Below are 60,948 nucleotides of genomic sequence, written 5' to 3'. Positions count from 1 at the left end.
TAATAATCACAGTACACTGTAAACATTTCAAATACTTAGATCCTGTATATTTGTGTATACTTTATACTGATTTATTTATAATTCCGGGTTTGGTAGCCCTAGATCCCTTAAATGAGTAATGTAAATATCTATGCCACTGTAATCTTGTCATCTCTGACATTAAGGCTCCTCTGTGGCTTACAGCCAGTACGCCATACCAGATCATACTTCTGTGGACACCCTCTTGCAGTATAAGTGAGTTGTATTAGGGAGAGTGATGTTTTTAGCAAGTTCAACCAACCATTAAATGTGGGGGATTGGGGGGACATCCAATTCAGGAGGATACATTTCCTGGCATAGAATAGCAGTGTACGGAAAAGTATTCTCATGGCCGCCCTTGAGGTGACCTCATCTATTACACCAAGAATACACACCTGAGGGGTTATTAAGTTAGGTAAAGCCGTTTTATCCTGAATATAGTTGAGAATTTGAAACCAGAAGGCTTGGATTTGGGGGCATGACCAGATGAGGTGCATGTAAGATGCCTCTGAGGCCCTACACTTAGGACACTGTGGTGAGTCGAGTCTATTCATACGGAACAGCCTTTTTGGGGTTAAGTGGAGTCTATGTAGGATCTTGAACTGAGTATTTTCCATCTTTAGCAGAAAACAAACATAGCATTGGAATGGGGAAGAGGGGAGCAACAAACTGGTGAAATTGTGTTTAGCAGGGTTTCTTTGTCCTTAAAAATTGCAAAAAAATATATCTGACCCCTGTGAACATTTTGCACATGATATAGCACTTTATCTGCCTATACAATATGCTTGTAGTTGTTTTGTTTGTGGCCTCTATACTTTAATATTTAAAAGCTTGTCGGCAAGCTGTGGTGACAGACCTCTGCTTGGATTCATTCTGGACATGTTAAGTGAGGGTATTTTTGACTGCTGGATTTAGGGGTGTGAAAATGCTCTGCTGTATATAACAGTGGTAACTTTTTTTCCTTAATTTTTTTAGATGTTGTTGCAAACCAAACCAATGAATGTTAGCTTCTGCAACTAACTTGCATTTCCCAACAATCAATAAAATAATTAAACCACATTAAAATTAATAATAGAGTCCATCAGAGAATACCCCATCTAATTATTTTTTGGTCAAGTGTGCAAAGCATATCTATTATGCACACTCAAAAATGGTATGTAAAAATTACCTTTCTTTGTGTGCAGAGAGGTTGGTGGCTGAGTATAAATATTATGTGTTTTCTTTGTGCACATAGGCCTCAAAATTCATATTTGTCTATAATTGCACTTACAAACTGCTTCCACCTGCCTGTATTTTACTGGTCTGACTGATAAAAAATGATGACTGAGGCTAATGTTTTTAATCAATACATACCTCCCAACCATTTTTCGAGGGATATTACCAATTTTGACAGCTCAACCCTCAGTCCCGGATTGTTATTTAAATATCCTGACTTTCTCTTTGATCTCCTGCACTGAACAGCCAGAAAAATATACAAATGTCTCTCTTCTTTTGGCAGAGAGCCTAGTAGCAGGTGTAATTAGATACATTTGATACAATTTAAGATAAGCACAGAAACAATTGTAATATAAGATAAGCAGGATTCTTGGGGAAACTGTGACTTGCAGCTTAAAGGGCAATTCACCTTCATTAGCAAAACTAATAACACATAAAAACAATAGAAATGTTTTGTACTTTCATAAACTGGCAAATTTTGTAAAATGAATATGGTAATTAGGGCATGTGTCCACAAAATGGACGTGGCCAAAAAATGTCATTGCGCTCCGTGAGGCAAATCTTTTTGTCCCTATTTCTATTTCCAAAATGTCGGGAGGTATGTTAATATGGCAGCTAAAAATATAGAAAGCTGTTACTTTTTCCAGCAACTCTAAGTGCACAGCTAAGAGTGAATGTTGTTAGTAATATTATAAATGATTCAGAGAGATGCTGTAAATTCAGATGATATACTGTTTGTTTTATGGTAAAGACAGGGATCAGTAATTTATGGGCGTTCCACCAACTGCCTGTAGGCAAATGACAACATTGTAGCTATGAGAATAATTAAAAACCCAACAGCTTCCAGCAGAACTAGTTTATCCTGTACATACCCATAACATCAACGCTAAATTGCTCACTTATACAGTTTCACATATGAAATAATGGACCATATTTTAAAATATACAGTAAAATTATTAAAAGGAGCTTAACCTATAAAGAAATATAAATGGCTGCGCCAAGTCATGAAAATCCAGGGAAACTTCTTTAATCATTATATAAAATAGAGACTGTATTATTATACACAAATTGAAACCTGCCATGTAGTTTGAGTCATCACAGTAAGCACCATTTATACCTAATAATATTACTATGCCATTATTACAGGAAAACAGCACCGAGGAAGTTCTGTTTGAGGCAAAAACATATTAAGGTGGAAAGGAGCTTGATTTTTTCAATGAAAGTCTAAGCGTTTAATATTTTGTGTATTTGTAAACTTTAATATGCAGTTTTATCAGTACAGGTATAGGACCTTTTATCCAGAATGCTCAGGGCCTGTGGTTTTCCGGATAATTGATCTTTCTGTAATTTGGGTCTTCATACCTTAAGTCTACTAGAAAATCATTTCAGCATTAAATAAACGCATTATGCTGGTTTTGCTACCAATAAGGATTAAGTATAGCTTAGTTTGCATCAAGTACAAGGTTCTGTTTTATTACAGAGAAAAAGGCAATCATTTTTTAAAATGTGGATTATTTGGATAAAATGGAGTCTATGGGAAATGGCCTTTCTGTAATTCAGAGCTTTCTGGATAACGGGTTCTGAATAACGGATCCCATACCTGTACTACACTAGGGAGCATATTTATTATGCTGTGTAAAAACACAGCGGGATAATACACCACACATCGGCAGGCGTCATTATGTAAAAAACAGCATACATTTTAAACTTGTTTTTTCTTAAGAGTGACTTTTGCCAGAAGCAATGTAGAATAACGGCGTCAAATCTGGTGTAAAATTTACACACACCTTGATAATTTCGCCATTCTTTTTACACATCTTTTTCATAGTTTTTTTGGTGAATTTAGTTTTACACAGCATAATAGGAGCGCTCCCCCTTATTGTTTTCAATCAGGATTCCTCTGTTATAAGTAGAAGGAGCACAGCAGTCGTGTTTTAGTGAAGCAGCACAAAATTAAAGAAACATACCAATTACCACAGTAGAGTACAGTTTCTTAGCAACTCCCACACTCCCTGTGCAGTCAGAAACTTATCGAGGTATAAAACCCAGCTTGCCAATGTCTTTCAGGTGCCAGGGTTCAGCATGTGGTTCATCAGGTAGACAGATTGTTTGTGGGGGATGGGCATGACCCAACTGCCTTGGTACATATTAGTACTAATGACAAAATTAACAGTAGATGGAGGACCTTAAAGAGTGTGTTCAATGATCTAGGCTCTGAGATTAAGGAAAGGTCTTCCAATGTAATTTTTTTCTGAAATTTTGCCTGTGCCATGTGCAAGTTTAGGAAGACAGTGGTAGCTTAAGGAGTTAAAGGTATGGCTAAGTCTTGGTGTAGGAAGGTTTTGGGTTTCTGGAGCACTGGGTTAATTTTTCCTTGGGGTACAGCCTATATAGATGTGGTGGGTTGCATCTAATTTGAAGAGGGTCCACTGTGCTAAGGGAAAGAATGGCCAAGAGGCTGGAGCAGTGTTTAAACTAGGAGGAGAGTGGATGAGCTGGAGTATTATGGGTAAGATAGGGTAGACTAGGAAGTGGGATTAGTAAAAGATCATGGGGGAGGAGTGAGTGGGGAATATAGTTTACCAGTTTAGGAGTTTCCTCTGTTACAAAGAAAACAGGCTAAAAGAAAACATTGATATAAATCTCCATATCTCTATCAGGTATAATGGGTAAGCTGGAGATAATTGCATGTGCTGAAAATTATGATATAATTGGGGTCACTGAGATCTGGTGGGATGAAGCATGTGACTGGGCTGGGAATTGAAATAGTTACACCCTTTTTATGAGGGGACAAAGTAATTTAAAAAAAGGGCGGAGGAATTTGTCTTTCAGTAAAGCCTGAATTAAAGTCATGCTCTGAAACAATAACCATGGATTACACTTGGCAGGATGTGGAATGCCTTTGGATAGAGTTTAGCTGGGCAAAGGTTAAAAAGAAAATGATCATTGGTGTATGTTACAAAGCACCTTGTATAAGTCACAAGAATAAAGACAAGCTACTATTACAAATGGAGGCAGCTTTGCAACTAGGTCATGTTATTATTATGGATGACTTCAATTATTCAGAAATTAACTGGGGTAATGAGGAAGCTAAGTCAGAAAAGGCTAGGATGTTTGTATACAGTATATGTTAACTGCCAACTTTTATTTCAGGTAGTCAAAGAACCCACTAGGAATAATTGTAGCTTTTGAATGGGTGAGCATTTTGGTAATAGTGATCATAGCATTGTCTCCTTAAGATTATGTTGCAGAGAATCTAAAATAATTTGTTAAATATTTAATTAGTAAAAAAATGGGTGAGGGAACTGAACTGTTATTTTTTATTGGTCTACAACACTGAGGAACCACCTAATGAAGGTTTCTTGCTTAACAGTGCCAATTCTAGTAATATAACTACTGATCACGGTTCACACAAGAGGACATTCAAAAGACACTAGCAAAGGTAAACAAAGGTCCACAACCAGATGTATTCATCCCAGGGTACTATACAAGTCAGTAACTAGAGGGGGACGGGCCCTGGCGTGGAACGTGCAGCCGGGCTTGTCTGGCATGCTGCCGAAAGACTGGAAAATTGCCAGTGTGTTGGCGCTAACTATAGGCTGGTTAGTCTGACATCAGTGGTAGAAAAGTAGTAGTGGGAACCTCGACTTTGGGATGGCAGTTAATGTAATCTGCTAAAGAGTTTGATACCGTACCACACAGAAAGTTACTAGTTACATTCATAAAAATTGGTCTGGAACATAGTATTTGTACTTGGATAGAGAATCCAAGAGTGGTGGTAAACAGAACATCTGGACCAGTGTTGTCAGTGGCGTACCGCAGGGCTCTGTACTTAGTCCTTTACTTTTCAAGTTGTTTATTAATGACCTGGAGGTGGGCAATGAAAGTACTGTTTCCATTTTTGCTGATGATACTAAATTGTGCAGAACTATAGGTTCCATGCAGGCAGGGCCGGATTCACATAGTGGGTGCCCCTAGGCCCACTGCCGTTCGTCGCCTCTGTCCCCTCCCCTTTATTTGTGCAAGTTTTTATCATCTGCACTGGAGCAATGGGGATTGGCACATGGGAAATTTAAAAAATTATTGTATCACCAGTGCATCCCCAGTGTTTTTGAATGTGGGTGTGGTTGGGCAGCATTGGGCTGGGCTGGCAGCAAATTGGAAAATGATGTTCAATGTTGCCAACTGCAAGGTTATGCACTTTGGCAGAAATAATATAATTATATAAATTTGAGTTGTACAATAAATGACAGTGTGTTGGGGGATTCCTTAATTTAGAAGGATCAAGTTTTTTTAGATAACAAGTTGTCTAATTCCAGGCTGTTTCATTATGTGGCCACTAAAGCAAATAAAGTACTGTCTTGCATAATAAAGGGCATAAACTCAAGGGATGAAAACATAATTATGCCTCTTTATACTGTAGGTCCCTGGTAAGGCCTCACCTGGAGGATGCAGTGCAGTTTTGGGCTCCAGTCCTTAACAAGGATATCACTGAGCTGGAGGAAGTGTAGACCCTATTGTACTCTGTAATCCTTGTTTGTTATCCACCATGTATTCCCTGTTTGCTATAACTGCAGTAAAGCACTGCGTATCTTGACAGTGTTATATGAATAAATTATGATGATGATAATAAAATTATCCCTTGTACTTGATCCCAACTATTGGGTTTATTTAATATTGAAATTATTTTCTAGTAGTCTTAAGGTATGAAGATCCAAAGTATAGACTAAACTGCAACTAAACTGTATAAAGAGATGGAAGGTTTAAATTATGAAGGTTACCAAGGTAGTGGTTGTTCTCTTTGGAAAAAAAAGAAGCTTGTGAGGTCAGATCAGAGATATTTGGTGAATATTCATATATTTAAGTTAACTGTGTTACACCAGCATGTCAGTGGGTAAGAGTAGTAGTAGGAGTATTGGGATGTGGGCTCAGAGGAGGGAGAGGGGGAAAGCTTGTCTCAATCAAGTCCTGAGACCCAGGAAAAAAAAGGTTAGGGCCCACCACCACAGGGGGAGGAGGGAAGGCAGTTATGGGATAGGAGTAGGCTTAGGACAGGGAAGATCATAGGTTACAGGGAAAGCGGATGGGTGTATTGGGGAACCAAAGGTAGAGGCTGGGGGATAGGTGATACCTCTCTGCTTGTTGAAATGTTGTAGGGATATGTCATATTAATCAGGCACATGCATTAGAAATTAGAACATTAGCCTCTTTGTCCAGAAACAAAATGTCTTATACCAATGAAAAACAATCAATGAGGAAAAATTACTTTACACCATCCTCATTAAATAGCTTGCATTCCAGCATTTGACCTGGTTTTCATTTACAAATACACTCTTTTTCTTTTTATCTTCAGCAGCGCTTACAGTTCCCTGGTTTTTTGGATGAACACTAACATGTAACCATTAAGTAATAGCACTGATGTCAAAATACACGTATGGCTTATTTAAAAGGTTACACAGTGAATATATTTATTTGCACTGCTATGCCAGTTTTTTTTTGAGTGGAATCCCAGTGAAATGCGCATTGCAAAATATTTGCAAAATGAAATGGGTATTTTCATAAGCGTAATCACTGTGCACATTCATTGTGCATAAATATATTATAGACAGTGATTTTGCAAACATATGTTTGCAAAATTACTGTCTACAAATATAAATAAGTCCACTTGAGTCATGCAGTGAATTTAAAGGAACAGTAACACCATAAAATAAATGTGTTTTAAAGTAATTGAAATACAATATACTCTTGCCCTGCACTGGTAAAAGTTGTATTTTTGCTTTATAAAGATTGTTATAGTTTTTATAAACAAGCTGCTGTGTGGCCATGGGGGCAGCCTTTCAAGCTGGAAAAGGAGAAAAGAAGCGCAGATTACTAAACAGATAAGCAGAGACTAAGCAGAGACTAAGCAGAGATAAGCTCTGCAATGGAATACAATGGTATTCTGCAAAGTGCATCTGTTGTCTGCTATGTTACCTGTGCCTTGAATGGCTGCCCCCATGGCTACACAGCAGATTTTTATATACACTATATCCGGGTTTCCAAAGTAAACACACCAGTTGTACCAGTGCAGGACAACATAACATTATATTTTCTTACTTTAAAACACTTTCATTTGTTGGTGTTGATATTCCTTTATTGTTCCCAGAGAGAAACACCCTACTTCATCAGGAACAAAGTCAATTTAAGTCCATATTTAAGTGAACTACAATGCCCATTCTGCCTGGTCAGTTTGTTAAAAAAAAAAGTTCATGTTTCTCACTCATCATCATCAATAAACAGCTAGTTTTAGACTAGAATTGGATTTGGCAGAATTTTATCCAAATCTGAGTGACAGGGCAAACCAGAAAATTACCGATCATTATCAACAGACCTAGCAGTCATAAACGTTGTTTTCATGACAGAATATCCCTTTAATTTCAGTATTTGTAGTAGAGTAGATGATGCCCTCCTGCATTTCTCCTCGGTTGAGTCACAGGTTTCCCAAGAGACCTACTTATCTTAAATATTTACAATTGTTTCTTTGCTTATCTCACATTTTTACAAAAGTGTCTAAGTGTATCTTCCACATATTCTGGGCTCTGAGTTTTAGAAATGTTGTATCTTTTTCAGGCTGTTCAGTGCAGGAGATCAAAGAAAAAGTCAGGACATTTCAGTACCAATCCAGGACTGCAGGTTGAGCTGTCAAAATAGGGACTGTCCCGTGTAAAAGGGGACAGTTGGGAGGTATGACCTAATTAATGGTCAATTTCAATATATTGTAGTAGAAAAAGTCAATATGGGCCCTTAATTGAATTTGCTGCGTGGCCCAGTAACATCAAGTATCACTGCTGGCAGGTGGACATAGCCTACCACCTGGATCTTGATGGAATATGACATAATCCATTGCCAAAGCACTCCTGATGACCCAGAAGTGGTGTGAGTAGAACATGAATGCAGTCAATTGCAAATAACGATGCGGCCCCTCCTACACCGGCACTCAAAAAATGGTATGTGCAGGGTGCGAGGGGGGCAGCATTAGAAAGGCCACTTCATGGCAGCAAGAAGCCCCGAAACGCCCCTGTAGGAGGTCACACTATAACATAAACTCAAACACAAATTCATACTTGTTATACCAGTGGTATAAAAACTGGTTATGCGTTCAATATAATATTTGCTGTTGAATGAGTCCAATCATGACTCCCTTTGGTAAATAAGTAAATAAAAAATATGCCATCACTGGCAACCAATTTGTCACAAACAGCCATTGTGGATGTAGTTAGGTTGTATTCTTTCACCCCCCCCCCTGAACTTGGGCTTAATGCAGTTAAGTTTAATTTGGAGATATACAACACTGGGCAGATTTGTACCTGGGCAGTAACCCATAGCACCAATCAATTATTAGCTTTTTTCATTCAACTGCAGGTTGAACAATGAAAGCAATCATCTGATTTGTTTGCCATGGGTTGCTGCCCAGGAGCAATTTTGCACATTGTTCAAATGGGCCCCAGTGATAAGTCCAAGGAGAAGCACTTTATTCTTCAGGCAGTGTTGGACTTACTTTTTTAATTTGGTGATTTTTTTTTACCTCCCAAAATGTGGGACTTCAATGGGGCATAAAAATTCACACCCGCTTAGGCCAACCTATTTAAAGGTTGATAGTAGGAGACCACATTTTTGGAGGCACTGCACAAAGTTAAGTGTGTCCAGGCCTGGATTTGTGGAAAGGCCACCAAGGTCCGGACTTAGCACAGCACAATTTAAGGGGGGGGATGCATGCCGCCCAACCACACCTGCATTCGTTTGGAAGCACTGGGGATTCATATGAAAAGTCTCAATAAAATAAGCTATACAGCACTGCTGAATTACCTATCGTTGCATACAATTTTGTGCACCAGAAGCTTGTTTCCATCATACTAGGAGACTTTAATATACCTGTCAATAATCTTAACACCTTGCTGTCTGTAAATTTCTTTCACTAACATCCTCCCTAGGCATAGGCGGAGGGTGACTTTTTTGTTTGGGGAGGCTAATGGTGTCACATGAACAGTTTCTTCACCAGCAATTTTATACTGGTGGAGAAACAGCTGATTAGCACATGGGCCAAGTTCAGGCAGTAAAGCAGCCCTTCTGCTCAGATCTGCTTTCTGGCGTGTCTGCACACTGCTTCAGCCTGGGTGCTGACACATGGGGGCAGATTCACTAAAGGGAGAAGTGGCCAATTCACCAGTAATCTCATCCACAGGGACATCACCAATTCACTAACAGGCGTAGAGGACAATTCGCTAGCAAACTAGACCGTTGCTAACATTCGTTCCCACCCTATCGTCAGACGACTTTTGCTTCTGGCGAATTTTTTTTTGACTTTTACTGAGCCAGAGTTCACTTCACCATCTTAGACCTGACGAACTGATAAAACAAAGCTACATCTTCCTCAATCTTATGTCAGTGACATCATATCCTGTTGCTGGTAATGCAGTAAAGTTGTAAAAAACGCTGGCGACTTTTCTTTTTTTAGAGCAGGATTGCCTTCAGAAGTCAGAACTATTAAAGATTTTTGTGAGAGCAATTTTTTAAAACTAATTTGAGGGGCATGCTACATTTGTTTAAGGGTGGGCGCATTAGAGGATCTCTCCTGTCTTTATTATGGCTCATTGGACATGTGTAATAATAAGTGGCCACTTCAAGCATTTGGACCAACATCTCTAATAAAGTCATCTATATATGACCTATATTTAAAGTGACCTAAGCATAAGAGTACTAACGAAGTTTAACTAGGCAGAAATATAAGCTAGCGAAAATTCGCTATGAAATGCTCGCCCAGCCGAAGTAACATTAGCGAAAATGCGCCAGCGTTCGGCTGCTGAGATGCAACTCTGCTTTTTAGTGAATTGGCGTAGTGGTAGCGAATTTGCACCTGGTGAAGTGGCACAGAGTGTGGAGATTTTCATTATATACGTTTTCTCAAGTACTCTTATTACATTCTCCCGAATATTTAGCCAGTTTAGGTCTGCATTTATTTTTAGCAAAACACAGAACAATTAATTGTTCACAGTAACTGTATAATATTAGATTGAGACATTGAGGCATTGAATCATGAATTCAACATTTTTGTTGAATTAAGTCTAAAACTCTCTGCTGGTTGAACTTGAGAAAGGTGGGGAAAAAAATGGTAGCCTTATACAGGCTACAGGCTATAATCTATTCCTGACTCCAAGGGGGTAATTAGACCAGCCCCTGGCTTAAACTACAATAAATGTGTAAAAGAAACGGATCCGCACACACACCGATTAGTGCAGTCGGGGATTATCCCCTTTTATTCAGCCACCAAGGGTGATGATCCTGATGAAGGGTGGGTGTTTCCCCCCCGAAACGTTGATGTTTGGTGGCTGAATAAAAGGGGATAATCCCCGACTGCACTAATCGGTGTGTGTGCGGATCCGTTTCTTTAACACATTGGTTGCTAAGGGACCCGGCCGGGTCAACGGAAGGAACGCACCACCAGCTTGCAGGATTGGTGAACTACAGGTGTGCGGTAGGAGAATTACATTTTAAACTACAATAAAGGCATGTATGTTGCAAGCTAAACTGTTGCTATATGACCATGCTTTAGATGTTTGCATATGCACGGACAAGTGGGGTATTCACAAAATATGAATTCCTCATTTTTAAAGATTTCCAGAGTACCAGTTACACATAAAAATACATATAAGAATATATGTAGCACACTTTCTACCCCCCCACTGTTTAACACCTACTCTCTAAATGGTGGTGCTGCACAATGCTTGCCTCTTAGATGGGTTTGTAAATTTTCCTATTATGAAATCTCGCGTGTCATCACTATCAAGTCACACGTGAACTGACAGGTACTGCTCTTTTTTACAGGCCCTTATTAGCAGCAACTGCCCTCTTCCAAACCAGCACAAGTAAACACAATGCTCAGCTCCGTAAGATGATTCTTTTTTTTTTTTTTTTTAATTACTTTATTGATTTTTTTTAAGGGGCTTGTTTTTCAACAAACAGGTATGGGGAGGCTTAGCCTTAATGAAGATCCACCCATGACCCTAGGATTATATTTGTGCTCAGACTCCCCCTCTCACTCCATTGGTAACTCTCTCGATCTTATATTTACCAAATTATGTTCTAGTTCCAATTTTACTAACTACCATTTCCCCACAATCTGCTCACATTTCAACTCTCACTAACTCCCTCAACACTCCCTGCTAGTCTCCAAACACATACAGTGACTTGTAAACACCAGATGTGTCACATCTCTGTTCTTCCTTTGACTCTCTTCACTTGAATATCTCAGCCACTTCCTGTCCTAATCTGGCTCCCTCTGTCTACTATGGCACACTCAGCACTGCGCTTAATGAGCTTGCTCCTGCCAAAAATAAATGCACTAGACCCAAACCACTTCAACCTTGTCATACTGCTCATACAGAATCTCTCCAAAGAAATTTATGTGCACTTGAGCGTCGATGGTACAAATCCCATTAAGAATTGCACTACTGGAGCTACAAATGTGCTCTGCTCTCCTATAATACCAGCCTTTCCTAGCTAAACAAACATACTTTGCTACACTCATTGGGGCAAATTTACTAAAGGGTGAAGTGGCTAACGCTAGCAAAAATTCGCCAGCGTGACGTAATGTTGCCACTTTGCCGATTTACTAACGGTGCTGCTGTAAATTCGCTAGTGAAGTGGACCTACTCTAGCGCTACTTCGCATCCTTACGCCAGGCTAAGGTGCGCTCTGGCGAAGGGACGTAACTATGCTAATTCACTAGTTCTGGATTTTCGTGAACGTTACCTCTTGCTCCAGACGTTACTTCGCCACCTCAGACCAGGCGAAATGCAATAGAGTAGATAGGGATGGTTCCAAAAAAATTAAATTTTTTTCTTAGTCCCCAAAAAACGATGGTGTCTTACTTTTTATAGGGTGATAGGCTGAAAAAGAGGGTTTTTTTTTAGGGTACCCTCCTTCCACCCTACATTTGATAACATATGGCACATAAACTATACTATGGGCACATGTGTAGGGCATTAGAATACATTTATTAAGGTTCCCGGCCTTGTGTAGTGTAATGTGTTTTCTGCTGCATATATGGCCATTGTACTTTAACTGCACGCTGTATGCAAATTTCCGATCGCTAGCGTAACTTCGAACCGATGATTGTAACATCGATAGTGCAATTTCGCAAACAATTGGTAACTTGGGCACAATTTTGTATCTTTGTGCAGCCATGGCGAATCTATGCCTGGCGAAGTCAACGATGGTGCAAATTCGGAGGTAAGTAAATTTGCCCCATTAACTCCCTTCTCTCCTTCAACTTATAAGGAAGTCTCAAAACTTTTGGCCTCCTCTCGCTTTACTACCTGCCCACTTGATCCCATTCCCTCCTAACTTTATGTAATGCCAATCCCTATCTTATCAAAGCATTAACTTATCTTTTTAATCTCCTGCTTTCAACTGGAATCTTTCCTTCTCAACTAAAACATGCACTTTTGAAAAAACCCTCTCTTGATCCTGCTAATCTTGATAATGTCCAACCTATCTCTTTGCTACCTTTCATCTCTAAACTACTTGAGTGCCTAGTCTATAACCGAATCAAGCTATTCCTCTCTGAAAACAATCTTCTGGACCCCCTACAATCTGGTTTTAGGCAACAACACTCCACTGAAACTACCATAACCTGACACACTAATGACCTTTTTATGGCTAGAGCCAACAACCACTACATTAGAGGACATTATGGACAAATAGAAGGGGGCTCATCGCACCAGAGGCCACTCCTTCAGACTAGAAGAAAAGAACTTTAATTTGAAGCGTATGTGGTTCTTCACAGTGAGGTTGTGGAATGCACGGCTGGGTGATGTTGTGATGGCTGATTTTGTTAATGTTTTTAAGAGTGGCTTGGATGATTTCTTGGACAGACATAATATCAAAGGCTATTGTGATACTAAACTCGGTGACGGTAGGGTGGGGTGTGAATGGATGCTGGGTTTTCATTTGGAGGGGTTGAACTTGATGGACTTTGTCTTTTTTCAACTGGATTTAACTATGTAACTTCTCACTACCAATACTGCTTGATCTTTCAGCTGCATTTGACATTGTGAATCATCCTCTACTACTCCAGTCCCTCTAATTCTCTTAGCCTTCATGACAAGGTCCTGCCTTGGTTCTCTTCTTACCTCATGAATAATTCCTTCATTATTTCCTACAATGGCGTATCATCCTCTACCCTACATCTTTCTGTTGGGGTTCCTCAAGGCTCTGTCCTGGGCCCCTTATTATTCTCTCTCTCTCTATGCTTCCTCCCTCGGCAAGCTAATCCATAGTTTTCAATACCACCTCAGCACTATCTCTCCTCTCCTGATCTCAGCGCAGAGCTCTTAACCCAAGTCTCTTCCTGCCTGTCTGGTATCTCTACTTGGATTTCACAAGGCTACCTTAAATGAAACCTGTCTAAAACAGAAATGGTTGTCTTTCCCCCAACCAACGCTGTAATATCCCAGAAGTGTTCAGAATAATAGCAGTCCAACATTACTGACCTGATTAATCACTGTTTTTATTAGAAATCATACTTCTGCATGACAAATAATTTACTAGTAGGTGTAGTACAGTAATAGAAAACCAACAGACCCAACAGTCATCACATGCAGGTTGCTGATTCTGTGTAATTGAATCAATAATTGATGCTTCTTCAATATAATAGCTGTATTCAAAATAATAAGTTTCTTCAAAATAATAGCAGTGTGGGGTTCAATTAGAAAAAACAGATGTCAATTATGGCCCTTATTAAAGGAAGGAAGGCAGCAAATGTTGTGCATTCTGGTTATAGTGCATTTCTTGAACAGCGTACTTTGATTAAAAAGCTGATTGGAGAGGGGAACACATATAAAGAAGTGCAGAAAATGATCTCAAATGCTTTAAAATGGCAACCAAAACCTGCGGAAGTAAATGAATAACTCCATTCGAATGCATAGGAGAATAGCGAACATGGCAAAAAAATCTCAGCCAATGATCAACTCCAGAAAGATCAAAGAAGATCTAAAGTGAGTACAATTAGAAGTAGCCTATGTGAAGCCAAGCTATTGGCAAGAAGCCTCCGCAAAGTCCCATTGTTGATGAAGACGTGCTGAAAAGGTTACAATTTGCCAGAGAACACATTGATTGGCCTAAAGAGAAAAGGTGCAACATTTTGTGGACTGAGATGGTCAGTTTGCCAGACAACCCCCAAACACTGAATTAAAGCCACAGTACACTGTGAAGTATGGTGTGCCATGCATCATAATATGAGGATGTTTCTCATACTGTGGTGTTGGGCCTATTTATCGCATACCAAGGATCATGGAACAGTTTCAATGCATCAGAATAGAGGAAATGCCCTTGAAATAGTTGTTTTAACAAGACAACAACCCCAAACACACAGTAAATGGTTTCCAGACCAACAAGGTTGATATTATGGAGTGTTCAGCCCAATCTCTGTATCTTAATCCAATAGAAAACCTGTGGGGTGACCTCCAAAATGCTTTTTCTGAGGCAACACCTAGAAATGCAGAAGAATTGTGGAATGTAACAGGTGCCAGAAGTTGGTCAACTACATGCAACACAGATGTGCAGCGGTTCTCAGAAACAGTGGTCCAACTAAATATTAGTTCAGTGATTTAAAGAAAAGCTAAATCTTGAAAAATGTTTCAGTTTATACAGTGAATCTGTATTGTAAAGAAGAATGCAGAAACTGCTAATTTTTGGAACAGCCTAATATTAAATTTTCTTCACTTTCTGTAAAGGAATAACACAAATTTGATAAATGTGTCTTCATGTTTTGATTTCGAATAGAATGTGCAGTGTTCCCAATCCATTTGCGTGTATGGTAATAAAACCTATTATAAGGATTTTGAGCTTTATTCACTTTCTTAAACACACTGCTATTTTTTGGAATACTGAATCATAGTTAACAATTCCACGATCACCTATCTTCCCAGGCCTGGTTCCTTGGGTTTATCCTAGGTTCTGCCCTGTCCTTCACGCCTCATATTCAGTCACTTATTAAAACATGGCACTGTCACCTAAGGAACTTATCCAAAATACAATCATCTCTGAAGATGTCGCCAAAATTCTTTTTCACTGTCTCATCAAATCACCTCTAGACTGTAACTCTTAATTAATCAGCCTTCCCCGCCAGAGATTGTCACCTTTCTAGTCCATCATGAATAATGCCGCCAGGCTTATACAACTCAGCAACTGCTCCTCCTCTGCCAATAACTGCACTGGCTTCTGCTACCTTTCAGAATAACATTCAAACTAATGACCCTGAAATTCAAAACAATTCATAGCTCTACCCCACCCTATGTCTCTGAACTCACAGCTAGATACTCACCCAACCGCTTACGTCTTCAACTCTTCTCTCATTACCTCCTCACATTTAAGACTTTGCAAGGGCTACACCCCTCCTCTGGAATTCTCTCCCAGTCTACTCAACTTTCTCCCAACCTTTCTGCTTTCTGAAAATCTCTTCTAAAAACACTTATTAAAAGAAGCATACCCTCATGCGGTTTAGCTACCAAATTTAATACCATATGTTATACCTCCCACCATGCTTATGTCTGATCTTGCCCACTCTCACACCTTGTGTCTCAATCCCTTCCCCTTTTATATTGTAAGCTCTTTTGCACAGGGTCTTTTTCACCTTTTGTATTTGTAACTGGTTTGCTATGTAAGTAATTCTGTATGTTCTTTGTATATACACATTTATTTTACAACGATGCGAAATACAGTCATATGAAAGAGTTTGGGAACCCCTCTCAGCCTGCATAATAATTTACTCCACTTTCAACAAAAAAAGATAACAGTGGTATTTCTTTCATTTCTCAGGAACATCTGAGTACTGGGGTGTTTTCTGAACAAAGATTTTTAGTGAAGTAGCATTCAGTTGTATGAAATTAAATCAAATGTGAAAAGCTGGCTGTGCAAAAATGTGGATATATAAGATCTGTTCACACTGGGTTCTTATTTGGCACAATTAAAAAAAAAAATATATATATATACAACACACCCAGACATACGTTTTACCGGAGCATTAAATGATTATAGAAATTGGTTGTTTTCTCCAATTGATTGTAGCTCCTTCAACTGTAACTTAAATGCTTTACAACCTTTCTTGTTACCTCTGTGATGGACCTAAAGGCTTGGCAGGAAGCAGGCCTGCTTACAAAAGAATACATCATACAATCCTACAGTAGCAAGACCTGTAATTCCTATTCAAAACCAAAAGTTTGGCACTTACAGGTTACATGTTGCATGTAAACATGTGTCTTGATTAGTTAGAAGCAGCTTCGGCTGCTCATCCAATTCATTGGCAGAGGGTGAGTTTTCTTGGGTGGTACTTTTGCATCTGAGCACAATCTACAGCTGGGATCTCAAACTTTTTTTTTAACCTATGAGCCACATGCAAATGTAAAAAGAGTTGGCGGAGTAACACAAGCATGAAAAATATCCCTGGGAATGCAAAATAAGGACTATAATTTGCCATTTGTTTTTATGCGGACTGCGAGCCTACAGAAGGCTCTGTTTGGCAGCACACATGGTTTTATGCAACCAAAACGTCAAGCCTCCAAGCCTGGAATTCAAAAATAAGCACCTGCTTCGAGGCCACTGGAAGAAACATTCAAGGAGTTGCTCACAAACCACTGGTTTTGGGGAACACTGATCTACAGGATCCGCTGCAAGATCTGCCAAACTGAAGTCACTTATTTGCTACTATATATACACACACACACACATGTATATGTATACTGTATATACATTTTAATATGGAATGATAAAGTTGCTTTGTCACAAGCCACTTTTCTTTTGGACTACATTCTCTCAAATATAATTTACTGCAGGAAATTAAAGTGTTTTAACCTGCATTTCAAATGCTCTGGCATCTCACTGAATCGTGTCAGCACAAGCATTTCAAAAATAAAATTACTAAAGTCAATTGACATACACTTTAGAACCAGTTACTTAACATTGGCAAGCTTTCCACTAAAAATACCTATTTTAAGATTGCAGTGTTCAGTACATACATAAGCAAGTATAAATCATTTGCACAAAATTTACACAGGAACACACATTTGAGAAAACTCTATTCCCTAGTTTTAAGGAAGACTTTATGTGGGCTTTAAAGGGGATGGCAAAGGCAGTGAAATTCCCCTTTTGCCGACTACTGCGGATGGGAAACTTTAGTGGTCCCTAGCTGCACTTTCCAGAGGCAGGGAAGCATTGTGCAGGGATACTTTATGCTTTTTTTGCATAACCTGGTTAACCTTAACATACGTATGTGTGAAACAACTCCTGCACCTCCCCTCCCAGCCATGCAGAACTGGAACAGCTCTATTTCCCTGAAGAGCAGCCAGCAACCATCTAGAGATTTGTATTCACAGCAGTCAGAGCAAATAAACAAATGGTGAATTTCACTGAATACAGGGTTTTCATAAAAATAGCAATGATTTTTTAATTAGTGCAGGTTTTTAATTTAAGTATATTGGAAATTGGTTTCTTTTTCAATAACAAAAGTAAACATTTGATATTTTTTCTTGGCTTTACATCCCCTTTAAGGACTGTAGTGATTTACTGTTCCAAGTATATAATATTTTGTTCACGGAGGTTAATTTTCTAATAATGTAAGAGGATAGCTTAAATACTTTTTAAAATAAAATTATGAAAAATCTTCTGATGCTACTACTGAAATGGCAAAGACTTTGTTAGAAGAACTAATGCCGAGAAGAACACCAATAATGTTCAAGAAGTATTTTATAAAAACATATTTTGTATCTAGATTTTCTTAAACCTTTACTTTGCCTATGTAGTCTGTAAAAAAAAAAAACAATAGAAATGGCAAAATAGAAGAAAATGTCAAAAATATATAACAGTTATATATTCAAATCAGCAGAACGAAGTCTTAGACAGAAAGAATGTATTTTATTGCTTTTAAATTGTATCTACACATTACAATTCTTCTTGCACATTAAAAATATTTATCAGACATACAAAATGTGTTTAACGCTACCTTATAATGCATTTTAGTCTTTGATATCATTCAAATCCAAATACAGATATGGGACCCATTATCTTTAAATGTTTTAGACATGCAACAGCATGGTTTCAGGCTACTAAAAACAAAGAAATTATTGTCCTGCCATCTACATACTTTCATGTTGGTTTAGTCAACATCAGTGCATGCCACAGTTCTCTTAAGACAAGAGGAAAAAGGCACATTAGTTGAAAAATTCTAATTTGTAGTAGGCTACTAAACAAATGGAACAGCCCAATTTTATAGATTTCTGTTTTTAATGCCTGCACAGCACACAAATATCAACTTACTTTTACATTTATGAATTGTGGCACAACATGATTAAATGTTAATTCTTTTACCAGTTAACCTGGTGAAATAGTAAGAAAAGAAAAGTTGCTAATTAAAAAAAGTCTACCGACAACTGTTTTCAGTGAATTAATCTTAAAATACATCCATGATAAAAAAAAAAGCATCATGTGGAAGTTTGGTTGCAGTAAGAATGTAGGTGTGGTATACCTTTAAGTTATCTTTTAGTATGTTATAGAATTGCTAATTCTAAGAAACTTTTCCATTGGACATTGTTTTCTCTTTTTTTTATAGTTTTTGAATGATTTGCCTTTTCAGGCACTCTCCTGTTCAGATTCAAAACAATGCATGCATATTAGGATAATTTATTAACCAGATTGTTGAAATTGCAAACTGGAGAGCTGCTGAATAACACAACACATAATAAAACATGAAAACCAATTGCAAATTGTCTCAGAATATTGCTCGCTACATCACACTAAAAGTTATTTTAAAGGTGAACAACCACTTTAAACAAAAACAAGCCATAAAAAAGGCAAACTAAGCCACCAGTGGAATAGATCTTAAGCAAAACGTTCATACTATTATATGTGAAAAAAGGTTAATAGTCTCTTTATGCTAGCCTAGACCAATAAAATATCTGTTTACGCAGAAGTATAGAAGTATTTTGTCTTGACGTTCCCCAGGAGTTCATCTTCATAGTTGGGGAGACAGCAGAAGAATATGGCACAGCCAAACATGATAATTGTGCTACCCCAACCGAAGCCATATGTCCAGCTGTACAGATAACTCTCATTACCATTAGCCAATTGGTTGGTAAAACTCACTGGATAAATAATCAGTGCAATCACCTGCAAAATAACTGAATGAGGAAAACATGTTAGGAAAAAGGCAATGGATTTTTTCCAAAATATTCACTCTACAACATACAACACTTTATAATGTAAGCTAGTGATGGCTAATACACATTATTTACCTAAAGGAAAGCTCCATTCACCAGGGGATAACTGTTTTCCCCCTGGGCACTGACCCTTTAAGGAAAGTGGCATCGGGAAAAAAAAATACAGCATTGCATCACTATCTTGCTTATTTACTTACCTTTATCAGGTGCCAGTCTCAGTCAGACTTATGCATAAACAGTAGAATAAAACTTTTGAAATTCACACTATTGTGAATGTGTGAATCTAAGTCTGCACTAAGTAGCCTGGGTAAAGGTGATGGTGATAAAAGGAACACTGGCCCAGGAAAAAACAATAGCAATTACATTGACTGAGGGGTGGTATCTATAAAAATGGGGCTCTTTATAGGCCCCTGGTAAGGCCTCACCTTGAGTGTGCAGTGCAGTTTTGGGCTCCAGTCCTTTAGGGCATAAATCAGCATCAATGAGAGTGCAGAAACATGAAGCTAAACTGTATAGGGGGATGGAAGGTTTAAATTATGAGGGTAGACTATCAAGGTTGGGGTTGTTTTTTCTGTGGAAAAAAAAAAGATGCTTGCAAGGGGACATGATTATTCTTTACAAATATATTACAGGGTATTATAGACGGATAGCAGAGGATCTATTTTCCCATAAAAGGATCAAGGCACCAGAGGCCACCCCTTTAGAATAGAGGAACAGAACTTTTATTTGAATGCCTTTAAGAGGGGAGTGGATGATTTCCTGGACAATCATAATATTATAGGATTTGGTATGTATAGTGAATGTATGGAGGGGTTGTGGTGCACTCCAGTAAAACATAACTTCATGCCAGGGTGTTGCCTTTCGCGTCAGATAGAAATCCCAACAGACGCTCTCCCAGACACAAAAATACATTGTCTGCCTGGGTGCTGGTAAATAATATAATAGTCGAACAACTAGCATTTCAGCAGGCTTCAACTAGACAAAAATGTTGAACACAATGGAAGGGCGTCTGTTTTCAACCTAAATGATTCTTTTCCTATAGAGTAGATTTCATGAATCATGAAATGTCAGAGAAATTGGCATTGCCAATGACAGTGATATCCAGTAAGTGAATGTTGGCTAACATAAGCACAGGAGCTCATAGGCTGATGTGGAAGAGTATGTTGTATGAAAATCAAAAAAGTATTTTGAAACAAGAACTTTATTTCGAACATTTTTTTATTGTATGGACACAGAAGTAATGTAAAGGATCATACACAATTTCACTGAGAACTACTATACTATATAAAAAAAAAACTAAGCAACTCAAGCTACCACACAGATATCTATTAAAAAAAACCAAAAAACCCACCTTTCTGTGGGAACAACTGAAATAAAATTAAAATTCCAATGACTCATCTTACCTGCTAAAATGAGAACGGCTCCAATTATTCTCATCAAACCCATATTTGGCACACATAGAGCAACAAAGGATAGAATGAAACAAATGATCAGCAAGATGAAGCCAATGATCAGAAGTGCCGCAGTTGCTTTACCCCAAGCTGTAAGATAAAAGCAAAGTATATATTTACATTTAATCACAGTTAAGTTAGTACAGCAATTCAGTAGTCAGGGGCAGTTAAGCAGTCCAATACAGAACACATATTCTATAGGTGCGCACATATATACGTTAAGAATACCATTCATTTCAAAATCTCCCATTAAGGTAGGCTTTGTAACGCCATTGATTCAAATTGTCATTGGTTTAATTTGAAGGGCCCTGAGGAATGGGTACGTAAAATGTCTGATCTGAAAAAACATATACCAGGGCAAATTGGGTTCTGCACTCAACTCTTTCGTTTGTCCGTAAGTTAAAACTGCTGCTTTAGACGATTCTATCATATCTTGGACCTTAAATAAATGATTGTTTTACCTAGGGAGAATGTCATAGCGGGTTCAAAAAGAGAGTTGTGTAAGATAGCTGTTAAGGGTGAGTATTGTGAATTCAGATTGTATTTAACTTGGAATTTCCTCCACACATCTAGGGAGAAAGCTATTGCTTTGAGCATTGAAATCTTGGGTAGGATATTGGTATGTGGGGACCAGAACAATGCATTAGGATGGTGGCGGGTGAACTGAGCCACCTCAATCTGTGCCCAAATTGCTTTAGGTGACTGATCCGTCCAAGCTAGGAACTGTCGAAGTTGGGCTTCTTCATAATATTGTTGTAAAACTGGTATCCCCAGGCCTCCTTGGGTAGTGGATGTGGTTAGAGTGGTTTTATTTAGTCTGTGCTTTTTATTTCCCCATATTAAAGGATATTATTGCTGCTTGTAAGTCTTTATGAAATGTAATCGATATCTGGACTGGAAGCGACTCATACATACATAGTAGTTTCGGAAGAACATTAGTTTTTACTGCTGCAATCCTTCCGAACCATGAAATTGGATAATGTCCCACTTAGTTAGGCTAGCTTTGATTTTTAGTGCTAATGGGGTCAGGTTTTTAGCAAAAAAGTCTTCATAATGAGGAGCGATTTTGGTACCCAAATAAGATCTACAATCTGCTTTCCAATTGTATTTATATTGGGATTGAAGTGTGGCTATCATATCCTCCAATAGGGAAGGGAAACGGAGCTTCAGTTTTGGACATGTTAACTTTATATCCCAATAAAGTACCATACAGTTCTAACTTTTTAAACAAATGTTGTAATGAGAACTGCAGAGAGGTTATAGTTAGAATAACGTCATTAGCATATAATGCTATTTTGTAATGTGCCGATCCTATTTCAACTCCCTTTATTTCTTGGTCATTTATTAGACTTGCCGCTAAAGGCTCTATGCTGTTAACTTTGACCAATATGTTTTCCCTGATTACTGAATACTATGTTTCGCTTGCACGATTGTGCTACATTATTTATGTTTTGGTATATTGGGCTGTGTACATATTGCATTTAAATACTAGTACACATCCCACTTATGGGCTTATACTTGTGGCTTTAAAAAGGATGTGATGTCAGTTAATACATTATTGCTTGATAAAGAAGTGGGAGCTTCAAAACATTGCGCTTATTACTTGCTTTCCAATTGTATTTATATTGGGATTGAAGTGTTGCTATCATATCCTCCAATAGGGAAGGGAAACTGAGCTTCAGTTTTGGACATGTTAACTTTACATCCCAATAAAGTACCATACAGTTCTAACTTTTTAAACAAATGTAATGAGAACTGCAGAGAGGTTATAGTAAGAATAACGTCATCAGCATATAATGCTATTTTGTAATGTGCCGATCCTATTTCAACTCCATATTTTTCTTGGTCATTTATTAGACTTGCCGCTAAAGGCTCTATGCTAAGTGCACAGCCAACATTTTCTGACCTTATGTATCCAATTTTAAATTAGAAGTCACATTTAAAAGAAAAACTAAAGCTTAAGTACAGAAGAAGTAGGCTAGAAATGTTGTACATTATGTTTTGGGCTTCTGTATAAGCTCAAGGTAACGACAGCCCTTTAGCTGGGACGATCTGGGATTCACTGCACATACTCTGTGCTGCTGTCACTGAGCCTAGGCACCGACAATATACAGTACACAGTAGTCGGGGGGGGGGGGGGCAATAGAATACAACAACTCCAGAAAAGGGAGAAATTTTTGATACAAACACTTTCCCCGAAGGGGCTCAACAGAGAATATGATTTGTATGCTTTCATTTAAAGGGAGAATAATTATGTCACATTCCCACAGGGGTGTAGTTGGGACTGTTTGAATAGGACATCCTACACATTCTTTGTATCTTAATTTTGCTTGTTATGTTGTTAACTTTGACCAATATGTTTTCCCTGATTACTGCATCCTATGTTTCGCTTGCACGATTGTGCTACATTATTTATGTTTTGATATATTGGGCTGTGTACATATTGCATTTAAATACTAGTACAAATCCCACTTATGGGCTTATACTTGTGGCTTTAAAAAGGATGTGATGTCAGTTAATACATTATTGCTTGATAAAGAAGTGGGAGCTTCAAAACATTGCGTTTATTACTTGCTTGATAAAAATCTTCTCTTCAAGTTGTCTGGACTTTTTTGTTTATTATATAATTTGTCCATTGGACTAGGTGACAGACCGGGATTAATCTCCACTCCATTTTGATTCGTATGGCTACAAATGTATAATTATTGCTACTTTGTATTATACATCTTTCTAATCGCACTCTCCTATTCATATCAGTCTCTCAAATCAGTACATTGTTGCCAGATTGTAGAAATTTCAAATTGGAGAGCTGCTGAATAAAAAGCTAAATAACTCAAAACACCACAAATAAAACAATGAAAGCAAATTTTCTCAGAATATCACTCTCCAAATCATACCATAAGTTAACTCCATACTTCATTGCTGTAGTAACCCCGGAATGGCTTTGCCTAGAGTTACACAGCTTATTATCCTCAGATCCTTCTCAATTAAGGAAACCCCCAACATACTGCCATTTAGTGTATAACTTATTTAGTGTATAGTGTTTAGTGTATAACTTTATTTCTACCAAGGTGCATAATTTATTGATAAATGAGTTAAAAATGTGGATGGGAGTTTGGTCAAAGTGGTTTTAATAAAACAATAAGAAATTTTTGGATTTTAGTATACAACCCCCTTAGTGTTTTAGTTATACCCTTAAAGAATTGCCTCTGACTTGGCCGTCCCATAATCCCAGTAAATTTTGGGATAACTAAAGTCACCAATGGATTTGACCTATTGTAAGTGGAAAGCCTCTTCCATTTCTAACAGTGGCTGGGCTTCATTCTCCTTACGTATGCTGGGCGGTTTGCAACATAATAATTTACCTTAGCTCAGCCAAAATCTCTACCCATAGGGATTCCACACTATCCCCAGTGAGATCACTGGTAATTTATTTATTGCATAAGTTTAATTCCCTTTAAATGCCTGTCCCTCCTAAAAAAAGGTGTAACCATTTAAATTCATAGCCCAATCACATTTCATCCTAGCAGGTCTCTGTGATACCAATTATATAATAATTTAAAGTACATGCAAGTAACTCCAGCTCTCCCATTTTAACTGACAAAATCTGTATTTTGCCAGCAGACAATGAAGGTATAATTTGGTAAAAGTCGATATTTCCTCAAAAAAAAAAAAGTCTGTGTGTGCGTTTTATAATAAAATACTAAATGACAACTATTTTGATATTCAATTGCTCAAGAACTTAAGCCTAAAAACGTATCTAGAAATTCGGTACTGAATTTATAGTACTAAATTAGAGGTTTGGCAGCCCTATAAGAACAACGATTCTCTTTAAAGTTGTCTACAGGAACTTATCTTGAATCTTGTTCAGAGGATCCCCAGTTGGCGGAGACGGTACTGCTTCCTCTGTAGAGGGGGTGTGAGGCATGTGCAAGCCATGTGTCACCTGAAATTTGGGTAGGGGCTGGAGATAAAAAATTGTAGGGGGGGCTGGGTCAGCAGCATTTGACATGCTTAATGTAGCTGCTTGAAAGCGAAGCTTAGGGGGACAGCAAAATTAATTATGTCATAAAAGCAGATGCCACAGTGCTGATTATTTAATTCTGATGGTCTGGTTTTTGACCTGCCTTATAATTGGAATCTGAATTAATTACTAAACAACCTTGTTCTGGGACTTATATTTTATATATACACAGCATATTGTGAGTCGGACCATAAGTTCAGGTAACAGACAGCAGCACAATGCAAGTGCTTTGAATCAACAGAAAAGAAGACAGGAAGCTACTTGGGGAAGCTTTGGAGGCACAGGTTTTCACTGCTATGAACTTTGATTATCGATGGGACTAGTAAAGAGAATCAAAACAGAATATAACATTTATAGGTTACTTTGTTAAGATTTAGTTTGCCTTACTGTGTGCGTGTCAGACTAAATTAATTTGCTTTGCTGACAAAAGCATTATTCAGCACTGACAAAGAACTGACTGTCATACACACCCATATATTAAAAGCACTAAGCAGCAATAAAACAGGGAGGGAATGTTTGTCATTTGTCTATGAAGAGGAGGCCTTTAATTACAAACTGACATGTTTATACAAAAGTACTGCCTCAGTGTTTCACAGATGACACAAAGCTATGCAGGACAATTAATTCCATCAAGGTGTGTCAATCCTTGCAGGGGAATCTAGACAAACTGGCAATCTGGGAAGCAAAGTGGCAGATGAGATTCAGTTTAATGTAAGGCTATGCATTTGAGATTTAAAAATATACTGGATACATGCCACTCATTATGTTGTGCTGCAAATTGCAAGCACGGATTGAGGGCTGAAATACTTTTTTTTTTTTAGTGAAGCAGAAAGCATTATCAGAAAGTCAAAAGGTCTTGGGTTGGTGGGATTTTAATTTTGCCACTGGCACTGGGGAGCTAGGGAAATAAACCTGACATCTGAGGGACCCCATGGCAGATTTTACTCAACTTTATAGTATAGTTTCCAGTTGCAAAATAGAAAGTGGGATAAAAACATTTGCAGATCATAGTGAGGTGAAAATGTTTTGACCACAACCATTTTATGGCCACACCCCCTAAATACCACATCCTTTTTGCAAAATTTGGCAGGTTATGGGAAGTTTTAACACATATCTGGGGGTTCAGGTTTTATGTGTTATTACAGTTTTGCTAACAAAGGTGAAATAGCCCTTTAAGATGCAGTTTCCCCAAAAGACTTGCTTATCTTAAATAGTTATAGTTACAATTGTTTCTTTGCTTATCATAAATTGTTACAAAAGTACACCTGTCATTCTGGGCTGTCTGCCAAAAGCCTCAGCTTTAAAAACGTATCTTTTTCGGGCTGTTCAGTTCAGGAGATCAAAGAGAAAGTCATACACACCCATATAAATTATATTATTTGGACAGACAACTTTTTTTTTCTAATTTTGGTTCTGTACATTACCACAATGAATTTTAAATACAACAACTCAGATGCAGTTGAACTGCAGACTTTCAGCTTTAATTCAGTGGGTTGAACAAAAAGATTGCATAAAAATGTGAGTAACTAAAGCCTTTTTTTTTATCACAATCACTTCATTTCAGGGGCTCAAAAGTAATTGGACAAATTAAAAAACTGAAAATAAAATAATAATTAATGATCTGCCAGGCCTTTACTGCAGCAGCTTTCAGTTGCTGTTTGTTTATGGGCCTTTCTGTCCGAAGTTTAGTCTTCAACAAGTGAAATGCATGCTCAATTGGGGTCAGAACAGGTGACTGACTTGGCCTTTCAAGAATAATCAACTTATTTGCTTTAATAAACTCCTAGGTTGCTTTTGCTTTATGTTTTGGGTCAATGTCCATCTGTATTATGAAACGCCTCCCAATCAATTTGACTGCATTTAGCTGGATTTGAGCAGACATTTTGTCTCTGAACACCTCAGAATTAATTTGGCTGCTCTGTCCTGTGTCACATCATCGATAAATACTAGTGTCCCAGTGCCACTAGCAGCCATGCACGCCCAAGCCATAACACTGCCTCCACCGTTTTATAGATAATGTAGTATGCTTTGGATGATGAGCTGTTCCACGCCTTCTCCATACTTTTTTCTTGCCATCATTCTGGTAGAGGTTAATCTTGGTTTCATCTGTCCAAAGAATGTTTTTCCAGAACTGTGCTGGCTTTTTTTTAATGTTTTTAGCAAAGTCCAATCTAGCCTTTCTATCAGAGACGGGCCAACCCGGCCAGGCGCCCTAGGCAACCTGGCGGGCCACCGCGTCAGCTCAGTGCGCGTGAAACTGCGCATGTGCGAAACTACGCTCCAGTGCGCATGCTCAAAGCTTCGCTACAGCGCGCATGCGCGAAATAGTGTGCATGCATGAAATTGTGTTTGCGCATGCGCAGAGGCGCATTTTCGTGAAAGTTAACCTTGGCAGTCTGGGAGAGACGGGACCGGACACGGGGTAGGCGACAGAGCAGGTACGTACCTGGTGCCACCCCAGCTTTGCGCCCTAGGCACATGCCTACCCCTAGTTCCAGCCCTGCTTTCTATTTTTGAAGCTTATGAGTGGCTTACACTTTGCAGTGCACCCTCCGTATTTACTTTCATGCAGTCTTCTCTTTATGGTAGACTTGGATATCGATACACCTACCTCCTGGAGAATGTTGTTCACTTGTTTGGCTGTTGTGAAGGGGTTTCTATTCACCATGGAAATGATTCTGCGATCATCCACCACTATTGTCTTTTATGGTCGTCCAAGTCTTTTTGCGTTGCTGAGCTCACCAGTGCTTTCTTTCTCTCAGGATGTACCAAACTGTAGATTTTGCCTCATAATTTTGTAGCAATTTCTCAGACGAGTTTTTTCTGGTTTTGCAACTTAAGGATGGCTTGTTTCACCTACATGGAGAGCTCCTTTGATCGCATGTTGTCTGAAAATCTTCCACATACAAGCACCCCCCCCCCCCCCGAATTAACTGCAGGGCTTTTATCTGCTTCATTGATAGACCTAAAAAGGAATTGCCCACACCTGCCCATGAAATAGCCTTTGAGTCATTTGTCCAATTACTTTTGAGCCCCTGAAATGAAGTGATTGTTTTAAAAAAAAAGTTTAGTTCCTCACATTTTTATGCACAATCTTTTTGTTCAACCCACTGAATAAAAGCTGAAAGTCTGCAGTTCAACTGCATCTGAGTTGTTTCATTAAAATTCATTGTGGTAATGTACAGAACCAAAATTAGAAAAAAAAAGTTGTCTGCCCAAATATTTATGGAACTAACTGTAATATAAATATGCAATTTACATCTGTGTCATTCCTCCTTTGTAAAGAGGACACTGCATTTGCCCTTCCATAACTGGCCTAGCAGGACTGTCTCTCACAGGTAGGCCCTCATCATAAGAGCTTTCCTTCAATCACTTCACAGAATTTCAGTAGGTACTTCTTTTGATGAAGAGGATTAGGCACTAGCAGGGCATTTTTAACAGCTAGAAGTGGTAATCATAGGCAAATCTACAAGACCCTTAAACGAGAATGAAATGTTAAATCACTGGGGGAGGTATCAAAATATTAGGCACCCCCAAATGATTATAATTGCTTTCCTGATACCCCTGGGCATTGCTCCTGTTAGCAGAAAGTTGCACCAGGCTCTAGTATTTCTTAAGAACCTCATAGGCGCATTATTCCATACCTCCCAACATTTTGGAAATCAAAAGAGGGACAAAAAAGTGTGGCGCGCGTAGCGCAGCAATTTTTTTGGCCATGCCCATTTTTGTGGCCACACCCCCTAATTACCATGTTCATTTTACAAATTGTATGGTATGTTACACACACACACAGTAACACACTAACACACAGTAACACACAGTATAGTAACAACACACACACGAACAGACACAGCGCATGATGCAAGTGGATAGGAAACTGGCTACAGGATCGGGTACAGAGGGTGGTTGTTAATGGGACATTCTCTACTTGGAGTAAGGTTCTTAGTGGGGTCCCCCAGGGCTCAGTATTGGGTCCACTTTTATTTAACTTGTTCATTAATGACTTAGGGGAGGGTGTTGTAAGTAATGTATCAGTGTTTGCAGATGACACAAAATTATCCAGCCCAATTAATTCCATCCAGGATGTGGCATCCTTGCAACATGATCTTGACAAACTGGCAATCTGGGCAGCTAAGTGGCAAATGAGATTCAATGTTGATTAATGTAAAGTCATGCACCTGGGATGTAAAAATATCCAAGCCACTTATACCCTTAATGGGACTGCACTAGGCAAATCCATTATGGAAAAGGACCTTGGAGTCCTTGTAGATGATAAACTTGGCTGTAGCAAGCAATGCCAGTCAGCAGCATCAAGGGCAAATAAAGTCTTGAGCTGTATTAAAAGGGGCATAGAGTCAAGGGAGGAGGGGGTCATTCTTCCACTGTATAGAGCACTTGTAAGGCCCCATCTAGAATATGCCGTACAGTTTTGGTCTCCATCACTCAAACAGGACATTATTGTATTAGAGAGGGTACAGAGAAGGGCAACTAAGCTGGTAAAAGGTATTGAAAATCTTAGCTATGAGGAAAGACTGGCCAAATTGGAGATGTTCACGCTGGAGAAGAGGCGCATATGATGACTATGTATAAATATATAAGGGGATCATATAATAATCTCTCTAATGCTTTATTTACCAGTAGGTCCTTCCAGCTGACATGAGGTCACCCATTCCGATTAGAAGAAAAGAGGTCCCGCCTAAATATTCGGAAGGGTTTTTTTTACAGTGAGAGCTGTGAAGATGTGGAATTCTCTCCCTGAATCAGTTGTACAGGCTGATACATTAGATAGCTTTAAGAAGGGGTTAGATGGCTTTTTAGCAAGTAAGGGAATACAGGGTTATGGGAAATAGCTCATAGTCCAAGTTGATCCAGGGACTAGTCCGATTGCCATTTTGGAGTCAGGAAGGAATTTTTCCCCCTCTAAGGCAAATTGGAGAGGCTTCAGATGGGTTTTTTGCCTTCCTCTGGATCAACTGGCAGATAGGTAGTTAATAAAAAAAAAAAAAAAAAAAAAAAAAGGTTGAACTCGATCGACATGTGTCTTTTTTCAACCTTACTTACTATGTTACTATGTAAGTGCACCGGCCGAGTGTCCCTGCCAGTCAGGCTCGTACAGTTGCAGAAGCCAGAACACGTGTTTGTTGAATTACCTGAAGGCTTGGCATGTTGGATAGTGGGGGGCATGGTGTGGGCTCTGCAGGCTCTCGCGGCCCTCTGGTAGCGCTGGACTCGGCAAAGCAGGAGGCGGACCGGTGTCGGTAGCAGCAGCGCTCTCTCTCAGTGCAGATCAAAAGTGAACTGTCTGGCCGGCTCACACACTAACTGCTTCCCTTCCTGTAAGATTCCCCGCTTGACTTTCCCCCCAGTTCCCCTGCGCATGCTCACTACAGCCCGCTGCACTGCGCCGTAGGGTGTTTTAGCGCCCGTCCATCCGACGGGAGACAGTGTGCGCCTCATGCCCAGTAGCGGGACATTAAGGCCACATTCCGGGACAGGAGGATAAAAGCGGGACTGTCCCGCGAAAAACGGGACAGTTGGGGGGGTATGTTATTCTTCTGCTTTTTTTTTTCCTTTCTTTGGGTGTGGGTAGGTGCACACACAGTAAAGTGAAAAGGCCAGTTTTTTAGGTTTCAGTTTGGCTCCACACCTACTGCGCGTGCATCTCCGGACCAGAAGGAAGGGAATACTAAATAAGAGGACAACAGAAATTTTTTTAGAAGTGCCATGGCTCAGTGCAACTTTAAGTAAACAGTAGCAATAACCTGGGGTTTCAGTTAAGGAACTGTAATAACTGTCTGGTGCCTAACATTTTGAACCCCCCATTTAACTCTTCTTTTTCCTTTAAAATGGTGTTCCTCTAATAATCACTTTTTCTAAGCCTGGCTGCTTGAGTACTTATGTTAGCAGGTGATCTCTGCTTCATCCTGTCAGTTTTCATAGAAGAGTAACAATATTCATGCACCTTCACCTTAGCCCTTACTTGCCACCAATTATTTTCTTAAGTCCTAGAACAGTCAAGCTTTTCACATTCCAGTAAACAGATGTTCAACAGGTTTCCCTCAACAAAAAAAGTTGTATAGTGCTTAAAAGCTCCCTACCCCTTATCTTCCTGGTCCTCCCACACTGCATATTTTGTCTCCACTATTGAATTCACTCCAGACTATGTGCAACTGTGTATTTGCCATACTGCATGATAGGAATGCATGTGTTCCCACTGCATTTTTCCCCACAATGATGCATGTTCATTGGTACTTTGTCTCCACCCAGCCCCTGCCAGACAGAGCGATGATATCAAATATAATTGCTAAGAGCATAAGTAGAGGTAGGATCCATTTGCATCTGGGATAAGCAATGCTGCACTTGAACATGTTGCAGGACTGAGCAGGCAGAACAACACAGGTCTGTTTCACAGTCTGTACACAAGTTCTTCGGGACTGAGTATAACAATGATGCCACCAGGAATAAGCCGCACCTTCTCCAGTGACTCACATTGTCCTTTGCTGGGACCTGTTGTGTAAGGGTGGGGTCTACTGGCTTAGGAAGAACTTAGGGCCGATTCCTGACACACACCCTCTGCCTCTAGCTGGTAAACAAAGCAAACTTGATTCTCAGGTTACGCTTTGTAACCGAAGGCAAATGTCACTTAAAGGAACAGTAACATCAAAATATAAAAGGGTTTTAAAGTAATACAAATATAATGCAGTGTTGCCCTGAACTCAGTGGCGTAACTACCGGGGGAGCAGGGGGTGCGTTTGGGCCAGGGTCCGCACCCCCTCAGGGCCCCCAGCATCTCGCGCGCAACTGATTTCTTCAATGTTTCCGGGTGTACTGATGGGGCGGGCCCGGCCCCCTCTAGTTACGTTACTGCCTGAACTGATAAAACTACTGTGTTTGCTTCAGAAACACTACTGTTATTTATATAAATAAGCTGCTGTGGGCAGCCATTAAAAGGTGAAAAGGCTCAGGTTACACAGCAGATAAGCTCTATAGAACATAATGGTGTATCTGTTATCCACTATTTAACCTGTGCCATATAGACTTTTTTCAATTTCCCCCATTGCTACACAGCAGCTTGTTTATATGAACTATAGTAGTGTTTCTGAATTAAAAAGAACAGTTTTACAAGTGCAGGGCAACAGTACATGATATTTGTATTACTTTTTTGGTGTTACTGTTCCTTTAATGCAATAAATACAATAAAAAACTTTTAAAAATACTAGTGTAAACCCTATGGATGAGTGTCTTTTTCACCCTAGGTTATTATGTATCAACAAGGGCAGTGGCGAACAAAGCGAGAGTCAGGCCCCCCAGCAAATAATTTTTTGGTGGGACCTGGTGCACATAAGCAGCTCCCAGAGACTCCAAATACTGCCCCACCTGGAAAGTAACGTGGCCAAACAGCCGCACATGAATATTTAAAACAGTAGTGGCAGCCTGGTTGTGCAACTGCATAAGAATAATAGGGAGTTGGAAATTTTCAAAGTAGAGGAAGGATCAATTTGCATCTGGGATAAGCAATGCCGCACTTGATCCTACCTCTACTTATGCACTTCGCAATTATATTTGCAATTATGCACTGTCTGGCAGGGGCTGGGTGGAGACAGAACGTACCAAGGAACATGCATCATTGTAGGAACAATGTAGTGAGAACACGTACTCCAATCCTGAAGTTTGGTAAATACATAGTTGTAGTCTTGAGTGAATTCAAAAGTGGAGACAAAATATGCAGTGTCAGAGGACCAGGAAGATAAGGGATATTGGGTAGGGAGCTTGTAAGCACTATACAGCTTTTGCATTAAGAAAAACCTGTTGAACATCTGTTCACTGGAATGTGAAAAGCTAGACTGTTCTAGGACTTTAGAAAAGAATTGGTGACAGGTAAGGGCTAATATGAATGATGTTGCATGAACACTGTCCTCATCTATGAAATGACAGGGTGGAGCAGCAGTGCGCTCTGCAAAAAACTGCCTGGGGAGAACACTGAATAGATTACCTTCTAACACTGAATAGACTACCTGCTAACATAAGTACTCAAGCAGCCAAGCTTAGAAAAATCGTTTCTTAGAGGAAGCCAACACCAGGACCTGGGAAAAAAGGGGGCCTAGATAGGGAGGACTACGCTTCCTCTATAGTTATGCCACTGAGCAAGGGATTTTCTACCCTTCTTAATTAAGTTTTATGTCCCTTTTACTTATGTCACATTACATGTCATATACCATTTAAATGGGGAGGCTATAAGCTATAGACAGGTAACTGGAGAAGAACTTGAAGGGAAATATATTTCCCCTACATTCATCTCCTACTCTCTCATGTACAGAAGTCCTGAGTGGGTTAATTCCCAACTGGGGAATAATAATTGTGTTCATGCACAGGTTTGCTAACAGAGTATAGAATGGACATAAACCAGCTAATGAACGGTTTGTTTGATGCAGCTCACAAAGCAAAACTAAAAAGGTACCCAGATCATCTCTTTATAATGAGATGCATATAAAATCCACATGTTGTGTTTACACAGCCCATTGTGCACAGTATCTGGCATTTAGAGACCCCAAAATGAAATTGGTGTGTCCTGAAGGTCACTTAAGCTACTAAAAAACATATTTACCGTGTTTTATGTAGGTTTACCCCATAAAACCATATATTTTCATAAAGTACACATTTTGGCAAATCCAAAATGTCTTTATACTTCAAAGTACTGAGTCATAAAGCTATGCTAACCTTAGCAGGTTTTTATGAAATTAGATCAATGCTTGCATTTTACTTCATCATTTTGTAACGTACCCACATAAAAATAATTAATATTAATGCCAGGGATCTATGGAACAGTTCCATACACAATATGCATGCATTTACCAAACTATGCAGTGTGTAGAGGCATCGAAGTGAAAATATAGAACATAAAATTTCCACATGCAAAAAAAAAATGCAATATAATCACCAAAATAACAAAAGGTACTACACAGTGTGGTTAGTAAATACACTTCAGTGAATTTTCCTGCCACTAAACAGTAACTTATCCAAGAAGCTGGGGAGTGGTGAATTTAAGAGCAAACATTTTTAATATACAACATACTTCCCAACATTTGAAAAATGTAAAAAGAGGGACAAAAACATCAGTCACATGTAATAAAATGTGTGACCACGCCCGTTTTATGGTCACACCCCTCTAATTACCCTGTCCATTTTACAAAATTTGGCAGGTTTTGAAGTTTAAAACACATTTCTTGTAGTTTTAGGGCAATATTTTATGTGTAATAACAGTTTTGCTTATTAAGCTGAAATTGTCCTTTAAGCTATGAGTCACAGTATCCCCCAACAGACTTGCTTATCTTAAACGGTTACAATTGTTCTTTGCTTATCTTAAATTGTCTGCCAAAAAGCCTCTAATTTTAATTAAGTTTCAGAAACTTTGATCTCTTGCACAGACACCAGTAAGAAACCCAGGACTGCGGGCTGAGCTGTCAAAATCGGGACTATCCCAAAGAAAATGGGACAGTTGAGAAGTATGATACAACCCTGTGATTCACAGGATTTGCACAGCTAAGTTTCAGTTCGCTAGGTAATTCAGAGTTCTCCCACAGAACAACCTGGTCTTTCTGCATGCCTGCCTAGCAATTAAGTTATTTCCTCATTAAATACATTGCTATGTTTGTCATAATTTCTTGAGGCCCACACTGGGGGCCATACTTTGCTTGTTGTGAAATGCTGGGGGGGGGGGGGGGGTCACACTGTTCCTGTCTCAAAATGCTGGAGGGGGGGGTCACTTTTCCTGTTAGGGGGGCCACACTATGACATTCATGAAACTCAGGGGGGCACACTATCATGGAGGCTGGACTACCACTCGAAGACAGGTGGGCCCAGTGTTGGACTGTCCCACCAGGATACCAGGAAAACTCCCGGTGGGCCCAGGTGTTAGTGAGCCCTATTGATTCTAACCATTTGGCCAATTTCATGCTTATTCCCTATTTCTTTAAGAGGCTTGATAATGGAAAAATAGAGTATAGTATGTAGAGATAAAAGACTAGAAAAATAAAGAGGTTGAGTGAGGAGAGTAGGAATAATAGTTTGGAAAGTGGGCCCACGTCTAAGGTTTCTGGTGGGTCCCTGACATCCCAGAACAACACTGGGTGGGCCACTCAGCTCCAGTATAGATAAGTACATAGACGAAATGCAATATTATATGGCATTATGCAAGTAGCTCATTTAAAGCAACATTTACCTGACTTTTCTGCCTTACTCTACAAGCCTAATAAAATATTATCTTTCCTTCTACTTTTTATCTTTAATTCCAGTAACGTTTTTTTTAACATTACAAGTAAGACTAGTGCCCATTGGGCAATCATGTAAGCAAGCAGGGCATTTATCAATATATTTAAACTGTCAAACAAGCAAATTTCATGATTGCAGAACAGGCACTACTGGCAGCAATGTTAAAAAAGTTTCTGAAAATTAAGCTGAAAAGTTGAAGGAATAAAATATATGGCTGTAATATCATATATGTATTATTTTTAGAAAGGGTGTGTATATGCACACTTTGTAAATCAGACTGATGTTATAATGGAAATTAGCAATTAGAAATTACACTTAGATGTGTGCTGATGTCTGCAGCTGTAATGTATATGCCACTTAAAGGAGAAACAAAACCCTTATTAAAAAAAACGTACCCCACATAGACCCCCCCAGTCTAGCTACTACCCCAGGCAAATGCCCCTAATTTTTACTTACCCTTCTGTGCAGATTCAGGGATCAAAGTTTACGGTAGCCATCTTCCAGGTCTTTGTGTCTTCCGGGGCTTTGGCAATTTCCGCCAATTTCGCCGCATGCGCAGTTGTTGCGATCACGGAAATTGCTCGAACTGCGCATTCGCTGCCACGCCGGTCTTGTTGTCAGATTACCGAAGACCCGGAAGATGGCTGCCACGAACTCCGATCCCTGAATCTGCACAGAGGGGGTAAGTAAAAAGTTAGGGGCATTTGCCCGGAGTAGCAGCTAGACTAGGGGGGGGCTATGTGGGGTTTGTTTCTCCTTTAAAATAGAAAATATATCCCCCCTCCCTCCCTTTAAAATTATTTGGGCTTAAGTAGAAAATGACTTTAAGCACTAAAAGCAGGTGGAAACACAGCATGTTGCAACGATATGCATCATCGAAAGTACAGCCCACTTTAAAAGAATTGATTGCATCTGGGCCTGCGTTCTCCTGTGGTTGTACACATTAAAACTGAATGCTGGGGAAATCAGGAAAGATATGCCAGTGAGTAAGAGCCCTAATGCAATGCTTCCCTTGTTCCATTGTAAAGAAATAAATGGATGCAGTCTCTCTGCTTTACCATAGTGGGTGGTACACATATTCTCTGGAAAGTACAGGGACCTCAGTCCTGGAATTCATCACTTCACAATAAGTTAAAGGTGGGGTTGCATTAACTGTGGAAACCACACTGACAGGCTTTTCCTTCTTATCTGTGGCATCAAGTACGTCAGTGTAGAAAAAAAATCAAGTATAGAATCTATTATACAGAATGCTTGATACCTGATGTTTTCTGCGTAAGAGATCTTTCTGTATTTTGGATCACCATACCAAGTTTGCTAAAAAAAAATATTTAAACATTAAATGAACCCAATAAGATTGTTTTGCCACCAATATGAATTGAAACAGCTTAGTTATCAAATAAAAATGTACTGTTTTCTTATTACAGAGAAAAAGGAAATAAAGATTAGAATTATTTGCTTCAAATGGATTCTACGGCAGATGGCCCTTCTGTAATTTGGAGGTTTCTGGATAATGGGTTTCCAGATAAAGGTCCCATTCCAGTATATTAGTTCTGAAGTTCAGATCATGTTTATGTACCTTTTCTACAAAACTCAAGTTAAGGTGAGCTCAAAAAAAGGAGGGATAACAATGGAAAACAACAGTTTAAGGGGAATGAAACACGTTGATGTGGGGGACTGTTTCAATCTTTAATAAGTGCTCAGAAAGGATATATTAGTATTATCATTTATATTATATAAGATATCTATATTATATATTATATTAGTGCTACAGAAGAACTATACTATAGGTATGGGATCAGAATGCTCAGGACCTGGAGTTTTCCGGGTAACGGATATTTAAGTAATTTGTGTGTATTACAAATGCAAATGTAACGTAAAACAGTCTCTCTTAACAGTACTTCAATAGATACTTCAATAGATAATGGGTATTAGGCACTGGCAGGGCATTAGTAACAGCCAGCAGTGGTCCTAGGGTTTCAAAGGAGGCACTTTTCCCTGCCCCATTAATATTAGGAGGCGAGAAGCGGAGGGAACACGTGCCCTCAACCTTAAAGGGGTGGTTCACCTTTAAGTTAACCTTTAGTATGTTATAGAATGGCCAACTCTAAGCAATTTCTCAGGTGGTCTTCATTATTTTGTTTTTTTATAGTTTAATAATTTGCGTTATTCTTACGATTTTTTCCAGCTTTCAAATGGGGGTCACTGACCCCATCTAAAAAACAAATGCTACTTTTTACTACTCATCTATCTACTCAGGCCCTCTCCTATTGAATTCATATTCCAGTCTCTTATACATCAATGCCTGGTTGCTAAGGTAATTTGGAGCCTAGCAACCAAAATGCTGAAATTGCAAACTGCTGCTGAATAAAAGTCAATTTAACAGTGAACCTCTTTCTGAGGCTGGCCTTTTGAGTCTTTATGCTGGCAGGTAACAGCCAAGGTACGGATACATACATTGCATGCCTGTGTGCTGTACAGTACACAGTTCTATTGGCTTCTGTAAAAACCAAATGTATTACTTAAGCAAGGGGGGAGGGGGTACACACTTATTTCCCACAGGCTTTTTTTCCTGCTAAGATAACTGTGCTTTGCCTTCCCCACCCAAAACAAGCCCAGCCCAATGCTGGATTAACCCTTTAGGAGACTTGCTCAACTGAACAAACCTTCCCCCTACCACATACAGTGAAACCTTACTTTTGTATCCCCTGAATTTGTTTTTAAACATTTTATATAGTTGTAAAATAAGGGTTCTGTTGGCACACACTTATTTCCCACAGGCTTTTTTTCCTGCTGAGATAACTGTGCTTTGCCTTCCCCACCCAAAACAAGCCCAGCCCAATGCTGGATTAACCCTTTAGGAGACTTACTAAAGTGAACAAACCTTCCACCTACCACATACAGTGAAACCTCACTTTTGAATCCCCTGAATTTGTTTTTAAACATTTTATATAGTTGTAAAATAGGGGTTCTGTTGTATTTGATTTCTGGGGGGGGGGGAATTTGGCAGCCAGATGAGGCCAATGCTAGGCGTTGTATTTCAATAACAGGTGGAGAGAACACCAAATAACCTTAAACAAATTACTTTTCATTATTGATAAAAGGGATCAAATTATCCTTCATATGCCATTTTTCAGCATCACAGTTTACCCACTGATCTGTTTTGTCATAAAGTGTACCCACACAAATAAACAGTATTGCTCCTATACCAAACAGATGGTGAGAACCAGTATATGACCCTAGCTGTTTTTTCTATGTATAGCCCTATCAGTTTTCATAGATAGATATAGCATGTGCCCTCACATGAAAAACCAGATAGCTATTTTACATTCCAGTGAACAAATGTTCAACAGGTTTCCCTCAATGCAAAGCTGTCTAACCCATAATATTCCTTATGGTACAGTATATCTTCCTGTAGTATATATTTCGAATCCAGAATCCAATTCACTCCACACCTGTGACAGTTGCTGCCATTACATGCACCTAGTGGCGTAACTAGATGTTACTGGGCCCCACAGCAAATTAATTTTCATGCCTCACATATTTCCAGCGGTTGTCCTGTTTTACCAATATATGTTGAAATTGCTCTTTATTTGGACCTCATGGGGCCCCCTATACCTCCTGGGGCCGCCTGCAGCCACAGGGTCTGCTTCCTCAGTAGTTACGCCCATTCACCCTGTGTAGTAGAAGTAACGCAAGTAGGAAGGAGAGAGGTGTACTTACCGAAATCCATGATAGATAGGCAGCTGCCGCCGTTCCCACTGCATTTTTCCCACAACGATGCATATTCCCTGCCGCTTTCTGTCTCCACCCAGCCCCTGCCAGACAGGGCGATGATATCAAATATAATTGCAAAGAGCATAAGTAGAGGTAGGATCCATTTGCATCTGGGATAAGCAATACCGCACTTAAACATGTTGCAGGGCTGAGCAGGGAGCAGGCAGATGAGAACAGGTCTGTTTCACAGTCTTTACTGAAGTTCCTTAGGACTGCTTATAGCAACAAGCAGGAATGAGCCGCACCTTCTGTACTGACTCACACCACGGGCCTTAGCTGGAACCTGTTGTTTGAGGGTGGGGCCTACTGGTTTAGGAGGAATTCATGAGTCCTGACAGACACCCCTCCTCCTCAAGCTGGTAAACAAACTGAAACTCAGGCTACAAAGAGTAACCTGAGAATCACAGAAGTCTATTGTCACTGGATACATAATCATTATAGGTTGAAAAAACAGACACGTCAGTCGGATTCAACCTCTTCATGTAAATGAAACCTGGTACAACTGGGTAATTGATTTACAGTATTAGCAGTTTGCTCAGAAGCCTTAAGGTGGCCATACACGGGCCGATAAAAGCTGCCAACAGACCGAGTCGGCAGCTTATTGGCCCGTGTATGGGGGCCCCCGACGGGCTTCCCCGATCGAGATCTGGCCGAAAGTCGGGCAGATCTCGATCGGATGGGGTTAAAAATCCCGTCGGATCGCGGCCGCATCTGTTCGTTGATGCGGTCCCGCGATCCGACCGCCCGTTTGCTAACGTGAAGGATCCGATCGTTGGGCCCTAGGGCCCACGATCGGATCAGCCCGATATTGCCCACCTCAAGGTGGGCATATCGGAGGGAGATCCGCTCGTTTGGCGACATCGCCAAACGAGCGGATCTATCCGTGTATGGCCACCTTTAGGGTAAGGTCACACTGGGAGTTTCGGGGAGATTTAGTCGTCTGGCGACTAATCACCTTGTCTTTGCGGTGACCAATCTCCCCGAACACCTTCCCTCAATTTTGCGCTGGCTAAAATGAAAAATCGCCGTCGCTAAGCACACGCGGCGATTAGTTTTCCGAAGTCGCCAAAGTTTGCTCGTGGGGCGACTTAGTAAAACGAAGCACCGCGTGTGCTTAGCGCCGGCAATTTTTCCATTTTAGCCAGTGCAAGAGTGAGGGAAGGCGTTCGGGGAGATTGGTTCGCCGCAAAGACAAGGTGATTAGTCGCCAGGCGACTAAATCTCCACGAAACACCCAGTGTGACCTTACCCTACGGAGGGAGAAGAGATTCCTTTTTTGAATTTGAGATAGCAATCAAACCAGTAACTTTTTTTCCAGTAGCCCTGTGTTTAATCACCAGCTATTAAGGCAGTGACAGGCATGTAATATGGGGCATATAAATACATTTATATATTTCCTGGTGTTTTTCAAGGCTTTATATTTTATTTTTGTTGTATAAGGCAAGTAAATACCTTCTATTTATTTCCCGGGGTTTTTCAAAATGCTTATTACTGTAGTTCTTGCATTAAAAAGCTTTGTATCCATGCATGTATTTAGTACTTATCTATTGTTGGAGAACTGCTGTCATAAATCTTTACATGCTGCAGCCGGTGGCTTGAAATGTACTTAGCTTATAACAGCAAAGCTTCTTTCATCGGTTGGAAAGTTTGCCCTTAAGATCGCTGTGCTGCCTATGAAATAATCTCTGCTCTGTATAGTTAAAAATACAGCACATTCCAAACTGCTGGTAGCAGTGAGTATGGAATTTTGACAAACTACATTTACTGAGCCTGAGAGTTGGGGGGAGGGAGCTAAACAAAGCACTAACCTTCCTCAAACAGCTATTCTGCTTTCTGCCACATGATTAGCACAGTGCTGGCCAGTTAGCAGACAATAGAGACCACTTACAATAAACTGGGAGAAGAAAACTGCTTAGAGCCACACTGCCTTTTGTGAAATACTATGAGGCCACACTATGGTTTTGTGATACATTGGGGTGCCACACTGTGGGCCTTCCTGCTTCTAAACATTTGGCCTATTTCATGGCCATTCCTAATTTCCTTAACAAAGAGGCTAAATATATGGAATAATAGATAATATGTAATGAAAAGAAACTAGGAGAATAGAGGTTGAGTGAGGAGAGGAAAAAAATAGTACTGAGTGTGGGCCCCTGCTCTAAAAAATTTTTTGGTGGGTGGGCCCTTGGTGTCCCAGTCCGAGACTGCATGAAATGCTTAGAGACACACTCTGCTTGTTGTGAAATACTGGGGGGGGGGGCACAATGCAGTTGTTTGGTGGGCCCTTGGTATCCCAGTCCGACACAGCATGAAATGCTTATAGAGATACACTCTGCTTGTTGTGAAATACTGGGGGGGGGCACTGCACTTGTTTTGAAACACTGGTGGGCCACACTGTACTTGTTGTGAAACACTGGTGGGCCACACTGTACTTGCATACATTCCAACATTTTGGAAATAAAAATGGACAAAAATGTTGCAGTGCAAAATTGTTTGTTGTTTGGCCAGTTGTTCTGGATTTGCTGTTTTTTTTGCGGGTTTTTGCCCACCTGTGCTGAACTTACCGGGACCCAATGTGTCAATGAGCCACCGACTTTGTAGGGGAGGGCTGGAGCTCATAAGGAAGGGTGGGAACTTTCTCCTACAGAGCTTTCTGCATGTTCATTTGTCATTGAAGCATGTAAAGACAAAAAAATAAAATCCCATTTTTACTTTCTTTAATAAAAAAGAAACCTACCGTATCTCCAATATACCGTATATACTCGTGTATAAGCCGACCCGTGTATAAGCCGAGGTACCTAATTTACCTAAGAAAACTGGAAAAATGTATTGACTCGTGTATAAGCCTAGGGGCCCCATGTCAGATTTCAAAATGTGAATGTGACCCGGCCGCAACAATTGGGGGACACTGGGCAGGTACCTGTTAAAGGGTCCTCTGTCTACCCCTATTTCATGTTTGCTTCCCTCTGCCACTTCCCCCCCTGCCCTCCCCATCTGTCGCTCTCCCCACCCCGGCCCTCACGTCTGCTGCTCTTCCCTCTGTCACAGTAAAACGTGACCCGGCCCCAGCAGGACTGTCTGTGACTGACTGTGTCGCCGCCCGGAGCAGGTCCAGGAGCTCCGGGCCATGGGCGCCGCCATTTTGGGAGCGAACGCCGGCAGGGAAGGACGCGCCGCCCGGAGCTCCTGGACCTGCTGCGGGCGGCGACACAGTCAGTCACAGACAGTCCTGCTGGGGCCGCGGAAGGAGGTATGACCCGCGTATAAGCCGAGTTTGAGTTTTTCAGCACATTTTGGGTGCTGAAAAACTCGGCTTATACGCGAGTATATACGGTACTTAAATTAAAAAATGTGTACCGTTTTTATAAGACAGCTGCAGATAGGAAATTTCAGACAGTCCCCAACTGCTCTGCAGGAAAACTACCCTACTTTCAAACGGCAGGAGGTAGCCCACCTTACTTCCCTGACCTCAAGCAGCTTTGTTTGTTTCCATGTAAAGCAACCGGTGATTGTGTAGAGATTTGTGTCCGCAGACCTCTCACTGACAGCAGGGAGACTCCAGTAATCCAATTAAGTGCAGCATGGTTGGTCCCTGGATGTAAATATGCACTGACTTTCAGACTGAGACCATGAATTTAAAGGAGAAGGAAACCCCCTGGGCGCAAAACCCCATGGGCATCCCCTGTGTTGCCCCCCCTCCCTCCTCCCCCCTGGCCTACCTGTCCCCCTGGGCAAATGCCCTTAACTTGTTACTCACCCCTCTGCGCAGGTCCTGTCCATGGGGTTAACAGTCGCCATCTTCTCCCACGCGCGTCTTCTTCCTGTTCTGACCGGCGTCTTCTGGCGCATGCGCAGGAGGAACAGTTACCGGTACAGATCTACTGCACATGCGCCATAAGTCACAAAGTGGAATCGGAAAACTTCGTGACTTTTGGCGCATGCGCAGTAGATCCGTACCGGCGAAATTCTCCTACTGCGCATGCGCCAAAATGCCGGTCAAAGCAGGAAGAAGATCGCTTGGAAGAAGATGGTGTCGGTGAACTCCGTAGACTGGACCTACGCAGAAGGGTAAGTAACAAGTTAGGGGCATTTGCCCACCGAGACAGGTAGGCCAGGGGGGAGGAGGGAGGGGAAGCAACACAGGGGAGGGGGGGAGGCTTTTTGCGCCGACTGGGTTTCCTTCTCCTTTAAATAAAATGAGGGTGCATTAATTATATTTGTAGTTGGAGAACCTTTGGAATGTTTCTGGACTTTGTGATGAAACGCCATTTTATTCAAACCTTTTTAGTAAAAATAGTGTGATCAGAACAAAGCACCATTAGGTCCCCTGGCCAGCAATATCTATTATGATTTTTATCCACTAGGCTCCTGTGGGGGAACTGATGATAACGTTTTACAAAGTCCTATGGTTTCTGATGGCAGCCCTAGTACAGAGTACAATAATGCCAGGAATGAGCCGCACCTTTTGCACTGACTCACACTGACCTTTGCTGGGACCTGTTGTTTTAGGGTGGGACTTAATGGTTTAGTAAGAACTCAGGACTGATTCCAGACAGACACACACACCCTTTGCCTTAGCTAGTAAACAACCGAAACTCAGTTTACAAAGCTTTCACCCATCTCCACCCCCTGCTCCCTTGTATTCTAGCAGCACTCTGTACATATAAAAATATATGATTTTAAAGGCAGGTCTCTGCTGGTTACATAGTTAATTTGAGTTGAGAAATGTCCTTTAAAGGGGACCCGTCACCCAAAAAAAGTATTCCAAATCCTAATTTATCACATTAGTCAAGCAAAATTAACTTTAATTACACTGTATACATTATTTGAATCTTGTTTCCTTCAGTCTGGGAATTCATAATTATAGAAAGCAGGCAGGAGCCATTTTGTGGACACTGTTATTAAGACAAGCCTTGCATCATCTCAAAATCTTGTTTGTGCACCAGAATGGGGGACCTGATGTCCATCCTCCAGCACTGGTTACACAATTAAATGGTAAAGAGATCGCGGGAATGTGAGGAGAGCAGTGATATCTAAGAAGCGCTGAATGGAAAGTGAAAGTAGTTTCCTGCCCCACCTCTATGCCTAGGCATAAAGGAGTGGCAGGCAATATTTGATTGACAGCTGAGATTTTTAAATTAGTTTACAACAACTATTAATGCTTTAATAAAAAAAAGAATTTGAATGTCAAGTTTAATTTGAAAAGGACTTTTATTATACAGATTTTTATGTTTGGGTGAAAGGCCCACTTTAACTTCATCCCCTTCAAATGAACCCCAGTACAGAGATATATGAATACTTTTACTGACCTATCTGCACACTCTTATATAAACTATAAATACCTATACTAACTAATTTAGAAATTATCTAAACCATCTTAAGGCATGAATAGAATCTGCCATCACAAATTCACCCAACAAGGCATTCCACAAAGCCTACAGTGCTTGAGATGAAAGTTCAGTTCAGTCTAAAGGGATGGCCTCTGGTTCACTGATGTGCCCCATGGGAAAAATATCTTGAACTGTCTATAATGCCCTCAAATATACTTTCAAAGGGTAATCATGTCCCCTCACAAGTGCCTTTTCTCCAGAGAAACAACTTCAACCCTGACAGTCAGGGCCACCATCAGGGGGTCCTTTCTATATATTTATCTTTTTTCCCTATTAATCATTTTTACCGGCCAGGCCAGGTGGCAACTCTAGTCACAGGGGGGGACAGTCCTGCCAGGCCTGGAGGGTTTTCAGCTCTAAGGAGGGCCCAGCTGTGCTGCACTTTTGTGATTAGCCGGGCCCACTTTACCTAATACAATGGGCCAGCTGAAGTTTTCATTGGTGGTCAGCAGCTATTCCAATTGGCTGTGGCCCGTGCGTATGCATGTCTAATAAAGGCAAAAGACTGAAGACGCGTCGGACAGCGGAGCTGCTTCCTGGAGACAGCGGAGCTACTTCCTGGAGCAGCAAAGAAACTTCCTGTAGACGGGCACGCAAAAGACGCCGCAGAAGTAGTTGAAGAGGCCGCAGAAGGAGTTGAAGACTCCACAGAAGGAGAAGCTGAAGTCGCCACTGAAGGAGAAGTCGCCATATGAGAAGACTGCCGTGAAGGAGGAACAAGAGAGACCCCCAGTTACAGGTAAGTTCCACTGAACACCAATGCAGTCCCTGGCCACCAGTGAAGTCCCTGGCCACCATTGCAGCCCCTGGCCACCATTACAGCCCTTGGCCACAAATGTGTTTTATCATTTAAGTAGGAGATCACTGGCCACCAATTATTTTTTAAAACTTGGGCAAGGGTAAAGAATTCTTTTTTGTAACTTTTTAAGGGGGCCTTGGTCAGTAGTGTTTGAAGAACATGTAGGGGGCCCTGGTTACTTGTTTTTTTTCTTAAACTTGAACTCCTGGCCACCAATGTGTTTTTATAATTTAAGTAGGAGTAACCTGGCCACCAATTATTTTTTTTATAGCTTTGGTAACACATAATTTTTTGTAACTTTTGGCCACTCAGTAACATCAAAAAATGAAAGTGTTTTAAATAAATACAAATATAATGCAGTGTTGCCCTGCACTGGTAAAACTGCTGTGTTTGCTTCAGAAATACTGCTATTGTTTATATAAATAAGCTGCTGTTTAGCAATGGGGGCAGCCATTCAAAGGAGAAAAGGCTCAGGTTACACAGCAGATAGCAGATAAGCCCTGTAGAATCTGATCTCAGGGAGATTAGTCGCCCTAGCGAATCGCTGCGTGTGCATTGCCGCAGTCTATTTTCATTTTAGCCGCAGAGGGCAGGGGAAGGCAGTTCGGGGAGATTGTCGTCCTGAAGAAGAGGAGATTTGTCGCTGGGGCGAATAATCTCCCCGAATCTGCTCGTGTGGCCAGACCCTAAAGGTGTTATCTGTTATCCACTATTTAACCTGTGCCATTTAGCCTTTTCAGTTTCCACCATTGCTACACAGTAGCTTGTTTATATGAACTATAGTACTGTTTCTGAAGCAAACACATCAGTGCAGGGAAACAGTACATGATATTTTCATTGCTTTAAAACACTTTCATTTTTTGATGTTACTGTTCCTTTAAATTGTAGGGGGCCCTGGCTTCTCAGTTTTTTTTAACTTGTACAGAGGCCCTGGCCTTGTTTTTTTTTTTTGGTAATCCCTGGCCCCAATGTAACTCTTTAGCATCCCCTGAACGACAATGTGTTCTTATAATTTCAGTTGGGGGCCCTGGCCACCAGTTTTTTTTTCTATAATTTATAGGAGCTACCTGGCCAGAAATGTTTTGTTGCTGTTTTTTTTTTGTTGGACCAATGCCTTTTGTTTTTTAAAAACTTGTTTGGGATCTTCTGCCCACAAATAGTTTTTATATCCCTTATTAGGACTGTTTATTTTTTGACCAAGGGGTTAAACCAAATGGCTCTTATTTGTACAATTTAAATGCAGAATAATTGTAATACAAAGTGCAATTTAGGTTAGAGCAGGTAACTGCTTAAAGATTCTACCTTCACTTGGTGGCAGGCTTAATAAACCTTGGCCAAAATTATTTTATTCATTGTTTTAATGATTGTATCGGTGTGACCTTTGTATAGGGTTGCCACCTTATCTGGAAAAAAATATATCGGCCTTCCTATATATTTATCTTTTTTCCCTATTAATAACATTGGGATCAACCAGCGTTGTTACTGGCAAGGCCGGTAAAATACCGGCCAGGTGGCAACCCTACCTTTGTATTGGGGGGTGGGGGAGGCGTGGTGAGGGAAGTGCAGTGAGGAGGAAGGAGGCATGGTGAGGAGGGGCAGAAAAAAAAGAGCCTGTGATTGCTGATGGCGGCCCTGCTGACAGTCCCTGACAATTTAAATCTTCCCTCTCTTTTACAAAACTCTGGTATATATCAATACATTGCTTGTCTCTGCACTCTCTCCAGCTCCTAAAATATCCCCTCCCCAACATAATTTTCAGGCTTCCTCTCCATACTGTTAGCAACTTACAAAAAACCCCCTCTCAGCCTTAGCGCATAATGGGAGGAAGGCAGTTGTGATCCGAGCAGAAGTGGCCAAGTGGAGGTTGATGGTGCTTGAACCATACAGCAAGCCCCATGATCACCAGAATACCCCTCCACTGGGCCCCCATGGCCTTAGGGACTGCTTTATACTAGTGTAAGGACTCGCCCTGGTGGTCTAGTGGGTGGCGGGGTAACCCGCCGCGTCTCCGGTAGGGACGCCCACCGAATACTGCTTTGTTCCTCCTGTGCCGGCATCCCTATGGCGCACAGCATGCACTTTCGGTTTTATGCGCCGGCGTGATGACGTCATCGCTCAAAGGGCGTGAGATTCAAACTATTTAAAGGGATATCAGTATTTGTAACATTGCCCGTTGTTAGGTTCTATTTAGCTAGTTCCTGGTGCTATTTCTAAGTATATCCATTTGTTCTTCTGGTTATTGACCCTTGCCTTGTCTGACTATTCTGAACTCTCCAATCTGACCATTGCCTGCCTGTTTATTCTGACCTCTCCAAGCTGACCATTGCCTGTCTGATTCTACGCTCTCCAATCCTGATTCCGGACTGTCTGACAATTCTACGCTTTCCAGTTCTGATGCCGGCCTATCTGACTATTCTACCTCTGCTTGTGCTGGCCCGGCCTGCCTGTTCCACGCTGTGTTGTCTGGCCTGCCTTCCTAGTGGTGTTCTTCCATCCAGTATCCTTGGTGAGACGATCGTGCCCGTTTGCTTGTCCAGAACCTGTAGCTTTGCTCTTCTCTTAATAAGACCTGGCGCCAATTAGCCGAGGGCTCCTCCTGAGGTGAAAGACAGCTGTTAAAGGCAGAAGCAAGAGCCGAGACCAGGAAGCCTAGCACTGGTTCTGGATTTAGTCTGCTGTTCGTGACAACTAGCTACTTTACTGGTTTGTGGTCACCACCTCATAGAAGGCAGTTAAGTTAGTCTGGCAGGATTTATTATGCATAAACTATGCTGGCACAAACTGTTAGGGGCTTATTTATGAAGCCTCTAATTTTAAAGTCGAGTTTTAAAGTGGAAAAATTAAAAAAAAAATTTAGAATTTTTTTGAGATTTATTATGCTCTGAAGCTGCTAAAAATCCAAATCTGAAAATACTGCAGCTAAGACCTGTTGATGTCATGTAAAAGTGAATTGCAGATGGCCCCTTTAACTATTGGAAGATGTTTTTTGCCTTCATGATTCTCTATAGTTTTGGCCTGTTTGATGCTTGTTTTTGGGCAATAATCTGAATAATTCACAGTTTTTGTTCAATAAAATTACCAGTGGTAATTGGGTGACAATTTGAAAAATGTTGCACAATTCGAATTGTTGCTCAATTTTGTCGAGACTTCTCTCACACATACAATTGTCGTTCAGAATTTTCAGTAAATTAAGCCAGATTGTAGTTACTTCTTTCAATAAAAAGTAAGAAAAATATGAGTTTCAGTGCTTAGTACTATGATTTGCAATTTATTTATTATTCCCCCTTCCAAAATTTTTCTACCAGTGATGTCAAATTAGCAGTCCTACAGTTTTCAGACTGAAAACAGAATCTCTTTTTGAATAGCTGCACCACATCTCAGCCAACTTGTTCTCAAAAAATTCTGAAAAATTAAGTAGAAAGTTTGGACAATAACAGTAAGTACCTGCAATGAATACCATCTGGTCCTGGACCTTTGTTCACCTTTACAAGTACATGAAATGTATATTATTTTACATATATTGCATATAATATTAAATAAAATAATATTGGAGATGGTTCTTTTTAAAAAGGAAACCTTCATTACCTAGTTCCTCAGTTGTGTAGATCGATTAAAAAAAAAACATTTCAGAATCTTGTCTTTTTCAATGCTCTCATGAACCAACTGACCACCCTCTGATGTTAACAGCCCCACCCCTTCTTGCTTCAATTTTTTACTATTTACATTTTTAAAAATAATTTTGGATTATTCTTGCTTTTCTTTGGAATACCCTTTCCACATCTATTCTAGCTTGTCTGATCACTTTTTTACATGATTTATTGACTTCATTGTAACTAATAAAAGTTTCAACTGTCCTGACTAACTTAAAGGGGTTGTTCACCTTCCAACACTTTTTCCAGTTCCGTTGGTTTCAGTTCACCAGAAATAAATATGTTTTAAAATCACTTTCCATTATTTATTAGTGACCATTTTTCTAATACTGAAGTTTTAATTTTCATTTTTCACCTTCTTAGTTTTTTCTAAAGCAGCTCGGGGGGGGGGGGGGTCATCTGTAAATGATTCTAAATTGATACATTAGTTGATACATTTGTTATCTTTGTCCCTGCTAAGTAGAATGCCAACCAGCCACAACCTACAAAGCACTTGGGATGCGTACCTCTGTAATCCACAGCTTTCCAACGCATGCACACGGGGGGGGGGTGCGGCTGCAGGGCGCCAGAACCCTGCGGCCTAGGGGCTGCCTGGCCTACAGTATATGCCCTGCCTAATTTCTAGCTGATCCAGAGGAAGGCAAAAAAAAACACTTCTGAAGCCTTTCCAATTTGCTTCCGGGGGGAAAAATCGTTCCTGACTCCAAGATAGCAATCACAGAAGTGCCTGGATCAACTCGTACTACAAGTTGTCTTCCATTACCCTGTATTCCCTCACTTGCAAAAAAAACTGTTCAACCCCATCTTAAAGCTATCTTATGTATTAGCCAGCATGACTGAATTCCACATCTTCACAGCTCTCACTATAAAAAAAACACTTTCAAATGTTTAGCCAGAACCTTCTTTCTTCTAATCAAAATGGGTGCCCCCATGTAAATTAAGCATTAGAGAGATTATTATATGATCCCCTTATATATTTATCCAGTTATGTCCATAAATCTTTGGACAGAGACAACTTTTTTTCAAATTTTTGTCTTGAACATTACCACAATGAATTTTTAATGAAACAACTCAGATGCAGTTGAACTGCAGACGTTCAGCTTTAATTCAGTGGGTTGAACAAAAAGATTGCATAAAAATGCGAGGAACTAAAGCCTTTTTTTTAACACAATCATTTCATTTCAGGGGCTCAAAAGCAATTGGACAATTGACTCAAAGGCTATTTCATGGGCAGGTGTGGGCAATTCCTTATGTCATTATCAATGAAGGAGATAAAAGCCCTGGAGTTGATTTGAGGGGGGGGGGCTTGTATGTGGAAGATTTTGTTGTAAACAGACAACATGTGGTCAAAGGAGCTCTCTTAAAACTGAACTATGCTCTCAAGGGTGTATTCCATCTGGCCCTGGAGTCTTGTTCGCATTAATTCTTAGTAAAGCTTTGTGAACCATATCCTGAATCAGCCACTGATTTTGAGCTGAGCCAACAGTGCAGCTATGAGGTGGGTCTTGGAACTCAGACTCCTCTGTTGTATACACTGAAGAAAATAACTGATTTAGCACATTTGTCTTTTCAGTATCTGTTACAAAAATACTGATACCATTATTTAAAAGGCCCACACTCTCAACCCACACCATTTAAAAAAACTTTTTGAGTTAGTCTTTGACTCGTCATTTTCTATCTTTGCCTTCTGGATTGCTGTTTTACATTTACATTTACTCCCAGACAAGGAGGTCCCTTTCCAGACAAGGAGGTCATACTACACATCTGTACTGACATGAAAGGGACACAGAAGAAAAAAGGCAAATATTCTTAATCTGTTTTCAGTGAATATAATAGCGGAGTCAGATTTTCATGACTCACATGATTAGGGCCCAATGAAGTCAATGGTTGACACAGGATACCGTACATAAATGTTTACTCAAAAATAATTTGGGAACAAAGCAACAGGCCAGATGGAATACACTGTCAGGATCTTAGTTCTCTTTTAGCCAGGCCTCCATTTCTGATTTTCTCAGGTTTGCTTTCATCTGGTATGGTACCTATTAATTGGAGAACATCTAATTTAATTATTAAAAAAGGGTTTATGATCTCTGTCTAGCAATTATAGGCCAGAAAGTTTGACATATGTGTTGGGCAACTTTTTAAAGGTTTGTTAAGGGATCACATACACAATTAGGTTCTAAAGCATGGCCTTATGACCAGTAATCATCATGGTTTTATTAAGGATGTGTCATAGGAGACAAATCTGATTGCTTTTTATGAGGAGGATAGTAAGGCATTGGGCAGTGGAGTTGCAGTAAGTGTGATGTATTTGGATTTTGCCAAAGCATTTAAAGCAGTGCCCCATAAACAACTGCTTTTTCAACTAAGGTTTGTTGTTTGTACATGGATAGGGAACTGATCAAAGGAACCTCTACCTAGGGTGGTTGTAAATGGTTAAATTTTTTACACATGGAGTAAGGGGTCCCACAAGATTCTATATTGGGTCCACTTTTATTTCATTTTTAATTTGTTTTGTTTATGTATTAATATGTAATTTAGATCTTAATACCCAGGGGTGTAACTACAGAGGAAGCAGACCCTGCTGCTGCAGGGGGACCCAGGAGGTTTAGGGGGCCCCATGAGGCCCTAGTTTATGACCAACTTCATATATTGATAAAAGGACAACCTCTGGACATGCTGGGTGCCCTAAACTTGCCTGTGTCCCATACCTGTATATGTGGCATGTAAAGATCCTATTTTAATATCCTACCAGGCAGAAGGGTTTGATGCGGGAAACAGCAGTAATAGTGGGGGGTGCAACCAAGCGTTTGCTCTTAGAGGAGCGGAGGATTCGGACAGGAGCATATAGAGAGACAAGGGATGAGATGAGGGTTTGAAGGTTATGACGAGGAGTTTGTAAGACTTTGTTTTATGGGAAGCCACTTCAGCAGTGGAGGAGCCTGTACCCTTTTGAATGAGAGGAGGAACATTCTGGCAGCAGTATTTAATACAGACAGTAGAGGGCAAAGATGGGAGGCCAGTTAGAGAATGTTACAGTAGTCTAGTTGGGATAGGGTAAGAGCATGCATAAGTGTCATGGCCATAGCAGGTGAAAGAAAGAGATAGATTTTGGCAATATTGCATAAGTAAAAATAATAAGTTGTGTATAATTATGCTAACTATAGCAAGGTTTTTTGTTTGTGGGGCTTTTGTAACAAAGAAAAACTTCTGCATTAGGTGAAGATTGGCAAGCATTATTATTATTATTATTATAATTAACATGTATTTATTGAGCACCAACATATTGTGCAGCGCTGCAAAAGTAAATGTGTTTATACATAAATTACATATGTAGGACTTATGAAGTTACATACATCACAACCAATACTGGTACAAAAGGTGAGGAAGGCCCTGTGCAAAAGATCTTACAATCTAAAGGGAATAAGAAACAAGGTGGGAGAGTGGGCAAGATCAGAATTAAGTGGGTAAGAGATGTAGCATATGTTATTGCATTTGTTAGTTGAGTATAGTGAGGGTAGGGGACCTTTTGAAAGCAGAAAAGTAGGGAGAAAGTCGGACCGACCGTGAGCGAGAATTCCAGAGGGGGGGGTGCAGCCCTTTCAAAGTCTTGAATGCGAGCTTGTGAGGAGGAAATGAGAGAAGAGTTGAGTAGCAGGTCAGTAGAGGAGTGTAGTTATAGGTTGGGTGAGTATATAGAGATGAGTTCAGAGATGTAGGGTGGAGCAGAGTTATGAAGTGCTTTGAATGTCATGGTCATTAATTTGAATTCTGTTCTGAAAGGTAGCAGAAGGTAGTGCAAGGAGTGGCAAAGGAGGAGCGGTTGTTGAGGTTTATGAGCCTTGTGGCAGCGTTCATTTGGACTGGAGAGGTGACAATTAAAAGAGAGTTGCAGTAGTCATGAGAAACAATGAGAGAGTGAATAAGAATTTTGGCGGCATCTTGGGTGATAAATAATCATATTTTGGAGATGTTCCTTAGGTGGAAGTGACATGATTTAATTTGTGACTGGATATGAGGAGTGAAGGACAGGGCAGAATCATTCTAGGATAACCCCAAGGCACTGGGGAGACGGCGTGATAGTGGAATTGTTACCTACAATAGCTACATTAGCTACTTCCGGGATGTTATGGATGTTCGTTGGAGGAAAGAGAACCATTTCCATTTCAGAGAGGTTTAATTTAAGGTAGCGTTGCGACATCCTGGTAGAAATAGTAGACAGGCAGGAGGAGACCCGAGTTAGGAGTTCTGGGTTGAGATCAGGAGAGGAGAGATAGATCTGAGTATCGTCAACATAAAGGTGGTAGTGGAAACCATATGAGTTGATTAGTTTGCTGAGGGAGAAAGTATAGAGGCCGACTAATACGTGGCCCAGGACAGAACCTTGAGGAACCCCAACAGAAAGAGGTAGGGGACACTGAAGGAATGATTAGTGAGCTAAGAAGAGAACCAGGACATGGCTGTGTCATGCAGGCCAAGCAAATTGAGGGACTGGGGGAGGAGAGGGTGATCCACCATGTCAAATGCAGTATTAGTAGTGAGAAATGGTTGCAGGGGGTCCAGTAGGTTATTGTCAGAGAACTGGACCCCCTGCAAATATGCAAATATGTAAACTCGATTTAATAAAAACCTTTAAAAAAAACTTGAATGCCCTGAATTTGTTTACAAGAGTTTACAAGCTGAAAAAAATAAATAAATAGGTGAAATATTTCCTAGGACAGTTCTCATTGCCTTCTACATGCCCTCACAAGCTTTTAGATGCCCAAGTTATACATTCAAGTTTTGCAAAAAAAATATTTAGTTTAATGACTATTTGATTTTAACTTTTAATTTGGATTTGTGAGTTTTAGGACAAAAAACTTGAATGGCAGTATAAACCCAAATTCAAAAGCTGATAAATCCACCCCTTAGTATGTATTTGCAAAATCATCCAGCACTCAATGGGTTCATCCTGACAGAGTCAGTTCAAGTTGTTCTGTTTGGCTCTTAATAAAAACTTTTGTCTCTCTCCCACACCCTTCAAAGTTGAGTCATATTACCACCTTTGCCTAAGGGACCTGAAATGCTTTATAGAGCTGTCTTGCAAAATAGAACAGATATTATGCTGCGATATACTTTATTTTCTCATTAAAAATGCACTTCAGTATGGCTTCTGATGGTAGTGGATGTGCAAGACCAACCTATTCCCTAAGCTTTGGTAATAGGTATTATATAAACATACTCCTTGATATTATTATTGTTATTATTGTCTTTAATTTGATAAAAAAGTAGCATTCCATATCTTTATACAACTGGATATTTACATCATATCATATCATTTCATGACCTCTGCAACCTCTTTTTTTTGCTGCCATCATTTGGGCAGCAGTAGTGAGGATAGAATCAGGGCCACTCCGGGCATGAGGCAAAGTGAGAATATTGCCTCAGGCAGCATGGAGCAGCCAGTTACCAGGGGCGGCAAAAAGCCGCCTCTGGTTACTTTAAGAGCCGAATTTCCGTTTTATAAAACTGAAATTCGTCCCTTCTAGCGCAGTGAGCGCAATAGCGCTCACTGTACTAACGATGCGGCCCCTCCTCCACCCGCTCCGAAGCTACAAGTTAGAAGCGCGGAGTGAGAGGGGGGGCAGCAGCCCCTGAAATGCACCTGAATAGAATGCAGTGGTGGAGATGTAAGTCAGGGAGACAACTAGTAATATGTAACAATAGTGTTTCCTAGGGCCTATGGCCCTGCCACCAGGCGTTTGAGGAGGAAAAAAATGAACACTGTGTACTTCAAAAGAGGAAATTGATAAGAATGATGGAATTAGAATGTTTTTTAATTTGCAGAGTAAAGAGAGAAGGAGACCAACTACTCAACCTATGCCCTCTTTAAGCGGCGTGGGTAAAGGAAAGGACACATATGAGAGCAGCAGCTTCATGGGCAGAGTTTGAAGATTGTAACCAGGTTTCAGGGATAGCATGCAGGTGAAGAGAGCATGAAAAAAAGAGATCATGCACAGTTGTTATTTTATTAGAGGGAGACAAGGCATTCCATAGAGCACAGAAGAAGGGGGGATAAAAATGTGGGGAGACATGGGATGTCTACCAAGTTAATGGGTGTTATGTTTTTGGTAGACGAGAAATGAGTATGGTAAAACAGTGCTTTCTTAACAGCTTCATGCAGCCCTTACACTTCAGAAGGAACTTCACCTATTACACTTAGCAGCATACTAGTAGGTATGCACAGTATAATTATTGCACACAGTGACACCTACAGGTCATTTGTATAAACACCACATATTCCCCGTATAGTGGAAAAACATTATTTTGTAAGGAGGAAAAATTTAATAAACAGCAAAAACAATAAAAACATTTTAAAACAATGTTATGCATTCTTTATATCACATAGTCCTTGGTCCATGCAGGTAGTTTTCTAATTCTCATAGTATGTCTTATAGGTTTATTCTTCAGGCCTATTGCAATTGATATCAGGAGTAGAAAAATATTCTTCATCAATTAGAGCTTCTCTAAAGTTGCTCCTAAATAGGAGCAAGATGACTGGCATTCTGTGTGTGTTCATCAGACAGGTCATATGTGTATGTCCTCACTGAGGTCTCACTTTAAGTGGTGTAGAAAATTTAGATTGGCCTTGTTTTAGTAGTCCTGGTTTCTTAAATCTGACTATATCTGGTCTGAAAGTCAAGTCAAGAGTCAAGAGTGAGTTTATTGTCATTTCATCTATATACGTTTGTACGGTACACAGTAAAACAAAACAACGTTCCTCTAGACCATGGTGCTACACACAACATAGATGTACCGGACAACAGACAAAAAGTGCAAGTGCAAAAATATGCAGCTCCTGCAAGACAGGACAGCATAGTGCAGGGAGAGGACAAGACAGTGCACACTCAGCAGATGTAATATGTTAGGTAAATAATGCTAAATCTATTTTCTTAGCATTAAACATCACCTTTGAATGTTCTGTATTAAGAACTGGTGCTGGATTACCAGTCTGTACATTCCCAGCAGTTCCCTGACTGAGAGGTTTAGCCTCTGTCACTGCTGCTTCATTTGGCTAGCAATTCTAATATGAAGTAAAAGATTAGCCAGCACTCATCAAGCCTTTTCATTTTCCAAAATTGGAGGTGCATGTCACATAATATCCACTTCTATCAGATTTGTATACTAAAATTGTGGAGAGCAGCTCCATCAAGAATAGAAGTTTAAAAAAATGTTATTAGCTTTAAATGGCTTTTATCTCAAAAATGCAAGGACAATATCAAGCTACTGATTCACAAGTGGTCAAACAGTTTCATAGCACCACCTACTGGTTTACTGTACAATTAACATATTACAAATATGAAAAATAATAAAATACAGATGAGACATTGCTCCATAAGCGTCAGAACCAGGCGGACCAGCGCCCCCCCCCCCCTAATTCTCCTCCAGGTTTTGTATCCGGTGGCCAATTGGTGTCAGACTTGCCGCTGCTTTCCATTTCAGTGCTGGAAGCAGTGACAGAGAGGAGGCCCATAAAGCAGGCAGCTAAGAAGCAGTGCAGAGGCAGGGCTTAATTACCAGTTCGGAGTTACTGAGCCCCACGTCCCAGCAATTTCCAATCCAGGCATCCACACTGTGTCAGAGCAGAAAGAGCAGGGCACCGCAGTGATTGGATTACAGATAGGTTTTTGTACTTCCTGCCCACACACTGGGCTTGTTGGTGGGGGGAAGGAATGTATTTTATCTCTCCCACTACCTGACTGTATAGGAACTTGTCTGGCAAAACGCCCCTCTTCCCCCCTGAACTTTCAATGCAGAAAAGAAGAGAGCTGCAGTTTTTATTACTTGCACTTGTGTGAGGTATTTATACATGTACTGTGATTACCACTGTGCCATCCTAATATGAGTTCTTGATGTATTGTATATGGAATTGCCACTGCCCCATCCTGCTGTGAATCTGGGGGTATCTATACATGGAATTGCCACTGTTGCCTGCTGTTATGAGTATCTGGATATTTATACACGGAGTTGCCACTGTGCCATCCTGCTATGAGTCTGGAGGTATTTACATATACAATTGCCACTGTGTCATCCTGCTATGAGTTATGGGGTTATTTGTACATGGAATTTCCATTGTGCCAACCTGCAATGAATTCTGGGTATTATTCATGAAACTGCCATTGTGGCATCCTGCTACGAGTCTGGGGGTATTTATACATGGAATTGCCACAGTGCCAACAACCTGCTATGAGTTCTGGGGGTATTTGTACATGGAATTGCCACTGTGCCAACCTGCTATGAGTTCTGGGGTATACAGAAAATACAAAGTTAAAGATCTTAGTACAAGGTTGATCCAGAGAGACTGTTTGGGTTTCATCTTGGAGTCAGGAATTTTTTGAAGCAATTTGGAGAAGTTGTAGATGTTTTTTTTCTCATTCCTGGATTAACTATTAGCTAGACAGGTTTCATAGACCAAAAGGTTCGACATGTGTCTTTTTTAACCTAGTATGATACTATGTAACCCAAATTACTATGTTTATGTATGATTATTATGCTGATGCAGTGGGATAGGAGATATTGTACAATTGTACCAATAAAATATAACATTCCTGTCTAACCAGCATAAAAAGTATCCATGCAGTGATAGATATTTGATTTTCAACATTACCAATGCAGTTACTGTATAGCTTTCCTTCCTAGGTTTAACACAGTGCTCCAGGCCTAAAGCTATATATGCTTTGCTGTTTGGCAGGGCAATAGAGTAAGGCAGTGCTTGGGGACATGCTACAATCTCAAAGAATACAATAGGTGTTCACTGGTTCTTATTATATAATTTAGTAATTGGTGCCAGGTTTGCTGCAGATCTCATAACCCATACATAGCAACCATCTCTTGGATTACTGCATTTATAATCTTAATAACATGTCTAGAACCTTAATATCAGACTGTAAGCAAATTCTGTCCCCACTGCTATCTTTTTGTTTTCCTGAAAATTAGTGGAAAGCACATTGTAAAGTGGGTGGAGCTGGAGGAGGTGTGGTCAAAAAGTGTGTGTGGCCAAAATTGTTGCCGCGGTGCGTGGGCCCGCCCTGCCAAAATCATCTTCTGCTGCCTATGTGTTAATCAATCATATCTACATATTATCGGTGAAGCACATCCATCCATATGTAAGGCATTATGTTCATACCCTACCATCTGTAACAATAAAACATAAATAATACCCCAATTAAAAACAAAATCACTGATATGATTGATTTGGGTACCCGCGGGTTACCCAAAAAAAAGTAGGTAACTTGCAGAATGAGGGTAGGATCTTCAGGTGCGGGTCGCGGGTCAGGTTGCGTGTCTTATCTAAATTTCTTATCTTATGTTATATTGTCAATATTTTAGTCCTTTTAAAATTTTACAAAATGTGTTTCTGTCCCACCCACTTTTGATTATGTCACTTCCAGTTTGCAGCAATATTACCTCCTGGTAAATCCAAGTTAAATATGAGTCCCAAAAAATGTCCGGCTCGCGCTTGTATCCCTTCAAGCCCAAAAACACAGTATCTAGAAAAAAAGAGCCAGTGCCATAGGCACAGGACCAACAAACAAAGATATAGGGTAATATTGTTTCAAACAACACCGCTTTTGTGCTCAAAGGTCAGGTTTAAATATTCCACCAGTATGTGTGAACCCTTGTAGTTATCGCCACCACCTTCTGTAGTATAGATAGGAAGAGGTTTCAGACTTTCCTTAATGGATTTCTAGGTGGATACTCACAGACATAATTTTTTTCCTCGCATATAAAAACTTTCCAACGTTAATCCCAGCTCTCCCACTCGATAAGTGATATGCATCAGCAAATAGTGTAAAATCCTTTTTTATTTTAAAACAGATAATAATATATGCACTCACATGGCATCTCATGTAAAAAAGCATAACTATGCTGTGTCCTGTTGGGACCGTCCCTTTGTGGATCAGCGCACAATTTCCTGAATCTATAAGGTGTAGGAAAACAGCCTGCAGCGCTCTCTTCGTGCTCTCCAAACGGGGCACCTTCCAGTGACGTCACAGCCTTACGGGTTTCGTCAGACTTCTTCAGAGGCTTAGGGGCATGTTTACTAACATTGGAGATAAATATCTGGAGAGATTTCTGGAGATGTTGCCCATAGCAACCAATCAGATCTTTGCTTTTGTTTTCTAACTTGGCTGTGGCTGTTTAAATCTAATTGCTGATTGGTTGCCATGGGCAACATCTCCAGAAATTTCTCCAGATATTTATCTCCAATGTTAGTAAACATGCCCCTTAGTATGCTGCGCATATCTTCCTGCTTTATATCACTCTCTCGGATCTCGCGTTGCTTGCGTTACCATAGCAACACATCAAACAGTATTTGCTCCTGCTGGCTTGCTATCGTTGTCATGGGAATGTGTACATAGGAATTATTCTAGCTGCCATTTCTTTCTTTACAAATTTCACATGGTGGATGTTCATAGCGCCACAAAATATATATATATATATATATATATATATATATATATATATATATATATATATATATATACACACACACATATATATATATATATATATATATATATATATATATACACACATCTCCACTATATAGTTATGAATACAGATCGTCTCATGTGACCTCCTGTTTGATGGTGGTCAGCAGGTTGTGGGCCGGGTTGCGGATAAGGCAGTTGCGGGTCCAGATCGGGTAGCGGATCAAAGTGGTTAAATATGTGGGTTGCGGTTCGGGTCACAGGCTGTGGGTTCGGGTCCAGGGCTCAGAAATTGGTTCCGCGCAGAACACTAATGTATAGTATCCCCTGATCTAAATGGAGTTGCCCCTGCATGGATGGTATAGTTCCGCGCAGGACTCTAATGTATAGTATCCCCTGATCTAAAGGGAGGTGCCCCTGCATGGATGGTATGTAACATCTCCTCTTTGAAAATTTGTAGGACAGAACAATCGTTGCTGAATCTGTTTACCTCCCAAATGTGGCAATTTTTTGAACCAATTGTTCTATTCCATTTATAAGTCATAAGGGGCAAATTTTGAAATGCCCCTTTTTGAAATTTGTTCTACAGTGCCTAGAGTACCAACATTATAACAATTATTTTTTGTTCCAAGATGATTTCTACATGAGGATTAGAGGGGTGGCAATGAGGTCTAATGTGGCTTCCGTGTGGCAATGTTTGCAATGTATGTATCCAAAATTTCTCTCTTTTCTGGAGTTGTAGAAGTCTATTGCCCCCCGACGTGGGGGGCAATAGACTCCAACACAAGAAATCTGAGGGTTGCTACGGAATGTCGTGCCGAATGGAGGTCACTTTACATGTGATCAGCATAAATCCACAATTAGGAAGGAGGTATTGAAATTACCTGTACCAGCCCATTTCCATTCGGCACGACATTCCGTAGCAACCCCCACGTCGGGGCAATAGACTTCTACAACTCCAGAAAAGAGAGAAATTTTGGATACATACATTGCAAACATTGTCCCCAAAAGGGCTTAAAGGGGAAGGAAACCTAGTCGGCGCAAACCCCCCCCTCCCGTTTGTTGCCCACCCTCCCTCCTCCCCCCTGGCCTACCCGTCCCGCTGGGCAAATGCCCCTAACTTGTTACTTACCCTTGCGCAAGTCCAGTCCAGGGAGTTCACAGACGACATCTTCTTCCACGCGATCTTCTTCCTGCTGTGAACGGCGTTTTGGCGCATGCGCAGTAGGATCATTTCGCCGGTACGGATCTACTGCGCATGCGACAAAAGTCACGCGCATGTGCAGTAGATCGTACCGGCGAAATGATCCTACTGTGCATGCGCCGTTCAAAGCAGGAAGAAGATTGCGTGGAAGAAGATGTCGTGTGTGAACTCCCTGGACTGGACCTGCGCAGAAGGGTAAGTAACAAGTTAGGGGCATTTGCCCAGCGGGATGGGTAGGCCAGGGGGGAGGAGGGAGGGTGGGCAACAAACGGGAGGGGGGGTGGGGGGTTTGCGCCGACTAGGTTTCCTTCCCCTTTAACAGAGAATATGATCTGTATGCTTTCATGTGATTGAAAAATTTATGACACACTTCCATTGGGTTGTGGTTGGGACGATTTAAATATGACATTCTACACATTCCTTATAATTCTTTT

At 40.4% G+C, this 60,948-nt stretch overlaps 1 protein-coding gene across 1 annotated transcript; it reads right to left on the bottom strand.

Annotated features, from left to right (window-relative positions):
• Positions 1-18,160: 18,160 nt before the first annotated feature.
• Positions 18,161-39,239, bottom strand: perp.S (PERP, TP53 apoptosis effector S homeolog). Its single transcript, NM_001092762.1, has 3 exons — positions 38,946-39,239; positions 20,885-21,022; positions 18,161-19,442 (listed from the first exon to the last, which is right to left on the bottom strand). Exons 1-3 carry the CDS (start codon positions 39,136-39,138, stop codon positions 19,225-19,227), a joined length of 549 nt encoding a protein of 182 aa, NP_001086231.1. The 5' UTR covers positions 39,139-39,239; the 3' UTR covers positions 18,161-19,224.
• Positions 39,240-60,948: the final 21,709 nt, after the last annotated feature.

The sequence above is a fragment of the Xenopus laevis genome, chromosome 5S (genome assembly GCF_017654675.1).
Source record: "Xenopus laevis strain J_2021 chromosome 5S, Xenopus_laevis_v10.1, whole genome shotgun sequence".
Taxonomy (NCBI): Eukaryota; Metazoa; Chordata; class Amphibia; order Anura; family Pipidae; genus Xenopus; species Xenopus laevis.
The sequence above is the reverse complement of the archived record's forward strand: the minus strand, read 5'-3'. Positions and strand labels throughout refer to the sequence as shown.

Bases quoted from the DNA above. Each gene is read 5' to 3' on its own strand.
- perp.S (NM_001092762.1), bottom strand. From the start codon at position 39,138: ATGTTTAAGTGCGGTATTGCTTATCCCAGATGCAAATGGATCCTACCT. The intron at 21,023-38,945 runs GTAAGTACACCT...TTTATCTTACAG, and splicing joins CCTATCTATCATGGATTTCG to CTTGGGGTAAAGCAACTGCG. The intron at 19,443-20,884 runs GTAAGATGAGTC...TTCCTCATTCAG, and splicing joins AGCCGTTCTCATTTTAGCAG to TTATTTTGCAGGTGATTGCA.